This window comes from Anomaloglossus baeobatrachus, chromosome 11 (genome assembly GCF_048569485.1).
Source record: "Anomaloglossus baeobatrachus isolate aAnoBae1 chromosome 11, aAnoBae1.hap1, whole genome shotgun sequence".
Taxonomy (NCBI): Eukaryota; Metazoa; Chordata; class Amphibia; order Anura; family Aromobatidae; genus Anomaloglossus; species Anomaloglossus baeobatrachus.
This window is the reverse complement of record NC_134363.1, coordinates 40,836,840-40,908,928: the sequence shown is the minus strand read 5'-3', so window position 1 is coordinate 40,908,928 and position 72,089 is coordinate 40,836,840. Positions and strand designations below refer to the sequence as shown.

The following is a 72,089-nucleotide window of genomic DNA, read 5'->3' as shown; positions in this document are numbered from 1 at the left end:
CCTTTGCCATATACATGATGCTTAAGGCAGAAGATAATCCTTTGCCATATACATGATGCTTAAGGCAGAAGATAATCCTTTGCCATATACATGATGCTTAAGGCAGAAGATAATCCTTTGCCATATACATGATGCTTAAGGCAGAAGATAATCCTTTGCCATACACATGATGCTTAAGGCAGAAGATAATCCTTTGCCATATACATGATGCTTAAGGCAGAAGATAATCCTTTGCCATATACATGATGCTTAAGGCAGAAGATAATCCTTTGACATATACATGATGCTTAAGGCAGAAGATAATCCTTTGCCATATACATGATGCTTAAGGCAGAAGATAATCCTTTGCCATATACATGATGCTTAAGGCAGAAGATAATCCTTTGACATATACATGATGCTTAAGGCAGAAGATAATCCTTTGCCATATACATGATGCTTAAGGCAGAAGATAATCCTTTGCCATATACATGCTGCTTAAGGCAGAAGATAATCCTTTGCCATATACATGATGCTTAAGGCAGAAGATAATCCTTTGCCATACACATGATACTTAAGGCAGAAGATAATCCTTTGCCATATACATGATGCTTAAGGCAGAAGATAATCCTTTGCCATATACATGATGCTTAAGGCAGAAGGTAATCCTTTGCCATATACATGATGCTTAAGACAAAAGATAATCCTTTGCCATATACATGATGCTTAAGGCAGAAGATAATCCTTTGCCATATACATGATGCTTAAGGCAGAAGAGAATCCTTTGCCATATACATGATGCTTAAGGCAGAAGAGAATCCTTTGCCATATACATGATGCTTAAGGCAGAAGAGAATCCTTTGCCATATACATGATGCTTAAGGCAGAAGATAATCCTTTGCCATACACATGATGCTTAAGACAAAAGATAATCCTTTGCCATATACATGATGCTTAAGGCAGAAGATAATCCTTTGACATATACATGATGCTTAAGGCAGAAGATAATCCTTTGACATATACATGATGCTTAAGGCAGAAGATAATCCTTTGCCATATACATGATGCTTAAGACAAAAGAGAATCCTTTGCCATATACATGATGCTTAAGGCAGAAGATAATCCTTTGCCATATACATGATGCTTAAGGCAGAAGAGAATCCTTTTCCATATACATGATGCTTAAGGCAGAAGATAATCCTTTGCCATATACATGATGCTTAAGGCAGAAGATAATCCTTTGCCATATACATGATGCTTAAGGCAGAAGATAATCCTTTGACATATACATGATGCTTAAGGCAGAAGATAATCCTTTGCCATATACATGATGCTTAAGGCAGAAGATAATCCTTTGCCATATACATGATGCTTAAGGCAGAAGATAATCCTTTGCCATATACATGAACAGGTAAGAAAAGACACTGCACACATATTAGATGCAAAAATGGTGAAAAACGATTTATTCCTTAGAAAAAAATGTTAAAGCGATACACGAGCCACAACTTAAATTTTGAAATTGCAACCAAATTCTAACGTTTCGGCCTGGATGGCCTTGTTCACAGAGTCACTGAAGAAGAAAAAGAGAATATACATAATTTATAAAATTTACATAGAGTAAGTAATAAAGATAATCACAATTTATAAAATATAGTCGAAAAGAGCTATATATATATACATAGATCCCTGCAACAGATGACCAGCAATATCCATTGTAGAAGCACAGGCGAGCTGATGTCCGTAGGATTGAGTTGTATTTGATGCTCACGGTGGTATGAAACTGCAATTGCCGCTCTTTTGATGCTTAAGGCAGAAGATAATCCTTTGCCATATACATGAACAGACCAGAATTTGATCACATCACTGGTCTGTCAGCTGCGGGCATCAAACACCGCTCATGCTTGCTCGACTAATTTGGATTGGTAGGGGGATGCGGGTCTTTGCTCCCGGATTGCAGAAGTGAGTGGTATGATTGCTCAGCCGAGCACTGCTCTTTTTTTTGATTGGAGGGGATCACTAAGGACAGACTTCATAAACTTCTGATATGCCGTTCAATTTCCAAGGAAAGCAGTGTTTGCCTGACAGATTGGTGACATGAAACTGCAATGGTTGCTCTGTTGATGCTTAAGGCAGATAATAATCCTTTGCCATATGCATGAAAAAAGCAGAATTTGCTTACTTCCATGGTCTATCAGTTCTCGGCATCAAACACAGCTCAACTGAGTTGGATTGGTCAAGGGATGGGGGTCTTTGCTTCCGGATTGCAGTAGTGAGTGCGCTTTTTTGATTGGAGGGGATCGCTAAGGACAGACTTCATAAATTCCTGATGAGCCGTTCAATCTCCAAGGGGAGCAGCGTTCGCCTGAGCTCATCTGCATCTTTGTTTGGGTACTCAATGGGCGCTCACCAAACAAATCTGTGTGTCTTCAAGGATCCCTGTCGTCTTTGCTTCCTATACCCATTGATGTTTTTCGTTAGAGACCCTCAGTAATCTCATTCTTCTTCTCCCTGTAGTTTGTGAAGATTGCCGCTTGTACTTCAGAGACTCCTGCCCACAACACGGAGCACCAACCTTTATCTTGGACACGCCGGTTCCAGAAAATGTACCGTCTCGTGCTTTACTTTCTCTACCAGAAGGACTGGTGGTCAAGGAAAGATCTCAAGGAGGCTTCGGTGTCTGGTGCACAATTCCCATCATTCCCCGTGGTTGCATTTTTGGTCCATACGAAGGCGACATTATAGTGGATAGGAGCGATTGTACGGTCTACTCATGGGCGGTATGGGCTCTTTTATTGTTTATTTCCAGAAAATCCTGTAAAGTAGGGGTTAATTATTGGGGGAAGGGATTGAACCCTACATTATCCACACTAGCCGGCATTGAGGTCCTGCGCAGGCGCACTTTGATGTATTTTTAATTTGTAGAATTATATTTTTACATTGTATGTATGTATGTATGTGTACAGTATATCTACTGTGTATATATACATACACGTTGCCCGGGATAAAAACTGTCTCTCTCCCAGTTTCTGTCTATGTCTCTTTCTGTCTGTCTCTGTGTGTCTGACTATTTCTGTCTGTCTCTTTCTGTCTGTCTGTGTTTCTGTCTCTGTGTGTCTGTCTCTCTGTCTCTTTCCCTGTCTGTCTGTGTGTTTGTCTCTATCCATGTCTGTCTGTTTGTGTCTATCTCTCTGTCTGTCTCTGGATCAGTCTCTGTCTCTCTCTATCTCCGTGTCTGTCTGTCTGTTTCCCCATATGTCTCTTTCCCTGTCTCTGTCTCTTTCCTTGTCTGTCTGTATATTTCCCTGTCTCTTGCTCTGTTTTTGTCTCTTTCCCTGTCTCTTTCTCTGTTTTTGTCTCTTTCCCTGTCTCTTTCCCCTTCTCTGTCTGTGCCTGTCTCTTTCTCTGTCTCTTTCCCCTTCTCTGTCCCTTTCCCTGTCTGTATCTGTCTGCCTCTGTCTCTTTGACTGTCTGTCTCTCTCTCTCTCTCTCTGTCTCTTTCCCTGTCTGTCTCTTTCCCTGTATGTGCCTGTCTGTCTGCCTCTGTCTGTCTCTTTGACCTTCTGTCTAATCTCTCTTTCCCTGTCTGTTTCTTTCCCTATGTCTGTGTCTGTCTCTGTCTCTTTCCCTGTCTTTCTGTGTGTCTGTCTCTTTCTGTCTGTCTCTATCCGTCTCACCATCAACATCTTATTAGCTCACACAAAAGCTTCTTATACTGTGAATGTCCTTTGTTCCTATAGCAACCAATCACAGCTGCTATTAATAACCTTTAGCTTGCAGCTCCATTGACTTTAATGGAGGAAGGTTTTTTGGAGAGTAACTGTAAAGCGGGGGGGTTAAATTTTCCTGGCAAAACAGTCTATGATGTTCCCTGAGTCACATAGGGCGTCTGTGCAAAATTTCGTGATTGTAAATGCCTTGATGCGGATACCTTTAGCGGACACACACACACACACACACACACACACACACACACACACACACACACACACACACACACACACACACACACACACACACACACACACACTTAGTTTTATATATTAGATATAAGTAAAAATATAATTCTACAAATAAAAAATATATATGTAAATATGTAATTATGGCAATAAAATATATATACATAAGAGGGAAAAAATATTATACAAATAGAAATGTAAATTATAAAAAAATCTAATTTTTATTTACATTTTTTTATTTGTATAATTATATTTTTCACTTTTTTATGTATGTGTATATAATATATTAGTAGAATTTATTTTTTTTATGTTTTTTTTATTTGTAATTTATATTTTTACATATATACGGTATATATATTTTATCTGTACAATTTTTATTTTTTTATATTTTTTTCATTTGTAGAATATGTATTTCACATTTGCATTTTTATTTGTATATTCACATATTTGCTTCTTCTCTTTCTGGATCGTGCAGATTAGAGAAAACGGATCCTATTTTTATATTGATGCCAGCGATGACTCCAAAAGCAGCTGGATGAGGTACGTCTGGACCAGAAGACCCTAATATCGGGGAGGTTTAATGGTGACATAGTGTTTGGTGGCCAAACGTTGCTATTCTGAAAAGTGGAAGAAAGTGTACTACACAAGTTTCGCCACTTGTGTCTTGTTTGTCCCTCACACCCAAAGCTCTTTTGTCATTTTATATATATATATATATATATATATATATATATATATATATATATATATATATATATATATATACATGTATGTATGTATGTATGTATGTATGTGTATATATATATATATATATATATACATATATATATATTTATATATTTTTTATTTTCTTTGTCGCTCCTAATTGGGAGACCCAGACAATTGGGTGTATAGCTATGCCTCCGGAGGCCACACAAAGTATTACACTAAAAGTGTAAAGCCCCTCCCCTTCAGCCTATACACCCCCCCGTACTGCTACGGGCTCATCAGTTTTTATGCTTTGTGCGAAGGAGGTCAGACATCCACGCATAGCTCCACAGCTTAGTCAGCAGCAGCTGCTGACTATGTCGGATGGAAGAAAAGAGGGCCCATAACAGGGCCCCCAGCATGCTCCCTTCTCACCCCACTTTTGTCGGCGGTGTTGTTAAGGTTGAGGTACCCATTGCGGGTACGGAGGCTGGAGCCCACATGCTGTTTTCCTTCCCCATCCCTCAATTAGGGCTCTGGGTGAAGTGGGATCCCATCGGTCTCCAGGCACATGAGACCGTGCTCCATCCACAGCTCCTGAGGACCATGCTGGATAGGAGCCGAGTATCGTTCAGGGACATGGCCCTGCTACTTGGAGGTACTCTGTGTCCCCGTGGGGACCGCGCACAGCAACACTCCAGCATTGCTGGGTGTGCTAGTGCACCGGGGACAGCAGCGCTGGCTGCATGTGTGCCACTGCCACTATACACTTCAGCGTCGCTATGTGTATTTGTGTAGGGGGACTGCCGCGCTGACCGCCGCTGCCATGGTTATCCCTGCGGCGCGGCTGGGACTGTTAGTGCGCCGGGGACTTTCGCGCCGACCGCGCTTATACGGCGGCCGCGCTTATAACTATAGTCCCCGGCTTCTGCGGCCTAGTCTCATTCTTTTCCCGCCCCCAGCCCTGCCAGTCAGGGGAAGGGCGGGACGCTGTACAGGTCGGCAGCACTGAGGGCTGGAGCATGCTTTGCATACTCCACCCCCCTCACTCTGCACAGTGGGGCACCAGTTCCCGCACTTTTCTGGGTCACGCCCACGGCTCCCTCCTCTCCCCAGGACGCCGGCAGCCATTCCTCTCAGCTCTGCTAACGCTGGAGAGGAGAGACAAGCTCAGGGAGACCCAGGCAGGATTTCTGGTGCCCACACAAACGCTTTGCGCAGGCGGTAAGCAGCACCTGTGGTGCTGGCCCCACTAGTGCAGAAGTGTATTTATAGTTTATATGATTATAGTCTATACTTTACACTGTAGGGTGCACTGTTGATTTGTGGCTATTTACCCTCCTGTATTGCTCAGAGGAGACAACAGCATGTCGTCCACAAATAGCAAGGGTGCCAAAGCACAGACTTACTATGCTGCCTGTGCAGCATGTACGGCTATACTGCCGGCAGGTTCCACTGACCCTCATTGTGTGCAATGCTCGGCCCCTGTGGCACTTTCTCAGCCGGGGCCTCTGCTAGGGGTGGCCCAGGGAGAACCACCTGTAAAACACTGTCCAGGTGACAGGGACGGAGTTTGCAGTTTTTACTGAAAGACTTTCTGAGACTATGGCTAAGATATTAGAAGCCTTGCAGTCCAGGCCGGCATCTCAAGCCAGGGGCACTGTGTTATCATTGTCCCCTGGTTCCCCTCAGTTGGAACAGCAATGTCCTCCCGGGGTGTCTCATGGATCCCAGGGTGAGGTCTCTGACACGGACCGCAGCCCCAGACCGATTAAGCGAGCTCGCTATGATATCCCCTCGACATCATCACAATGTTCAGGGTCTCAGCGAGAGGACTCTCTGTATGATGAAGCGGAGGTAGCTGATCAGGATTCTGATCCTGAAGCCGCTCTCAACCTTGATACTCCTGATGGGGACGCCATAGTGAATGATCTTATTGCGTCCATCAATGAAATGTTGAATATTTCTCCCTCAGCTCCTCCAGTGGAGGAGTCAGCTTCTCAGCAGGAGAAATTCCGTTTCAGGTTTCCCAAGCGTACAACGAGTATGTTTCTGGACCACTCTGACTTCAGAGAGGCAGTCCAGAAACACCGAGCTTGTCCAGATAAGCGTTTTTCCAAGCGCCTTAAGGATACACGTTACCCTTTCCCCCCTGACGTGGTCAAGGGCTGGACTCAGTGTCCCAAGGTGGATCCTCCAATCTCCAGACTGGCGGCTAGATCCATAGTTGCAGTGGAAGATGGAGCTTCACTCAAGGATGCCACTGACAGACAGATGGAGCTCTGGTTGAAATCCATCTATGAAGCTATCGGCGCGTCTTTTGCTCCAGCATTCGCAGCCGTATGGGCACTCCAAGCTATCTCAGCTGGTCAGGCGCAAATAGACGCACTCACGTACGTCTGCGCCGCAGGTGGCGTCCATAACCTCTCAAACGTCGGCATTTGCGTCCTCCGCTATTAATGCTGTCCTGGACTCTGCGACCCATACGGCGGTTGCAGCCGCCAATTCGGTGGTAATACGCAGGGCCTTGTGGCTGCGGGAATGGAAGGCAGATTCGGCTTCCAACAAGTGCTTAACTGGATTGCCATTTTCGGGCGACCGTTTGTTTGGTGAGAGATTGGATGAAATCATCAAACAATCCAAGGGAAAGGAAACATCCTTACCCCAAGCCAAACCAAAAACACGCCAACAGAGGAGGGGACAGTCGAGGTTTCGGTCCTTTCGGGGTGCGGGCAGGTCACAATTCTCCTCGTCCAAAAGGCCTCAGAAGGATCAGAGGAACGCCGACGCATGGCGGTCTAAATCACGCCCTAAAAAGACCGCCGGAGGTGCCGCTACCAAGGCGGCTTCCTCATGACTTACGGCCTCCTCACACCGCATCCTCGGTCGGTGGCAGGCTCTCCCGCTTTTGCGACACCTGGCTGCCACAAGTAAAAGACCGTTGGGTGAGAGACATTTTGTCTCACGGTTACAGGATAGAGTTCAGCTCTCGTCCTCCGACTCGATTCTTCAGAACATCTCCGCCTCCCGAGCGAGCCGAGGCTCTTCTGCAGGCGGTGGGCATTCTGAAGGCAGAAGGAGTGGTGGTCCCGGTTCCTCTTCAGCAACAGGGTCACGGTTTCTACTCCAACCTGTTTGTGGTTCCAAAGAAGGACGGGTCCTTCCGTCCTGTTTTGGACCTAAAACTGCTCAACAAACACGTAAGGACCAGGCGGTTCCGGATGGAATCCCTCCGCTCCGTCATCGCCTCAATGTTCCAAGGAGATTTCCTAGCATCGATCGATATTCACCTGCGTCCTCTTCAATGGGACATCCTACGCAAGTGGGACAGGAGGCCGACGTCCCTAGACAGGAACGTCTCCGTCTCTCAAGCAACCAAAGCTTCCCTTCGGTGATGGCTTCTTCCCACCTCATTATCGAAAGGGAAATCCTTCCTGCCCCCATCCTGGGCGGTGGTCACGACGGACGCGAGCCTGTCAGGGTGGGGAGCAGTTTTTCTCCACCACAGGGCTCAGGGTACGTGGACTCAGCAAGAGTCCTCACTTCAGATCAATGTTCTGGAGATCAGGGCAGTGTATCTTGCCCTAAAAGCGTTCCAGCAGTGGCTGGAAGGCAAGCAGATCCGAATTCAGTCGGACAACTCCACAGCGGTGGCTTACATCAACCACCAAGGTGGGACACGCAGTCGGCAAGCCTTCCAGGAAGTCCGGAGGATTCTGCTGTGGGTGGAAGCCACAGCATCCACCATATCCGCAGTTCACATCCCGGGCGTAGAAAACTGGGAAGCAGACTTTCTCAGTCGCCAGGGCATGGACGCAGGGGAATGGTCCCTTCACCCGGACGTGTTTCAGGAGATCTGTTGCCGCTGGGGGATGCCGGACGTCGACCTAATGGCGTCACGGCACAACAACAAGGTCCCAACATTCATGGCTCGATCTCAAGATCACAGAGCTCTGGCGGCAGACGCCTTAGTTCAGGATTGGTCGCAGTTTCAGCTTCCTTATGTGTTTCTTCCTCTGGCTCTGTTGCCCAGAGTGTTACGCAAGATAAGGGCCGACTGCCGCCGCGCCATCCTCGTCGCTCCAGACTGGCCGAGGAGGTCGTGGTACCCGGATCTGTGGCATCTCACGGTCAGCCAACCGTGGGCACTGCCAGACCGACCAGATTTGCTGTCTCAAGGGCCGTTTTTCCATCTGAATTCTGCGGCCCTCAACCTGACTGTGTGGCCATTGAGTCCTGGATCCTAGCGTCTTCAGGATTATCTCAAGAGGTCATTGCCACTATGAGACAGGCTAGGAAACCAACGTCCGCCAAGATCTACCACAGGACGTGGAAAATATTCCTGTCGTGGTGCTCTGCTCAGGCGTTTTCTCCCTGGCCATTTGCCTTGCCCACTTTTCATCTCAATCAGGACATCTCCTTACCCTCGTTTTGTCCTCATCCAGTTCACCAATGTGAAAAGGATTTGCACTTGTTAGATCTGGTGAGAGCACTCAGACTCTACATTTCTCGTACGGCGCCCCTGCGCCGCTCCGATGCTCTCTTTGTCCTTGTCGCTGGCCAGCGTAAAGGGACACAAGCTTCCAAATCAACCCTGGCTCGGTGGATCAAGGAACCAATTCTCGAAGCTTACCGTTCCTCGGGGCTTCCGGTTCCCTCAGGACTGAAGGCCCATTCTACCAGGGCCGTGGGAGCGTCCTGGGCCTTGCGACACCAGGCTACGGCTCAGCAGGTGTGTCAGGCAGCTACCTGGTCGAGCCTGCACACCTTCACGAAACACTATCCGATGCATACCTATGCTTCGGCAGATGCCAGCCTAGGTAGGCGAGTCCTTCAGGCGGCAGTTGCCCACCTGTAGGACGGAGCCGTTACGGCTCTATTATGAGGTATTATTTACCCACCCAGGGACTGCTTTTGGACGTCCCAATTGTCTGGGTCTCCCAATTAGGAGCGACAAAGAAGAAGGGAATTTTGTTTACTTACCGTAAATTCCTTTTCTTCTAGCTCCAATTGGGAGACCCAGCACCCGCCCCTGTTTTTTGTATACACATGTTGTTCATGTTAAATGGTTTCAGTTCTCCGATATTCCTTCGGATTGAATTTACTTTAAACCAGTTTATAATTTTTTGCTCCTTCTGGCTTTTGCACCAAAACTGATGAGCCCGTAGCAGTACGGGGGGTGTATAGGCTGAAGGGGAGGGGCTTTACACTTTTAGTGTAATACTTTGTGTGGCCTCCGGAGGCATAGCTATACACCCAATTGTCTGGGTCTCCCAATTGGAGCTAGAAGAAAAGGAATTTACGGTAAGTAAACAAAATTCCCTTCTTTTTTTTATACGCTATATAACTTTAACTTTTTCTTTATGTCCTCCTCTTAGGTACGTGGCATGTGCGTCCACGGAAGAGGAGCACAACCTGACCGTGTTTCAGTACCAGGGGAAGATCTACTACCGGGCGTGCCAGCCTATTCCTTCAGGCACAGAACTGATGGTGTGGATCGCGGAGGAGTACGCCAGGACCCTGGGTCTCAAATTAGGTAAACGGGCCCTTCATGATGGTGGAGGAGAGAAGTCAAATGATTATTTTGATCGATCCGTGACCTTTTGCCTTTTGTTCTCAGGTGAGCATTTTAAATACGAGTTTGGCGAAAAGGAACTCCTGATGAAGCTTTTTCAAGACTTGCAATTAAAGACCCTCGAATCTTTACCAAATCGCATATCCACCCGAAGTCAGTACGCATGCAACGACATGGTCACCCCTTTAATACAGTCCCACAAACAGAATTACCCAATAAACAATATCGGCCATTCTTCATCTGGCTTCCAGCTTCTTGAGGGAACTCAGAACTTGGTAAGTCTTGGTCGAGCCCAGAGCCGATATTGGACATTTTTCGGCTTTCAAGGCGATGCCTACGGACGAATTATGGATAAGACGAAGATTATATGCAAATTGTGTGGCGTCAGACTTTCGTACAGCGGGAACACCACTAATTTGAGGCAGCATCTTATATATAAGCATAGGCGGGAGTACAATGAATTAGTGGGGACCCAGGGAGCAGTGGTGGAGCCACAGAAGAATATTGACTCTGTTTCTCCTCGTGAGCTGCCATCTAGAGCTGTCGTGACCCCCACGATCGGTAGAACGACCAAAGCTGTGGCGGATTTTATTGTCCGTGACCTTATGCCGGTTGAAATAATCGAAGGAGAAGGCTTTGTGCAAATGCTGTCCATTTTGGATCCCAATTACAAGTTACCAGCAGCGTCGTTCTTGGCTCATACGATCCTGCAGGAGATGCACCTTCAAGCCAAGATGAAGGTGGTGGAACTGGTGAAAAATCTCCAAGATTGCTCCGTCAGTCTTGACCTGTGGAAACATAGCGGCTCACTCTCCTACCTCACGCTCACCATCCATTACGTCAACGAAGCTTTTGAATCCAAGAATGTGGTGCTAACAAGTCGGGTTGTTTCCGAAGACCTCTCCGAAGAAAGCCTGAAATCGGTTCTTCAAGATGTCGCGGAGGAATGGGGAATACGGGAGAACACATTCTTTGCAGTGGGACTTAGCAGTCCTTCCGTTAAAATAGCAGCTTCCAAGGTGGGCTGGAAGTCCTTGCCGTGCGTTGGGCAGGTGTTGAAGAACTGCATCGAAGCTATTCTCCAGCACCACACCATCCAGACCACGTTGGATCGGTTCCGACGACTGATAGCCACTATTTTCTCATCGGCAGCTCAAAATGAAGAGTTGACCACCCACGGGCCGGTTTTGAAGGTCCATTTAAAAATGTTCCTGCGGGATGGTACAAAGTGGTATAGCATCTACACCTTGTTGCAGAGCATAGTGGACCATACCAAGTTTTTTAAAAGCCTAATCGAGACCTTGAACGAAGATGGGATTTCTCTGCAGCCAGAAGACTGGTCAATACTCCAAGATGTCGTAGACATCCTTAAACCCTTATCCATCGCTACCTCAACCTTTACCAAAGATCAATTTGCCGGTTTGTCACTGGTGAAGCCGGTGATCACCAGCTTGTTGTATAAACACTTGGCACCTAACGAGTGGGACTCTGAATTTTCCAAGAACATCAAAAAGGCCATACACGAAGAGCTGAGTTTTAAATATTCAAATCCCGAAGTCAATCAGGTTCTCAACTTGACTTGTGCCTTGGACCCTCGTTTCCGCGGCCTTGATTTCCTCAGTCAACCAGACCGGGTGGAGACCCTTCATTTGTTGAAGCTCGAGGCTTCCAGCCTGGCAAAAATAATCACAACCGAACCAATCTGTGTTACACCAGAACCTCAAAACTCAAGGCCACCATCCAAAAAAGCCAAGCAGGACTCTGGCATCGAATTTCTGTTGGGAGACTTGTGTAACGTAAGAAATTTTTCAGTTAGCACGGTCAACCAGCAGGCCGAGCAGGAGATAAGTAGCTTCCAGACGAGTGAGGCGTCTTCTTTATGCCAGGACCCGTTACAGTGGTGGAAGATGCATCACACCCAATACCCACTCTTGGCACGGGCAGCCCGTAAACTTCTGGCTATCCCCGCCACTTCTGTGCCCACAAACTGGTTGTTCACAGATGCCGGTCTGGCGGTGTACCGGAAACGTTCTGCCCTTACCGCCGAACACGTCGACATGCTGGTCTTTCTCAACGGCAATAGGTTATATCTTTGATCTTCTCCTGGTTGGTGCTTCACTTTGTGCCTCTCCCAACTCCCATTGTAGCCACTGTTAGCAAGTGGTCCATCATGTCTCCTCCAGGTCGGATCTAGTGCTTCCACTACTTTCCTCAAACGGGACCTTTGTCCTCACCAGTGCAATGACTATTTCACCAATGGTGGTCATCCATTTTTTTATGGTTTAGTGTCTATCACCCCCAGACCAGCTCTTCGGCTTTCATCAGTTTCTTAAAGTACCCCCCTAGAGCTCTGAATAGATATCGATAGGATGTGATTTGCATGTATCAAGGCTCGTTGACTTTATAGGGTGGCAACCGCCAAAGAGCATACTTCCTCGAAGAGCACTAATAACTGTCTAAAGGTAATTATGTATGGCATACATTTCTGTTGCTTTCCTAGACCATATTGTAAGCACAGCTGAAACTGCCTCCCAACTCCCCCGTCTTAAAGGGCATGTTCATTTCATTTGCCAGAGAGGAGAGCCTCTGCATATTCAGCTGAACAATCCCTTTAAGCTTTATTTTTGCAAAAAACAGAATGGCTTTTAGAGCATAGTTTTGATAATATACTAGTATGCCAAATCGGGTATAGATCCATGGGAATCAGGTGCCTAATGGTACAAGAACTTACAGTGCACCATCACCTGCAGCTGTAATTCCTCAGATGGCCACAAGAGGCAGCTGGTAATATGAGGCTACAACCATACTACTCAGATGTTTTTATGCTCTATATACATTTCCAGCACTGGCATGCCAAATTGGGGATAGATCCATAGTAATCAGGTGTCTAATGGTACAAGAACTTACAGTGCACCCATCTCCTGCACCTGTAATTCCCCAGATGGCCACAAGAGGCAGCCGGTATTGTGAGCCTATGGCACTACTACTGCCCAGGTGTTTTTATGCCTTTCCTCTATATACCTTTCCAGCACTAGCATGCCAAATCAGGGCAAGATCCACGGGAATCAGGTGCCTAATGGTACAAGAACTTACAGTGCACCCGTCTCCTACAGCTGTGATTCCCCAGATGGCCACAAGAGGCAGCTGGTATTATGAGGCTTCGACACTATTACTGCCCAGGTATTTTTATGCCTTGGGTCTATATACATTTTCAGCACTAGCATGCCAAGTCGGTGATAGATCCACGGGAATCGGGTGCCTACAATGCACCCATCTCCTGCAGCTGTAATTCCCCAGATGGCCACAAGAGGCAGCTGGTAATCTGAGCCTACGGCACTGCTACTGCCCAGGTGTTTTTATGCCTTTGTTTTATATACATCTCCAGCACTGGCATGCCAAATTGGGGATAGATCCATAGGAATCAGGTGCCTAATGGTACAAGAACTTACAGTGCACCCATCTCCTGCACCTGTAATTCCCCATATGGCCACAAGAGGCAGCCGGTATTATGAGGCTACAACCATACTACTGCCCTGTTGTTTTTTATACCTGTTCTCTAGCTGTCATATAGACAGCTTCTGCTAACATTTAAAGGGGTTGGAGACTTTTTATTTTACTCGAATGCATGCATTTGAGGCTTAAAGTAATTTGCCTAATTGGGTTTCATCAGAAATTTTGCCCCATTTTGGGTTTTACAACCTGTCAGTTTGCTTGTGGTTAAAAATTCTCATCAATCATCATCATACATCATCATTGTTGAGAGGCACCCCCCAAAAAATATTGATTAGAGTTACAAACTTCCCATCAAACCATCATAACTGGCTCACTGATGGATCCTCAGTTAACTCATTCTGCAGCCAGCAATAGACAGCGCAACCCAAGACTAAAGGAGGAAAAGAGTGCAAAATCTTTAATGAAACCCAGTTGCAAAAATTATTACAGGTACAGTTAGGTCCAGAAATCTTTGGACTTTGACACAATTTTGGCGAGTTGGGCTCTGCATGCCACCACATTTGGATTTGAAATGAAACCTCTACAACAGAATTCAAGTGCAGATTGTAACGTTTAATTTGAAGGTTTGAACAAAAATATCTGATAGAAATTGTAGGAATTGTACACATTTCTTTACAAACACTCCACATTTTAGGAGGTCAAAAGTAATTGGACAAATAAACCAAACCCAAACAAAATATTTTTATTTTCAATATTTTGTTGCGAATCCTTTGGAGGCAATCACTGCTTTAAGTCTGGAACCCATGGACATCACCAAACGCTGGGTTTCCTCCTTCTTAATGCTTTGCCAGGCCTTTACAGCCGCAGCCTTCAGGTCTTGCTTGTTTGTGGGTCTTTCCGTCTTAAGTCTGGATTTGAGCAAGTGAAATGCATGCTCAATTGGGTTAAGATCTGGTGATTGACTTGGCCATTGCAGAATGTTCCACTTTTTTACACTCATGAACTCCTGGGTAGCTTTGGCTGTATGCTTGGGGTCATTGTCCATCTGTACTATGAAGCGCCGTCCGATCAACTTTGCGGCATTTGGCTGAATCTGGGCTGAAAGTATATCCCGGTACACTTCAGAATTCATCCGGCTACTCTTGTCTGCTGTTATGTCATCAATAAACACAAGTGACCCAGTGCCATTGAAAGCCATGCATGCCCATGCCATCACGTTGCCTCCACCATGTTTTACAGAGGATGTGGTGTGCCTTGGATCATGTGCCGTTCCCTTTCTTCTCCAAACTTTTTTCTTCCCATCATTCTGGTACAGGTTGATCTTGGTCTCATCTGTCCATAGAATACTTTTCCAGAACTGAGCTGGCTTCATGAGGTGTTTTTCAGCAAATTTAACTCTGGCCTGTCTATTTTTGGAATTGATGAATGGTTTGCATCTAGATGTGAACCCTTTGTATTTACTTTCATGGAGTCTTCTCTTTACTGTTGACTTAGAGACAGATACACCTACTTCACTGAGAGTGTTCTGGACTTCAGTTGATGTTGTGAACGGGTTCTTCTTCACCAAAGAAAGTATGCGGCGATCATCCACCACTGTTGTCATCCGTGGACGCCCAGGCCTTTTTGAGTTCCCAAGCTCACCAGTCAATTCCTTTTTTCTCAGAATGTACCCGACTGTTGATTTTGCTACTCCAAGCATGTCTGCTATCTCTCTGATGGATTTTTTCTTTTTTTCAGCCTCAGGATGTTCTGCTTCACCTCAATTGAGAGTTCCTTAGACCGCATGTTGTCTGGTCACAGCAACAGCTTCCAAATGCAAAACCACACACCTGTAATCAACCCCAGACCTTTTAACTACTTCATTGATTACAGGTTAACGAGGGAGACGCCTTCAGAGTTAATTGCAGCCCTTAGAGTCCCTTGTCCAATTACTTTTGGTCCCTTGAAAAAGAGGAGGCTATGCATTACAGAGCTATGATTCCTAAACCCTTTCTCCGATTTGGATGTGAAAACTCTCATATTGCAGCTGGGAGTGTGCACTTTCAGCCCATATTATATATATAATTGTATTTCTGAACATGTTTTTCTAAACAGCTAAAATAACAAAACTTGTGTCACTGACCAAATATTTCTGGCCCTGACTGTATTTAGGTGAAAAAAAGTCCTTTTAAGGTCCAGATTTCTTCTTAACGACAGTTTACTGAGCATGTGCAGCACACAAGCAGGGGAACGATGAGTTAATTATCCCTTCCTTTTCGTCTGTAGAGGTTGCATTAGCACTTTTTTTTTTCCCTTAGCTTATGACATTTTTGCCGTTCACCAGGGCCAAATATAATGATAATTATTATTTCATTATTATTTATTATAAATTTATTTATTAAAAATCCTACTTTTATTTATCACATGAGTTGCATAATGAATAGAGAATATCGTCCAGACAGTGACGAGATCAGAAATAATGATTTTTACTTGAAATAATAATTTCCTCTTCACACTTTGCTTTCGACACAGAATGCTCCTTTGCACAATTCCAGCTTTGCAGACCTTTGGCATTCTAGCTGTTAATTTGCGGGGGTAATCTGGAGATATTTCGCCCCATGCTTCCCCCCTCCCACAAGTTGGATTGGCTTGATGGGCACTTTTTGCACCATACGGTCAAGCTGCTCCCACAACAGCTCTATAGGGTTGAGGTCTGGTGACTGGGCGGGCCACTCCATTACAGATAGATACCAGCTGCCGGCTTCCTCCCTAAATAGTTCATGCATAATTTGGAGGTGCTTTGGGTCATTGTCCTGTTGTAGGATGAAATTGTCTCCAATCAAGCGCTGTCCACAGGGTATGGCATGGCGTTGCAAAATGGAGTGATAGTCTTCCTTACTCAAAATACCTTTTACATTGTACAAATTCCCCACTTTATCAGCACCAAAACAGCCCCAGACCATCACATTACCTCCACCATGCTTGACAGAAGGTGTCAGACACTCTTCCAGCATCTTTTCAGTAGTTCTGCGTCTCACAAACCTTCTTCTGTGTGATCCAAACACCTCAAACTTCAATTCTTCTGTCCATAACACTTTTTTTCAATCTTCCTCTGTCCAATGCCTGTGTTCTTTTGCCCATATTAATCTTTTCCTCTTATTAGCCAGTCTCAGATATGGCTTTTTCTTTTCCACTCTGCCCTGAAGGCCGGCATCCCGGAGTCACCTCTTCACTGTAGACATTGACACTGGTGTTTTGCGGGTACTATTTAATGAAGCTGCCAGTTGAGGACCTGTGAGGCGTGGATTTCTCACACTAGAGACTGTAATGCACTTGTCTTGTTGCTCAGTTGTGCAGCGCGGCCTCCCACTTCTCTGTATACTCTGGTTACAGCCTGTTTGTGTTCTCCTCTAAAGGGAGTAGTACACACCGTTGTAGGAAATCTTCAGTTTCTTGGCAATTTCTCACATGGAATATCCTTCATTTCTAAGAACAAGAATAGACTGTCGAGTTTCACAAGAAAGTTCTCTTTTTCTGGCCATTTTGATAGTTTAATGGAACCAACAAATGTAATGCTCCAGATTCTCAACTAGCTCAAAGGAAGGTCAGTTTTATAGCTTCTCCAATCAGCAAAACTGTTTTCAGCTGTGCTAACTTACTGGGACAAGGGTTTTCAAGGGATTTCTAGACATCCATTAGCCTTCTAACACAGTTAGCAAACACAATGTACCATTAGAACACTGGAGTGGTGGTTGTTGGAAGTGGTCCTCTATACACCTATGTAGATATTGCATGAAAAAACAGACGTTTGCAACTAGAATAGTCATTTACCGCATTACAATGTATAGAGGGGATTTCTGTTTAATTTAATGTTAGCTTCATTGAAAAAAATGTGCTTTTCTTTCAAAAATAAGGAAATATCTAACTGACCCTAAACTTTTGAACTGTAGTGTAGGTTGGAGATGATGGGTAGAGTGGTAGACTGATAAGAAGGAGATGTAGGGCGGTGCAACACAGAGGAGACAATGGTTGGGGTGGTAGACTGATAAGAAGGAGATGTAGGGCAGTGCAACACTGAGGAGACAATGGTTGGGGTGGTAGACTGATAAGGAGGAGATGTTGGGCGGTGCAGCACTGAGGAGACAATGGTTGGGGTGGTAGACTGATAAGGAGGAGATGTAGGGCAGTGCAACACTGAGGAGAGGATGTTTAGGATGATAGACAGAAATGACGGAGAAGATATAGGGCGGTGCACCACTATGGAGAGCTTTATTATTGCGTGTTATAATTTTGTAGTGTATTCTGTAGAGGAGGAACAACCAGTGCAACTACTGGCACAGAGTGGAGGCATCGGTGTAGCAGCTGGATAGAAATATGCTACTAAATGCTGCATTCAGAGTGGATTGAAGAGGGGAGAGTTTATATTAGTAGAGGGTTTGAGTAATCAATACGTGGATGTACACCACCAGAACCACCGCAGAGCAGCACTGTGCTGCAAAAAGTCTACCATAGTCAATGGCCAGTTGCAGCTTGTATTTTTAATGATTGAGGTTCTCTTTATCCCTCGGCTTTAGTGACTCAATGAGAACCTCTGCCCACACAGCGCAGGAGTAATGCCATAAGTGCACTGCTTGTGTGAACGCTGACTAATCCATACCGTGTGGTTGCCCTGGATGTAATTAATTGCCATGACCACTGTACATCTTAAAGTTGTTCTGTGTCCGCCCCCCCTCCATTGTATTAACTAAGCCTCACGACAAGGTGACGCGGAGCCTAAACGTTTTTTCTTAGTCCCCCGCCACAAGTGCTTGTAAAGGATATTAATAATTTCTGATAAGAGAAGTCTTATTTTATAGGTGCAGAATATCAGACTAAAAGTGTGGCTGTAACTTGCTATTAAAATGCAACAGAAAGAAGAATAGTAGTCACACAAACTGCCATCATGGCAGTTGGGGACTTAATAATGACCATCCTGTCTGTCACTGGTATCTATCTACTAGGCCATGCCAGAGGCATGACCTAATGGGTCACCAGTCGGTATAAGAGTGACAGGTTCGGAGCATCATGTATCCCAAAGCAATAGACAAGAGATCAAAGTATCGCTGCTTCAAGTCTACTAGTAAGGAAAATAAAAAACGGTTGGTTTAGTGCGACCGCCGATCAAAAAATACATTCAATAGTAAAAAAAAAAAAAAAAAAAAAATGTTTGGAATCCCTGCAAAAAGAGTGTTTTTGCATAAGCTTGGATCGATGAAAATGAAATAAATTGGTACTACCTGGATCCGGCACAGACCATGGGGTGTCCTGCGCCGGATCCAAGTAGGTGGCAATTGAGGCACTGGCAATCGAGACGATGTCACAAGCCACAAGATTGGCAGATGAGAAGCGTCTCATCTGAAAAATATCCAATGACATTCTATATACAACCGCTGCAGCCAATCACAGACTGCAGTGGTTTCATGACTGTTTTTTTTGCAAACCGCGTGGACCACAAAAAAATCCAGACGTTTTCCATCCGAATCACCGATCAAAATAATCTGTACAAGTCTACGGGTTCATGACAATGGCGAACTCCAGGCAGATGCAATCCGCGTATTGTGTGTTTTTAACATTGCAAGGTTTGCAATTTGTTTTTTAAGCATATGAGAAAATCATGGATGAAAAACTGATGGTTAAATCTGACGAAAATCAGATCCAATTTTCATCAAGATTTTGGATCCGATTTTCGTCCACATTTTAGATTCAATTTTCAGTGTTTTGGATTCAATTTTCATCCAATTTTTGGTTCTGATTTTCATCAGATTTTTGGTCCTGATTTTCATCATATTTTTGGTTCTGATTTTCCTCAGCGTTTTGGATCTGATTTTCATTTGCATTTGGATCCGATTATTATCAATGTTTTGGATGTGATTTTTCATCAGCGTTTTTGACCTGATTTTCATCAATGTTTTGGATCCGATTTTTGCCAGCATTTTACATCCAGTTTTCATCAGTGTTTTGGATCTGATTTTTACCAATTTTTTTAAATCCTATTTTCACAAATGTTTTGGATCCAAAACCTTGATAAAAATGTAATCCAAAACACTGATGAAAATCTATTTTGGATATGCTTTTCACCAATGTTTTAGATCCAATTTTCATCAGCGTTTAGCATCTGATTTTCATCAGTGTTTTGGATCTGATTTTCATCAGTGCTTTGGTTCTGATTTTCATCAGTGTTTTGGTTCTGATTTTTATCAATGTTTTGGTTCTGATTTTCATCAGTGTTTTGGTTCTTATTTTCTTCACCGGGTTTTTTTGTTCTGATTTTCATCAGTGCTTTGGTTCTGATTTTCATCAGTGTTTTGGTTCTGACTTTCATGAGTGCTTTGGTTCTGATTTTCATCAGTGTTTTGGTTCTGATTTTCATCAGTGCTTTGGTTCTGATTTTCGTCAGTGCTTTGGTTCTGATTTTGATCAGTGTTTTGGTTCTGATTTTCATGAGTGCTTTGGTTCTGATTTTCATGAGTGCTTTGGTTCTGATTTTCATCAGTGTTTTGGTTCTGATTTTCATCAATGTTTTGGATCCGATTTTCGTCAGCCTTTTGGATCAGATTTTCATTAGCATTTTACAGTCTTTCATCAGCGTTTTGGATCCGATTTTCATTATTGTTTTGGATCTGAAACCTTGAGGAAAATATGATCCAATTTTCATTAGCTTTTTACATCTGATTTTCATCAGTATTTAGCATCTGATTTTTATCAATGTTTCGGATCTGATTTTCATTGGATCTGATTTTCATCATTGTTTTGGATCTGATTTCCATCGGTATTTTGGATCTGATTTTCATCAGTGTTTTGGATCTGATTTACATTGGATCTGATTTTCATTGGATCTGATTTTCATTGGATCTGATTTTCATCAGTGTTTTGGATCTGATTTTCATCAGTATTTTGGATCTGATTTTCATCAGTATTTTGGATCTGATTTTCATCAGTATTTTAGATCTGATTTTCATCAGTATTTTGGATCTGATTTTCATCAGTATTTTGGATCTGATTTTCATCAGTATTTTGGATCTGATTTTCATCAGTGTTTTGGATCTGATTTTCATCAGTGTTTTGGATCTTATTTTCATCAGTATTTTGGATCGGATTTTCATCAGTATTTTGGATCTGATTTTCATCAGTGTTTTGGATCTGATTTTCATTGGATCTGATTTTCATTGGATCTGATTTTCATCAGTGTTTTGGATCTGATTTTCATCAGTATTTTGGATCTGATTTTCATCAGTGTTTTGGATCTGATTTTCATTGGATCTGATTTTCATTGGATCTGATTTTCATCAGTGTTTTGGATCTGATTTTCATCAGTATTTTGGATCGGATTTTCATCAGTATTTTGGATCTGATTTTCATCAGCGTTTTGGATCGGATTTTTATTTGCATTTGGATCCGATTTTTTTTTTTATCAATGTTTTGGATCTGAATTTCATCATCGTCTTTGATCCAATTTTTCATCATTGTTTTAGATCTGATTTTCACCATTGTTAAGGATCCGATTTTCATTCGCTTTTTGGATCTGATTTTCATTAGTGTTTTGGATCCTATTTTCATTGTTTTGGATCTGATTTTCATTATTTTTTTTGGATCCAAAACTCTGATGAAAATGAGTCCGTATTTTGGGTGCAAGAAAAATTTGCTAATGCCTGAATAAAGCCTTGAACTGGGATGAATTAGAATTATTTGAAGGGGTCTCTAGCACTGTAGAAAAATTGTACTAGTGGTCACTCAAGGGGTATTCCCATTCTAAGTATTTGGCATAATGCATTAAATAGGGGCACTAACCTTTGTTCACCAAGTCAAAGCAAATGCAAAATTCATACATGGTGGAAATGGTATCAGACGCTGAAATTCCAGCTGCTCTTTTTCCTTTCCCGGGTTTCGGCACCCTTAAATCTAATGTGCATGGGGAGTATTAGGATGCATTATAGGGCCCCTTGGCTTATGGTCAAGAAATTCTTCATAAACCACTTCGTACATTCAAGCAATGACTGGATGTTACATGACATTGTATTAGTGCGGACCTAGACTGAAGGACATTAAAAGACCGAGGCGACTGTCGAATAGATGGCGGTACCATGATGGAGATATGGATGATGTGATAAGTAGAATCAGCTTTCATTGCTTCCATCTTCCATGACCCCGAGCGCCGTGGTCCGTTCTTTGTCGTCTACTGTTATCTCGATGATCTATATCCAGCGGATAAAGTGTGTGAAATAAATATTTTACATGCTCCTGCCGCTAAATCAGTATTCATAGTTTTTTTATATTCCAGCTCCCTGTGACCCACTTACTGCGTTTCGGAAGCTTTTCTGCCTAGTTTAACACAAACTACCAAGAGCCAACATTATATAATCTGGATACAATAAACCAATCCTAGGGTCGTTTAAGGTATAGATCCCATTTTCCAAATCCTCGATTAGGGATTTCATAGATTTAAAGGGGTTCTCCAGTGAAAACAAGTTATCTCCTATCTAAAAGAAATACTTGATCGTGGGGGGGGGGTCAAATACTTAGACACACATCAATTGGCAGAACGGCAAATGTTTTGCCCAGTTGGTGTACTTTTGTCATTGTTAATACATGGAGGGACATTAATCCTGCGCGCAGCAACAGCACAGGGAATGAATGGAGCGAAGGTTGAGCATGCGCAGTGCCGCTTCATTCTAACAGGGATAAAAGTGAATAGTTCTGATTGGTGCCAGACCTCCACTGAGCAAACGATGTACCCCTCCTTTGCTTCAGAGAGGTGCGCAGCTACTGCGTGAGCGAGGTATGGATTCAATAGAAAGCATAGGCATCGTAGCGTATGTCTCCTGAGGGGCATACCTCTCCAGAAATGGGGGATTTGAGCACTCATCTGTCATATCTGGTGCCCACCACCAATCTGCTTTGAGTTATAAAGGCAAGGGCAGAGCAAAGTACTGTAGTGCGCATGCGCCGGCTTTACTTCCGAGTCATCGTGCTCTTTGGCCTTTCCCGGCGCATGCGCACTACAGTGCTGTGCTCTTCGTTTGGCAGGGCAGAGAGAAGTACACTTGCGCAGGATCGTGATTGGAGAAACTGTGTGGAAAGTCTCTTAATTCCCTCTGCAGATCCCCCCCTCCAAAAGTTTTTATTATACCCACAAAGGGCATGATCCGGTCCGATGAGCATCTCTGGTCTTGATCCGGAACCTACTCTTTTCTTTTGTTCACCGTCCTCCTTCTTGCTTCATGTGGATGACGCGTCCTACGTCAACCACACAGTGTCCCCAATTGCGATCCTGCGCAAGTGCAGTTCTCACTGTCCGGCCGAGGGCAGAGCAAAGCACTGTAGTGCGCATGCACTTGAAAAAGGCCAAAGAGCACCGACGACTCAGAAGTAAAGAAGGAAAATGGTGATTGTAAGAAGATAGGAAGCGCCAAATCAAGACCAGAATGCCCGTTAGACCAGGCCGCGACGCCTATGGGTATAATAGCAACTCTTTTTAGGGGGTCTTCAGAGGGGATTCGGGACTTTTTTTTGTTTTTGCTTCATTCCAGTATGTTGTAAAAGAAGCCTTCATGGTAGTGAAGCTTATGCTGTGTGCTCCACTTTCCCCCTGTCACTTGCCAGGATGGATGGGGTGAGTACCGGTGCTAGGCAGCGGTGATTGCACCGTAACTGATCCTGGTGCGCTGCTCCCTACTCTGCCATTCACCCCCCTCCCCGCGTATGCTCACCATGGGCCTCCGCTTACTCCCCCCCCTTCCCCCGCCACTCCCCCCCCCGCATGTGCTCACCTTGGGCCTCCACTCAGCCCCCCCCTTCCCCAGATGCTCAACCCCCCCTCCCCACATGTGCTCAACTTGGGCCTCCGCTCATCCCCCCCTCACCGTGTGTGCTCACCTTGGGCCTCCGCTCACCCCCCCTCCCCGTGTGTGCTCACCTTGGGCCTCTGCTGCTCGCTGCTATGTACAGTGATCGCTGACAGAACAGGCTACTGGTGGCGCAGGTCTGAGGTGAGTGCATGCGGCTAGGAGCGGTACTGCACTACAGATCACCCCTCCTCAGACCTCCGACCCCGGCCAGCAGTACAGTATATGGGAGCGCGGGATACAGTCAATGGGGCATTGGAATACAGTCAGTGGGGCATTGGGATACAGTCAGTGGGGCAACAGTTAGTGGGGCAATGGGATACAGTCAGTGGGGCATTGGGATCCAGCCAGCGGGGCATTGGGATCCAGCCAGCGGGGCATTGGGATCCAGCCAGCGGGGCATTGGGATCCAGCCAGCGGGGCATTGGGATCCAGCCAGCGGGGCATTGGGATCCAGCCAGCGGGGCATTGGGATCCAGCCAGCGGGACATTGGGATCCAGCCAGCAGGGCATTGGGATCCAGCCAGCGGGGCATTGGGATACAGTGTAACACTATGCAGCTGGCCTTAGTGACACTTTAGACATATCAGGATCACTTTGCGGCCACCATCAAAATGGCTCTGCACTGTGATCCTAAACTTCATTCTCTCTTATCCTTTTGGAAACCCCCAGATTGGGAGGGGGAGGTGACATCACACACAGGAGAGCAGATTCTGCCTACTTTACTGCAGCTGTAATGTGAGCTAGTTCTACAGTAGCTGTACAGCAGGATTTCAGCAGCTGCTCCCCCTAGTGTTTAAGAGTGGAAAATATCAAACTTTTATTTATTTTTTTTATATTTTTCTCATTTAAAAACAAATAATAATATTTAAACATAACATTAATACTTTATATTTTTCAGTTATTGATTTTTTTTTTTATTTTTTTTTTTATGACACCTTCCCTTTAGGCATAGAGGACAAGTGTTGACCCTAATGCCTGACATAGCTTGTCCTCTATGCTATGGTCTTGTATGATTTTATCAACTTTAGGGTGGAAACACATCTATGCGAGTAAAATCGGTCCGACTGGGCTGAAAAAAACTCGGCTGATTTTAGTTCACGTTAGGTGCGAGTGCAACGCAAGTGCGATGCTATTTCTGAATAAATTAATGATTTTACTAGCGTGTGTAATGCGTGTGTAATACGTATTTTTTACTATGTCATCTGCCATTCAGCGCTGCTACATGGCCGCTGACAGCAGACACAGACAGCCATGTAGCAGAGCTGAATGGCAGATGACAGCAGACACAGACAGAGCCGCACAATCAGAATGAACTTGGGTGAACTTCACCCGACTTCATTGTCATGCTGCGGCTCTGTCTGTGCCGCATCCTGATTAGCGGTCACCTGTGAAGGGCTCACCGGTGACCACTAATCCCCCGAGTGACTGAAGTGTCCCCCCCTCTCTCATACTCACCGATCCCCGATCACCGGCGCTGCACGGCGTTCACACTGTTCCGGCGGCTTTTACTATTTTGAAAAAGCCGGCCGCTCATTAAACAATCTCGTATTCCCTGCTTTCCCCGCCCACAGGCGCCTATGATTGGTTGCAGTGAGACACGCCCCCACGCTGAGTGACAGGTGTCTCACTGCAACCAATCACATCAGCCGGTGGGCGGGTCTATACTGTGCAGTGAAATAAAAAAATAAATAATTAAAAAAAATGGCGTGCGGTCCCCCCCAATTTTAATACCAGCCAGATAAAGCCATACGGTTGAAGGCTGGTATTCTCAGGATGGGGAGCTCCACGTTATGGGGAGCCCCCAGCCTAACAATATCAGCCAGCAGCCGCCCAGAATTGTCACATACATTATATGCGACAGTTCTGGGACTGTACCCGGCTCTTCCCGATTTGCCCTGGTGCATTGGCAAATCGGGGTAATAAGGAGTTATTGGCAGCCCATAGCTGCCACTAAATCCTAGATTAATCATGTCAGGCGTCTATGAGACACCCTCCATGATTAATCTGTAAGTTACAGTAAATAAACACACACACCCGAAAAAATCCTTTATTAGAAATAAAAAACACAAACAAATTCCCTCATTACCAATTTAATAAGCCCCAAAAAGCCCTCCATGTCCGGCGTACTCCACGGACCTCCAGCGTCGCTTCCAGCATGAAGGTGACCGGAGCTGCAGAAGACACCGCCGCTCCGGTCACCTCCAAGCAGCAACTGAGGTGAGTAGCGCGATCTGCTGAGCTGTCACTGAGGTTAATCGCGGCCACCGCTGGATCCAGTGACAGCGGGTAACCTCAGTGACAGCTCAGCTGATCGCGCTACTCACCTCAGTTGCTGCTTGGAGGTGACCGGAGCGGCGGTGTCTTCTGCAGCTCCTGTCACCTTCATGCTGGAAGCGACGCTGGAGGTCCGTGGAGTACGCCGGACATGGAGGGCTTTTTGGGGCTTATTAAATTGGTAATGAGGGAATTTGTTTGTGTTTTTTATTTCTAATGATTTTTTCGTGTGTGTGTGTTTATTTACTGTAACTTACAGATTAATCCATGGAGGGTGTCTCATAGACGCCTGACATGATTAATCTAGGACTTATTGGCAGCTATGGGCTGCCAATAACTCCTTATTACCCCGATTTGCCAACGCACCAGGGTAAATCGGGAAGAGCCGGGTACAGTCCCAGAACTGTCGCATATAATGTATGTGGCAATTCTGGGCGGCTGCTGGCTGATATTGTTAGGCTGGGGGGCTCCCCATAACGTGGAGCTCCCCATCCTGAGAATACCAGCCTTCAGCCGTATGGCTTTATCTGGCTGGTATTAAAATTGGGGGGGTCCGCACGCCATTTTTTAATTTATTTATTTTACTGCACAGTATAGACCCGCCCACCGGCTGCTGTGATTGGGTGCAGTGAGACACCTGTCACTCAGCGTGGGGGCGTGTCTCACTGCAACCAATCATAGGCGCCTGTGGGCGGGGAAAGCAGGGAATACGAGATTGTTTAATGAGCGGCCGGCTTTTTCAAAATAGTAAAAGCCGCCGCAGCAGTGTGAACGCCGTGCAGCGCCGGGGATCGGTGAGTATGAGAGAGGAGGGGTAAATGACCGACAGACTGTGAGAGAGGGACAGAGATAGTGACGGACCGACAGAGACAGAATAGAGACCGAGAGGGAGAGACCGACTGACAGAGAATAGTGATTGACAGACATTGGGAGACATCGCTCGTTTCCAGTGTTTTAGGAAACCTGCGAGAAATGTATTTAGAAAATCGGATGTCACTAGGATGGTGTGAGTGCCGTCCCGTGACATCCGATTATTTACACGCTCCCATAGACTTGCATTGGAGAGACTCGCAGTAGAAACTCGCAAAAAAGCAGCATGCGAGCTGAATCATTCACTAACATGTGTCCGATTCCAATGTGAGATTTTCTCCATTGCTCTACTGCGAGAAACTCGCAAGTGAGAAGCAGCCCTTACTCTGTCAATCATGAGTTAAAAACACTTTAGTAAACCCATATGCGTACGCGGCTCTTGCAGATTAACATTAATTGGGCACGACTAAATATAATGTCACATCGTTTAGATAGTAAAATTCTCCCTTCTGAAACAAACCGAGATTGGGGGCTCGTCCCGGATAGAGTCAAGAGCTACTTTGACGTCTCCGAGTCATATCACCATTACAAGAATATATGGGATATAGACACACATGATACTTGGGATACTAAATTGCAATAGTCTGTGAGATTTATTTGCATAGTATGCTTATTATGCAGGTTGATGTACGTGGTTAGATTTCTTACCTTATCGGAATAGTCTTGTCCCATTAGCTATAATTTTTTTCCCTTCTTAAACAAACCGAGATTGTGGGCTCGTCCCGGATAGAGATGGGCTCGTCCCAGATAGAGACAAAAGCTACTTTGACGTCTTTCTCCCTTCTGAAACAAATAGAGATTGGGGGCTCGTCCCGGATAGTGTCATTGTCATGATCCAGGACTGGTATTCCCCACTCCAGAGTTTCCCAGATCCGGCCTGGTCATGTCAGGGGTTACCTCCCATCGGCCTCGTTCCGGTTTCAGGAGACCCTATATCGGGGTGCTGCACCAGCATTTCAGTGCTGGTTATAGTTTTGCTCGGCAGCCTGTGACTGGCTCTGGTGAGATTTCCTGTTTGATCTGATTCCTTGCTACCGTGCCCTGACCTATACCCTTTCCCTTTCGTCCGTTTGTTCCAGTCCCTGACTTTCCGCTCCTGTCAATTGTTTACCCATCCTAGGTGATCGTCTTCCGGTGTTTGTGTCTCCTCACCCTCCGGTCTTGTACTATGTTCCCTGTGCCTTTTGTGTTTCCCTCTGCATACCTGATTTCCCAGCATCTGACCTCTGTTCTGTTTTCTGACCTGATCTTGATCCTCCCTCTGCACTGACTTGACTTTCCTGGCTAGACCCTGACTGCTTGACTACTCTATTGCCCCCTGGTGGTTGATCTGTGAACTGCCTGCTAAAGTTACTTTGCTGTACTTCAGCCTCCCTTCTGTTAGTGTTACTTTGACTCTCTTTCACTACACTGCTGCCACCTAGTGGGGAATACGCTGTACTACTTCTTATCTGCCCTTTGTACAGTGTGACAGTTAAAAGCTACTTTGACGTCTTTCTCTCATCTGAAACAAACCGAGATTGGGGGCTCGTCCCGGATAGAGAGGGGCTCGTCTGGGATCGAGACAAAAAAGCTACTTTGACGTCTTTCTCCCTTCTGAAGCAAACTGAGATTAGTGGCTCGCCCCGACTAGAGACAAAAGCTACTTTGACGTCTTTCTCTCTTCTGAAACAAGCTGAGATTGGGGACTTGTGCCGGATAGAGACAAAAGCTACTTTGACGTCTTTCTCCCTTCTGATCAAACCGAGATTAGGGGCTCGTCCCGGATAGAGACAAAAGCTACTTTGACTTTCTTTTTTCCTTCTGAAACAAACCGAGATTGGGGGCTCATCTCGGATAGAGAGAAGCTCATCCCGGATAGAGACTAAAGCTACTTTAATGTCTTTCTCTCTTCTGAAACAAACTGAGATTGGGGGCTCGTCCCAGATAGAGACGAAAGCTACTTTGACGTCTTTCTCCCTTCTGAAACCGAGATTGAGGGTTTGTCCCGGATAGAGAGAGGCTTGTCCTGGATAGAGACAAAATCTACTTTGACGTCTTTCACCCTTCTGAAACAAACCGAGATTAGGGGCTCGTCCCGGATAGAGACAAAAGCTACTTTGACGTCTTTCTCCCTTCTGAAACAAACCGAGATTAGGGGCTCATCTCGGATAGAGAGGGGCTCGTCTTCGATAGAGACAAAAGCTACTTTGATGTCTTTCTCCCTTCTGAAACCGAGATTGAGGGTTTGTCCCGGATAGAGAGAGGCTTGTCCTGGATAGAGACAAAATCTACTTTGACGTCTTTCACCCTTCTGAAACAAACCGAGATCAGGGGCTCGTCCCGGATAGAGACAAAAGCTACTTTGACGTCTTTCTCCCTTCTGAAACAAACCGAGATTAGGGGCTCATCTCGGATAGAGAGGGGCTCGTCTTCGATAGAGACAAAAGCTACTTTGATGTCTTTCTCCCTTCTGAAACAAACCGAGATTGGGGGCTCGTCCCAGATAGAGACAAAAGCTACCTTAACACCTCTGAGTCATATCACCATTACAAGGATATATGGGATATAGACGCACATGATAGTTGGGATACTAAATAGCAATAGTGTGTGGGATTTATCCGCATAGTATTTATTATGCAGGTTGATGTACGCGGTTAGATTTCGAAATTGCCTATTACAGTCCATGTTTTATTTTTTCCAGTCCACATAAAAGCCGAGCGATCATTACTATGTGCATCTGATTCCCTGATCTAAGGCCTAGTTATGGTATCACATAGTGTTAATGTCTATTGTGGTATTGATGGAGAAATATCAATTTATATCCATTTATGTGCGGCAGGAAGATGGTTAATTTGTGTAGCCATTGGCTTTACGAGGCACATAAACTGCACGCAACATTACCTGGAAGGATGGAGACCGCCCGTGATACTATTACAATTGTCTTTCTGTATTTTACCAACCAATCCCAAGTTTTATATTCCATCTTGTTTTAATTAGCGGAAACCACTATATACAGGTGCGGAAAAAATATGCATTTTGGTCTTTATATCATAAATGGGACTTGCCCATCTATGCCCTGCATAAAAAAGTGACAACCAACAGAAAATATTGCATTGTTACTGGAAGTGGTCAAGCTCTTTAGAATAGTTTTTTTTATTTAAATGCATAAAATGTTGGTTAAAATTATTTTTTGTAATTGAGCGTCAGTAAAAATTTAGCAAAATGAGTTAACTGAGGATCTGTCAGTGAGCTCTTTTAACCTCTTCAGAATAGTTTTTCTTTTTACATGCATGTAATTTTGGTTAAAATTATTTTTTGTAATTGAGCGTCAGTAAACATTTTGCAGAATGAGTTAACTGAAAACCTGTCAGTGAGCTCTTTAACTTCTTCAGAATATTTATAGGTTTTTTTTTTTATTATTTAAATGCGTGTATTTTTGGTTAAAAATATTTTTTGTAATTGAGCGTCAGTAAAGATTTTGCACCATTGATGCCCAATGAGTCAACTGAGAGACTGCCAGTGAGCTCTTTAACCTCTTCAGAATAGTTTTTCTTTTTAAATGCATAAAATGTTGGTTAAAATTTTTTTTGTATTTGAGCGTCAGTAAAAATTTAGCAAAATGAGTTAACTGAGAATCTGTCAGTGAGCTCTTTAACCACTTCCGAATATATATATTTTTTTTATTGTTATTTAAATGCGTGTATTTTTGGTTAAAAATATTTTTTGTAATTGTCAGTAAAAATTTTGCACCATTGATACACAATGAGTCAACTGAGAGACTGCCAGTGAGCTCTTTAACCTCTCCAGAATAGTTTTTGTTTTAAATGCATATAATTTTGGTTAAAATTATTTTTTGCGAGTCAGTAAAAATTTTGCATAATGAGGTAACTGAAAATCTGTCAGTGAGCTCTTTAACCTCTTCAGAATATATATATATATATATATATATATATATTATATATATTATATTATTATATATATATATATTATATATATATATATATATATATATATTATTCTGAAGAGGTTAAATATATATTATATAATTTTTATTTATTTTTTTTAATTTAAATGCGTGTATTTTTGGTTAAAAATATTTTTTGCAGTTGACTGACAGTACAAATTTTGCACCATTGATGCAGAATGAGTTAACTGAAAATCCTCCAGTGAGCTCTTTAACTTCTTCAAAGACGCGCTGCGGAATATGCTAACGCTATATAAAAATAAAGATTTATTTATTTTATTTATTTTTTCAGAATTGTTTATTTTATTTAAATGCGTGTATTTTTGGTTAAAAATATTTTTTGCAATTGATTTTGCATCAATGGTGCAATTTTTTTTAATGACCATCAATTGCAAAAAATATTTGTAACCAAAAATATACGCATTAAAAAAAAAAAATATTCTTAAGAGGTTAAAGAGCTCACTGACAGATTTTTAGTTAACTCATTATGCATCAATGGTTCAAAATTTGTACTGACACTCAATTGCAAAAAATATTTCTAACCAAAAATACATGCATTAAAAAAAAAAAAATAAAATTATTCTGAAGAGGTTAAAGCGCTCACTGACAGATTCTCAGTTAACTCATTCTGCAAAATGTTTACTGACTCAATTACAAAAAATATTTTTAACCAAAAATACACACATTTAAAAAGAAAAACTATTCTGAAGAGCTTAAACATCTCACTGGCAGATTCTCTGTTAACTCATTCTGCATCAATGGTGCAAAATTGTTTACTGACAATGAGTTCACTGAGAGTCTGCTAGTGAGTTCTTTAACTTCTTAAGAATAGTTTTTGTTTTTTTTTTATTTAAATGCATTAATTTTTGGTTATACCTCTTCAGAATATTTTTTTTTCCATTTATTTAAATGCATATATTTTTGGTTAAAAATATTTTTGTAATTGTCAGTAAAAATGTTGCACCATTGATGCAGAATGAGTAAACAGAGAATCTGTCAGTGAGCTCTTTCTGTTTTTTTTTTTTTTTTTTCTTAATAGCTCCTATCTTCTTTCCGAGGTTGAGTTTATTTAAATGTTTACAAACTTGTAAATGCAGAAGTTAACTGAGAATATGTCAGTGTATGTATATGTGTATATATATATATATATATATATATATATATATATATATATATATATATATATATATATATAAAATGTGTGTGTATATATATATATATATATATATATATATATATATATATGTATAATATATATGTATATATATATGTACAATATATATGTATAATATATACGTATATATATATATATATATATATATATATATATATATATATATATATATATATATATATATACAGTTAGGTCCAGAAATCTTTGGACAGTGACACAATTTTCGCGAGTTGGGCTCTGCATGCCACCACATTGGATTTGAAATGAAACCTCTACAACAGAATTCAAGTGCAGATTGTAACGTTTAATTTGAAGGTTTGAACAAAAATATCTGATAGAAATTGTAGGAATTGTCACATTTCTTTACAAACGCTCCACATTTTAGGAGGTCAAAAGTAATTGGACAAATAAACCAAACCCAAACAAAATATTTTTATTTTCAATATTTTGTTGCGAATCCTTTGGAGGCAATCACTGCCTTAAGTCTGGAACCCATGAACATCACCAAACGCTGGGTTTCCTCCTTCTTAATGCTTTGCCAGGCCTTTACAGCCGCAGCCTTCAGGTCTTGCTTGTTTGTGGGTCTTTCCGTCTTAAGTCTGGATTTGAGCAAGTGAAATGCATGCTCAATTGGGTTAAGATCTGGTGATTGACTTGGCCATTGCAGAATGTTCCACTTTTTTGCACTCATGAACTCCTGGGTAGCTTTGGCTGTGTGCTTGGGGTCATTGTCCATCTGTACTATGAAGCGCCGTCCGATCAACTTTGCGGCATTTGGCTGAATCTGGGCTGAAAGTATATCCCGGTACACTTCAGAATTCATCCGGCTACTCTTGTCTGCTGTTATTTCATCAATAAACACAAGTGACCCAATGCCATTGAAAGCCATGCATGCCCATGCCATCACGTTGCCTCCACCATGTTTTACAGAGGATGTGGTGTGCCTTGGATCATGTGCCGTTCCCTTTCTTCTCCAAACTTTTTTCTTCCCATCATTCTGGTACAGGTTGATCTTTGTCTCATCTGTCCATAGAATACTTTTCCAGAACTGAGCTGGCTTCATGAGGTGTTTTTCAGCAAATGTAACTCTGGCCTGTCTATTTTTGGAATTGATGAATGGTTTGCATCTAGATGTGAACCCTTTGTATTTACTTTCATGGAGTCTTCTCTTTACTGGTGACTTAGAGACAGATACACCTACTTCACTGAGAGTGTTCTGGACTTCAGTTGATGTTGTGAACGGGTTCTTCTTCACCAAAGAAAGTATGCGGCGATCATCCACCACTGTTGTCATCCGTGGACGCCCAGGCCTTTTTGAGTTCCCAAGCTCACCAGTCAATCCCTTTTTTCTCAGAATGTACCCGACTGTTGATTTTGCTACTCCAAGCATGTCTGCTATCTCTCTCTGATGGATTTTTTCTTTTCTTTCAGCCTCAGGATGTTCTGCTTCACCTCAATTGAGAGTTCCTTAGACCGCATGTTGTCTGGTCACAGCAACAGCTTCCAAATGCAAAACCACACACCTGTAATCAACCCCAGACCTTTTAACTACTTCATTGATTACAGGTTAACGAGGGAGACGCCTTCAGAGTTAATTGCAGCCCTTAGAGTCCCTTGTCCAATTACTTTTGGTCCCTTGAAAAAGAGGAGGCTATGCATTACAGAGCTATGATTCCTAAACCCTTTCTCCGATTTGGATGTGAAAACTCTCATATTGCAGCTGGGAGTGTGCACTTTCAGCCCATATTATATATATAATTGTATTTCTGAACATGTTTTTGTAAACAGCTAAAATAACAAAACTTGTGTCACTGTCCAAATATTTCTGGACCTAACTGTATATATATATATATTATACACATATATGTGTGTATAATATATATGTATAATATATACATATATATATTATACATATATATATATATATATTATACATATATTATATATGTATGTGTGTGTATAATATATATATATATATATATATATATATATATATATATATGCATGTATAATTATATATATATGTATATATATATATATATATATGTATGTATAATATATATATAAATGTATAATATATATATCTCTTAATGGTGAGCGTTTTTTTTCTTAACAGTCCAATAGACTCGCATTTCCGACTTCGATCCAACTCTCAAATCAATATCGGACATCTCTCCACGATTTTGGTCCGTAAAAAGGATATGTAAATGGACACTTAGCCTATACTGTGTATGAAAAACATGGATAGAACGCATATGTGAAAAATGGACACCTGAATGAGCCCTTCAGAGTTATAAATGCTTCAGTCAGAATGAGCTCGCTGACAGATTCTCAGTTAACTCGTTCAATTTATTTTTTTATTTTTTTTATATATATATATATTTTTTTTTTTTTAACTGCAACCTAATTGCAAAAATGACTCTTCATACATGGCTATCCTGTAATAATGATGTTAGTATTTGTTATAAAATGTATCCAAAATATCATAAAAGATCTCTAGGGATTTCCAAATGAGGATGTGATCCAGATAAATTAGGCTGGTGTCAAATAATGTGCATGAAATTTGAAGTTTGCTAGAATTGGAGCCTCAGTAATGTATCGGTCCTTCTTCAGGACTTTATTATCCTATTTACTGTTAATTTGTTCTTTGCACTATAGAATAGGGTCAGTTTTTGTCTGTAGTACCTTTCACTGTAATTTATTTTGCTGAGAGCTGGTCTCCAGTGGTAAGCGATCGTCATTGGATGATTTTGTTGGGGTTTTTTGGGGGGTTTTTTTGTATTGTTGTTACTGTAAGTTTTATTTATGTCTGTTTTGAGCATTTAGGTTTTTGTGTGTTTCATGAACAGTAATTTATAAACCAAAGAAATGTGTGAGCACTGTAACAAAACACCTCCTGCTTCCCCTTTTTTTACATGATCTTGTTTATTGCATGTTAGTTGGAATGTTTAAATAGTAATTCTTAGAGAATTCTAGATGAAAATGTAAATGCTTTAGAATTGTTAAATCGGAGGGGATGCCCAACAGTCATTTAAAAATACACCTGAAATCGATGGCCTAAGTCAAAATGTACCTCCAATTCCCTTAAAAGATGTCCAGCCACTTAATTTTTGCTATAGAGCCCGTGACAAAGCTCACTTGGCTAAACATTTCAATATTTGGCTGCTCAATCGCGGACGTGTGACAAAACTCACTTTGCTAAACACCTAAACATTGCAATATTTGACTGCTATATTGAGAGCCTTTGACAGCTCACGTGGCTAAACATTTCAATATTTGGCTGCTATATCATGGTCCCATGACAAAGCTCACTTGGCTAAACATTGCAATATTTGGCTGCTTTATCATGGGTCTATAACTAAGCTCAATGGGCGAAACATTGCAATATTTGATTGCTATATCGGTGGCCTGTGACAATATTTGACTGCTATATCGTGGGCCCTTGACAAAGCTCACGTGGCTATACATTGCAATATTGGGCTGCTATATCATGGGCCCGTGACAGTGCTCACTTGGCTAAACATTGCAATATTTGATTACTATATAGTGGACCTGTGACAATATTTGACTACTATATCGCGGGCCCTTGAGAAAGCTCACTTGGCTAAACATTGCAATATTGGGCTGCTATATCATGGGCCCGTGACAGTGCTCACTTGGCTAAACATTGCAATATTTGATTGCTATATCGTGGGCCTGTGACAATATTTGACTGCTATATCGCAGATCCGTGACAAAGCTTGACAAAGCTCACTTTGATTAAACATTGCAATATTTGATTGCTATATGGCAGGGCCGTGACAGTGCTCACTTGGCTAAACATTGCAAAATGTGACTGCTATATCGCAGGCCTGTGACTAAGCTCACTCAGCCAAACATAGCATTATTTAACTGCTATATCGCTGGCCAGGGACACAGCTCACTTGGCCTAAACATTGCAATATTTGGCTGCTATATCGCAGGCTCGTGACAAGGCTCACATGGCTAAACATTGCAGTATTTGCCTGTTATATTGCAGGCCCATGACAAAGCTCATTTGGCTAAACATTGCAATATTTGACTGCTATATCACGGCATGGTGCAATTGAATGGGAGCGCATAATTGATCTTCTGCCAATCCTGTTCTGATCTTTCCTGGATCCCTGGCTAATCTCTGTATTTGTAGCCCCATTGGACAGGTATGTTGACCACTGCAGCTAATCACTATCCGCAGTTGTGCTCCTGACAGATCCACTTTAAATTAGTAGTACACATGCAGTGTATAATGTATAAAATTCACAAACGTGTAGCACGTTTCTACTAACTGGTGTTAAGAGAGTTGTAGATGAACCGAAAAAGGAGGAGGAGGGGGATGGAGCTGCAGAATTCTTCCATCAGTGCCTCTGAGAGTTCCTGCTGTGAGAGGGGAGGGAAGAGCAGAAGTCAAAGACAATTGATTGGCTCAAAATACACAGCATTGCTCTCATGAACATTTATAGAGGGAGAGAAAAAAAAAAAAAACACCCCAAATTTTTTGGCTGGACAACATCTTAAAGGGCCCATGCACGTTAAATAAATGGTCAAAAAAAATGACTATAGAAAAAAAGGAGTATGAGTTGTATTCTGTAAAAGTCTCCAAACATGATGAAACTGAAAAAATTAAAAAAAACACAAATAAAAAAAATTATATATTTTACAAAACGCCTTGTTTCCTTGTGGTTCCTAATCGTGCGGCTCGTTTATTACACACCCACATGGCGGAATCCATTACAAGCACTTAGGCAATGATATTTCTCGGGCGCGCGGCACAACAGCTGGAAGTCGGAGAGGAGTCGCCAGAGGATCAAGCAAACCGTCACGTAACAAAATTTCCTCTCCAAAGCTTGTCCTTGTCGTAGAGTTTATTATTCCTTTGTCCCGGCGCGAAGCTGCTTCAATTTTGGAACAGTGGGGGTCTAAACGACATTTTTGTCTTAAACAGAAAGAATCCCATGCTGCTTAAATCTGTGCCCCCCCGCTGAGTGTTCTTGAAGGTTGGTTGACTTTTTTTACATCTCTACCACCATGGAAAATGACTAGATGTCAGGCGTAAAATAATACCTGCAAATCTTAGTAAAAAGTCTTTGTAAAAACACCCGCTAACTGGTGTACTCAGATGGTGGAGAATAAAGACGTGCTCATCTCAATTTTAGAGTCAAACCGAGTTTTGCTCAAAACTTGCCGAGTGTCATGGCGACATCAGACGCTGTTCACACTACAGATTCTGACACTCCACACTATGGTGTTTCTGAGTTGCACAGACAGGCTCGGGCATCGACCACGTGTGTGCTCATTAATGATCAGGCTAGCAAGTAGCCTACTGGTTACCTCTAGGATCACATGTTGGAAGCCTATCGCATTTACTCCCCGCCTTTTTAAGATGGTGGAATCTGTCTTCCCATGCCGACTATAGTTGATTGCTGTGTTGGTCTGTGCGCTGTTGTGTCCCAGGACTGCTGGTGATCAGAGTTGTGGAATTTTCTCGTCATCTTGTTTCCTCCCTGCTCTTTTTTCCTCCTTACCTCTTATTGTCTTTTACCTTTGTGTGAGCGTATTGTGAGATAGAGCTTTGGTTTTCCCTGGTTGTCTATCTCTATTGGTTTAATCACACTCCTGTCCCGGCCCTCACTTGGGGTAAGGGGGTATAAAATCAGGGCTGGTCAGGAACAGCCCATGCCGACTATAGTTTATTGCTGTGTTGGTCTATGTCCTGTTGTGTCTCAGTCCTGCTTGTGATCAGAGTTGTGGAATTTTCTCGTCATCTTGTTTCCTCCCTGCTCTTTTTTTCCCCCCTTTACCTTTTATTGTCTTTTACCTTTGTGTGAGCGTGCTGTGAGAGAGAGCTTTGGTTTCCCCTGTTTGTCTATCTCTGTTGGTTTAATCACACTTCTGTCCCGGCCCTCGCCTGGGGTAAGGGCGTATAAAATCAGAGCGGTCAGGAACAGGGTCATTAAGGCGGCTCAGGTATCCTCCCCTTCAGAGGTAACTCTTAGATAAGGGATAGCAAAGGTCCCACTAGTCTGCGGGCCAGTCCAAGAGCAAGTTAATGAAGGTGATTCAGACATCGTCACCTTCAGAGGTAACTCTGAGATAAGGGATATCTAGGATTCCCCTAGTCTGAGAGCCAGTCCAGGAGCAGGGTCAAGAAGGCGGCTCAGACATCATCACCTTCAGAGGTAACTCTGAGATAATGGATAGCTAGTGTTCCCCCTAGTCTGAGAGTCACTCCAAGAGCAGGGTCAGGAAGGTGGCTCAGACATCCTCACCTTTAGTGGTAACTCTGAGATAAAGGATAGCTAGGGTCCTCCTAGTCTATGAGCCCATCCAAAAGCAGGGTCTTGAAGGTGGCTCAGACATCCTCACCTTCAGAGGTAACTCTGAGATAAGGGATAGCTAGAATTCCCCTAGTCTGAGGGTCAGTCCAGGAACAGGGTCATGAAGGCGGCTCAGACATCCACACCTTCAGAGGTACCTTCAAATAAAGCTGGAGACCAATGTATCAAATGTTGCAGGTTGATGTAGAATTTTTTGCTGAAATTGCAACTTTTTAGGCAAGGTGGTTTCAACATGGTTGTATTTATTCCATGAATGTCCCCCCGACTAAATAAAATGCTGACCCTGGCTCTTCCAGAAGGGATCTACTTGGCTTATGTTGTTCCATAGGCTCCGTACGCAAAGTAGCTCTTCTCCAGAGGGAGTAAAAGACTCTTTAGCGCTAGCTTGAAAGTTTTGTTTTATGCACAATTGTTTTTTCCCATGGAACATTGTGTACGTTGCACCTTGAGAGCGTTTTCCTTCATATGTAAAAGAAGACAGACAAATACTATTATAAAGTTGTATTATCTGTTGTAGAACAAAGTGTTTGTGGGAAAAAATACAAACGATATATATGTTCTAGATTTAATGAGCTGGAGACCTTGTGAAATATTGGCGCACGCTCTTATCTCATTCATAGAGCTACTATCTATGGACAAAAGGTAATTTTATGCATTGATGCCCCAATTCATTATGTGTGGTGTTTAGCACATAGGTCTTAAAAAAGCTGAGCACTACTTTAACATTGATGGTACCCTTAGGATAGGTCATCAATGGCTGATTGGCCAGGGTCCGCCACCCGCCACCTCTGCCACTCAACTGCTCTCTGTGCCGGCGGCAGCCGTTGACAATGCTCAGTTCCGGAGCTGTCTCATCAACTGTTAGCAACCGCGGCCGGGTACTGCAGATCCGCCTCTGATTCAAATCAATAGGAGGCGGATGTGTGGTACCCGGCTGCAGCCACTATCAGCTGACAGGGCAGATCCGGAACTGAGCATTTTCAGCTGCTGCCGCCGGCACCGAAAACAGCTGATCTGCGGGGGTAAAGGGAGTCGGATCCCGGCCTCGTGTCCTCCGGCTGCAGGCTTTCATCACATCGACTTATAGTGGCCCTATAGTTAAAGGGGTTTTCTGATAAGATTTTTTTAAGTATCGACCTCGGTGTCATAGGACAGCTGAAGATTGGCTGCAGCAACACGACATCGGATGTTTCATAGAGGACATCCTGTTCCAGTTATGTTCAACACTCCGGCAAAATCTGTGGCACATTCATCACTTCCGGAGCAGATGATGACTCACACAGTGGCCTGCGTTGGATCAACGGGTGTTGCACAATATATATAATATTATTCAAATAACGGAACGGGATATAATTTAACAAATGTAAATTAAATTAAGTGTTTAAATTCCTAACCCAGTGCCGTACATCCAAGTGTCATCAAGATAAATTCCTGACGCAGTCATCTGTCATGCTTCTGATCCATGGTGCTCTGCGCTCCAGCAGAGTCGGTGATCTGTTTTGTACTTTATGCCAGTGGATCGGTGGTTTTCCGTCCTCAATTCCTGCACTGGTGTTGAGAGGGGCCTCTCTCCAGGCGCCTTATTTCGGGTGATTGATCTGCTTCATTACAGAGCAACCTCACCCAGAATGCCGCCAGTCGTAGTTCCTGCCTACAGTAAGTGCTGTGGCTCCCGTTTGTGCTTTAATCTTGTCGTCCTACCCTTGACCTGTTGTTACCCTTCTCCCATGGTCCTGATTCTGACTTTGTTCCCTGGCTCCTGACCTCTGGCTTGTACTCTGACCTTGGCTCTGCTTTTCCCCAGTGTACCTTACTTTACTTCCTGGCTTCTGACCTCTGGCTTGTACCCTGACCACAGCTCCGCTTTTCCCCAGTGTATCTTATTTGACTTCTTGGCTTCTGACCTCTGGCTTGTACTCTAACCTCGGCTCCGCTTTTCCCCAGTGTATCTTATTTGACTTCTTGGCTTCTGACCTCTGGCTTGTACTCTAACCTCGGCTCTGCTTACCCCCAGTGTACCTTACGTGACTTCCTGGCTTCTTACCTCCAGCTTGTGGTCTGACCTCGGCTTTGCTTCATCTCTGTGTTCCATATGTGACCTCCTGGCTCCTGACCTCTGGATTGGTTGACTTTCCCATCACTACTGTAGTTGCATTTGGTGACACCTAGTAGTAGTTCGTCCCATCATCAACCTAAATTCCCAATCCAGTGCCGTTCATCCATGTGTTCTCAACAATGATGACGGAGACCAATAATTGGCTGTAGAATTGACCTATTTGTGGTCCCCCATGCCTCAAACTAATAGATGGGTGAATAATCCAAGATTGGCGGAACCGGCTTTTTGGCCACTAGCCTACAAACACTGTAGCTTTGAATGGAACATGATCTAGGGATGTTTGTTCATGCCAAACTATATAGGTGGCTCCATGGTTCTCCTCCCTCTTTTTTGGCTTGCATCACTACCGGGTAACCAGAGAAAAACTGTGATGGCAGAAGGTGATCCAACAGATAAATATGCAACTTCCTTTTATCTTTTTTTTTTTCCATTAGCAAAATACAGTTTATATTATAGAAAACCCCTTGAATTTCCAGCAGGAAGGAGGAGAAAAGCTAATTCACTATTGGTTCCAATTTACCATGCCCTGGTCCACAGGATACTAAAAGCTCACTACATTTTTCAAATGAATGGAATTACGTGTTTATGTAGTTCACTACTTTGTGATGGGCGATCATCTCATTATTTAAAGAGTTTTTTCCCATTTTTCTAAATGGATATTATCAGATAGTGCTTGCAAATCCAAGCAATTTTGCAATTTACTGCTTCTTAAAATTTCGAACTGTTCTTGAGATATCAACACTTTTCTTCCTCGTTGCCTAGGAGACCGACCTCCGCTGCTGTAAGCATTATTGTGAAGCTGGTCTGGATTCCGAGGTAAAAAAGCTCCAATGATCCTGGACGGCTCCAACATAATGTTTATAGGCTCAAAAATAAGAGCTTGTAAGCACTGTGCATGTTCTGCTTTCTAACAGCAGTGGTCAGTCTCCGAGGCAACAATTTGTAAACAAAAGAAAAGTGTTAATATCTCAAGAATGGCTGAAAATTTTAATAAGCAGTAAATTGTAAAATCGCTTGGATTTCCAAGCACTATCTGACAATGTCCATTTTTGAAGATGGTAAAAACACTTGAAAATGGCCTTTAAGCATCAGCCATTGGCTGAAGGATCACTTTCGAGTGGAGAAAAACGCTTCCACTGGTGGTAAAAGTAAGGATTGATGAAATGTTTCATCCTTATTAAGGTATCAAAATTAATCTTGAGAAAAACAAACCTAATAAATCAACTTTTTGAATCTTCTATCAATGTGCCTGCACTCATGTGAAGGAGCTGTCGTATATAGAAAGCATATGGATACCTGAGATATCAACTACCAGAAACGTGACGTAGATGCTACAACCATTGGTTTACCCCAACGCTCAATACTCGCAGATGTAGTACATCCTCCGCGAGCAGTCATTGTCCCACCACTTTCCGTCATCCGATGAGATGGACACGCAGTTCTCGAGAGCGCCACCATTTGGCTGCGTCACCAAATGATCTTTGTACCAATTGAAATAGGAGACTCGATGGCTGTTCTCAAACGTGTACATCCCTTCCGAGCGTCGATCGTGAATCCCAATCCAGATGGGCCAATTAAATGGGAAGAAAGCATCGTGAACATACTTTGCCAGAACGGCAAATTCATTCTCGTCTATTGGCATCGCCAGGTTCCCTCCTCGGCTGTGGCAAAGCTGTTGTGCAGTCGCGTAGTTTTCGAAATGCTGAAAAATGAGATAACACTTTCGGTAGTATCGCTTACCCTTCAAGCAACCTGGAAAAAATAGAGAAAATCAAAGTAGTTTCTAGAAAATATCGGAGTAGGGTTATGGCCTACAGTATCTCCATCTGAGAGCCTTTAAGGAGAATTCGACTTTACTTGCCAAATCTCTAGAACAAGGCCAGTCGCACACTGTTGGCAGTGGGTAGGTGGCTGCTCTTGAGTGGCTCTCTATTTATTTGTATTAAAGTTCCAAAAATTCCTCGGCAATTTTGGAGCTCTTATGTAACCACCACTCAATTCCCAGTGGTTCTCATTCTTGAGTCCCAGCAGTAGGACCAACATCTATTGGACGTTTATGACATATCCTGTGTCCAAGATGGGCACAAACCTGTACTTTAAAAGTTTCAGAACTTTCTAAAACTTTATATTTCACGATACAGTTGACCGGAACTTTAACATTGATGACCTATCCTTGGGATAGGTCATCGATGTCTGATCGGTGAAAGTACGACACTATGTACCCCTACCGATCAGCTGTTCCCGGTGCAGGCGTTTGCCAGAAATATTGTAGAATGGCCTTGGCCAGGTACTGGATATGCACATTATTCTGTCGATGGAGATGTGCTAGGTAGTTCCGGCCAGGGGCGGCACCACGTACAGTTGATCAGTGGAGGTGCCGGCTACTCCCACTGATCAGACATTAATGACCTATCCTGACGATAGGTTATCAATGCTTAACCCATTTTTATTGGTGTCTCAATGAGAACGTTCTTGTTTCGTAGAGTTTTTTGGTACGTATCTTTTGGCTAAGCTCAGACAACCATACCCGACCTAACGTTGGGTCTCCTGACCTGAACTATTGTGCCATGGCTAATATGCAGAGGCTTTGGTTGTGTTCAGTTTAGGTTACAAGTAGGCTCAAGTAGATTATTACCCTTGATTTCTATTTTATGGGGTCATAGAAAACTTTATATTTCAAGATAGAGTTCTCCGGAACTTTAACATTGATGACCTATCCTTGGGTAGGTCATCAATGTCTGATTGGTGGAAGTACGACACCAGGTGCCCCTGCCGTTCAGCTGCTCCCGGTGCGGCTGCTGGCCAGAATTACTCTGCACAGCTTTGTCTACTGTAAAGTGTCCCTGGCTGGGTACTACATATCCCCAATCATATTGCTTCGAATAGAGGGTGGCCCTTATTCCGTTTACGGAGATGTCCTAGGTAGTTCCAGCCGGTGGCGACATCACGTTCAGTTGATCGGTGGAAATGCCGGGTGTTTCCACCAATCAGACATTAATGACCTATCCTGAGGATAGGTTATCAATGCTTAACCCATTTTTCTTGGTGTCTGAATGAGAACTTTCTTATTTAGCTAAGGTTTCCGGTATGTATCTTTGGCTAAGCTCAGACAACTATACCTGAACCAATGTTGGGTCTCCTGACCTGAACTTTCTTGTTTCTTACCCCGCCGATCAGCTGTTCCCGGTGCAGCCATTGGTCAGCAATACTGTAGCGTGGCCTTGGCCGGGTACTGCATATCCACAATAATATTGCATCGAATATAAGGTGGCCCTTATTCTGTTGACGGAGATGTACTCGGTAGCTTCTGGCCAGTGGTGGCACCACGTACAGTTGATCAGTGGAGGTTCCGGGTATTCCCACCAGTCAGACATTAATGACCCATCCTGAGGATAGGTCAATCCTTAACCCATTTTTCTTGGTGTCTGAATGAGAACTTTCTTCTTTAGCTGATATTTCCGGTATTTATCTTTGGCTAAGCTCAGACAACCATACCTGAACCAACATTGGGTCTTCTGACCTGAACTTTCTTGTTTAGCTGAGTTTTCCGGTGCATAGTTTTTTCTAAGCTCAGACAACCATACCTGACTCAACGTTGGGTCTCTTGACTTGAACTGTTAAGGGTGCTTTACATGCTGCGACATCGCTAGCGATCTCGTTAGCGATGTAACACGCCAGATCGCACATACGATTTTGCAGAGATCGCACATGTGACCGGCGCTATAAAAAATGACCTATGTGCGATCTCGGCAAAACTTATCTGCTATCTGGCGTGTCACATTGCTAATGAGATCGCTAGCGATGTTGCAGCATGTAAAACACCCTTTAGGCTCTACATATTAGCCATGGCAAAGGGTTGTGTTCAGTTTGGGTTACAAGTGGGCTCAAGTAGATTATTACCCTTGATTTCTATTTTATGGGGTCGTAGAAAACTTTATATTTCAAGATAGAGTTCTCCGGAGCGTTAACATTCATGACCTATCCTTGGGGTAGGTCATCAGTGTCTGATCAGTGGAAGTACGACACCAGGTACCCCCGCCGATCAGCTATTCCCGGTGCAGCCGTTGGCCAGAAATACTGTAGAGTAGCCTTGGCTGCGTACTGCATATCCACAATCATATTGCATCGAATATAGGGTAGCCCTTATCCCATCGACGGAGATGTACTTGGTAGCTTTGGCCAGTGGTGGCACCACGTACAGTTGATCGGTGGAGGTTCTGGGTACTCCCACCAGTCACACATTAATGACCCATCCTGAGGATAGGGTCAATGCATAACCCATTTTTCTTGGTGTCTGAATGAGACCTTCCTTGTTTAGCTGAGTCTTCCGGTACGTATCTTTTGGCTAAGCTCAGACAACCATACCTGACCCAACATTTGGTCTCCTGACCTGAACTGTTAGGCTCTACATATTAGCCATGGCACAGGGTTGTCTTCAGTTTGGGTTACAACTGAGCTCATGTAGATATTACCCTTGATTTGTACTTTTATGGGGTCGTAGAAAGTTTTGGCATTAATCAAATATAAAGAGACCTGTGTGTAATGGGATTAGGACCCCCTCGGCTACTTGTGTCCTGCATTTTTATAGTAACAGCCTAAAGAATTGTACAATAGTCAATCGCCCCGCAGGATCACGTCTGAGAAGCAAATTCTGGCACGGTTAACTTCTGCAGAAGATGGCTTCCAGCTGAGCGAGAGGTTGGAACAGCGTCTTCTCAGCAGGAATGCCAGGTGAAATAGAGTGTCTCTTTCGTTCTTAAAGGGGAATATCATCAGATGGTAACCATGCATGTAATAGGACAGGATGAGTTTGTGCTGATCTTGCTTACGGGTCTGTCATCTTGTTTACAAAACCGTGGGATACATTTCGTAAAGTAGATTCCAAAAACCAGCGCAGAAGTTTCTGTAAGAAACAACTTTTTAGAAAGAGTCATAATAAACATGAAGACCCTCCCGGTCAGGACCCCTGAGCTGCTGGATTACAATGCATACTATGCATAAATCAATAGCACAAGCGACTATAAGAAATGTTGTAATTTCTCTTATCAGAGAAATATGCTTCTTTCTCCACTTAGCCATTTCTAATCTGCTTTTTTCTCAACTTATTAGCCATTTCTAATCAACTTCTTTCTCCATTTATGAGCCGTATCTAATCTTCTTTCTCCACTTATGAGCCACTTTTAATCTACTTCTTTCTCCACTTATGAGCCGTATCTAAGCTGCTTCTTTCTCCACGTATGAGCTATTTATAATCTGCTTCTTTCTCCACATGTGAGCCATTTATAATCTGCTTGTTTCTCCACTTATGAGCCACTTCTAATCTGTTTCTTTCTCCACTTATCAGTCATTTCTAAATGGCTTTTTTCTCCACTTATGAGCACTTCTAATCTGATTCTTTCTCCACTAATGATCTACTTCTAATCTGTTTTTTTCTCCACTTTCTCTTCCCTTTTTCCTGCTGAACTTAATCATTCACTCTAAAATCCATCTTGATTAAAATAAAAAAGATTGCCAGCTCACTAATGAATCAGATTAGAGCTGCCTTTTGAAATCTATAGGAGGGGAGCAGTGAAATAAATTGGTGAAGGGGGGGCTCAGAAAGTGTTGCTTTCCAGTAAGTGTTTTATCTCATCCCTAAGCTGGATTTGCAGCTACACTGCTCGGTACTGTTGTATATTGTACTCCATGTGCTACACACACACAGGAGAGCAAAAATACAAAAATACTTCATTTCTTTGTGGGCTGTGAACTAGTCTCCTCCCAGTAGCTCAGAGACAACTGAAAAGCTATCAAACAGTTGGGCAACATCTGACCTCTGTGATCAGCATACGACATGGGGCTTACGTAAAGGAAAGGTACGTCATATGCCATTGATTGATGCTTCATTACCGTCTTATTTGATCTCTCCTCTCCCTTATTTGATAATATTGTAGGAAAGTGATCCACAACTCTACAACCTGTACCTCTCCAGCTTTAGCAAAACTGTCCATCCATGCTAAAAGTTATACTTTAACAAGGGGCGATAAAGGTTAACAAAAACATAAGGCAAGTTGGACATCATTTCACACAAAACCCCTAAAATGGGCAGTATTGGGGATAAACAATTTTGCTTCAAGCATGTGATGCTCATTCAAACTCACCTGGGGCAAGTAACAGGTGTGGGCAATATGAAAATCACACCTGAAACCAGATAAAAAGGGGAGAAGTTGACTCAGTCTTTGTATTGTGTGTCTTTGTGTTCCACTCTAAGCATGGAGAACAGAAAGAGGAGAAGAAAACTGTCAGAGGACTTGAGAGCCCGAATTGTTGAAAAATATCAACAATCTCAAGGTTAGAAGTCCATCTCCAGAGATCTTGATGTTCCTTTGTCCATGGTGCACAACATTGTCAAGAGGTTTACAAACCATAGCACTTTACCTAATCTTCCTGGATGTGAACGGCAGAGAAAAATTGATGAAAGCCTGCAGCGCAAGATAGTCAGGATGGTGGATAACCTACCCCAATCAAGTTCCAAAGAAATTCAAGCTGTGCTGCAGACTCAGGGGCATCCGTGTCAGCACAAACTATCCTTCCACATTTGAATGAAATGAAACACTATGGAGGAGACCCAGGAGGACCCCACTGCGACAGAGACATATAAAAAGCTAGACTGCAGTTTGCCAAAATGTATGTGAGTAACCAAAATCCTTCTGTGGACAGATGAGACCAAGAGAGAGATTTTTGGTAAAGCACATCATTCTATTGTTTACCAAAAACGGGATGAGGCTTACAAAGAGAAGAACATAATACCTACAGTCAAGTATGGTGGAGGGCAGAGATGTTTTTAGGGTGTTTTGCTGCCTCTGGCACTGGGGGCCTTGTCTGTGTGCAAGGCATCATGAAATGTGAAGATCACCAAAAGATTTTGGGTGGCAATGTAGTGCTCAATGTCAGAAAGCTGGGTGTGCATCCGAGGTCATGGGACAATGACTCCAAACACTTCAAGAAGCCCCTAGAAATGGATGCAACCAAAGCGCTGCTGAGTTCTGAAGAGGCAGCAATGAGTCCAGATCTAAATCCCATTGACACCTGTGGAGAGATCTTAAAATTGCTGTTGGGAGAAGAGAAGATGCCCTCAAATATTAGAGACCTGGAGATGTTTATAAAGAAGAGTCTGAAATTCCTGGTAAGAGGAGGAAGAAGCTTGTAGATGTTTACAGGAAGCGACTGATTGCAGTTACTTAATCTCAAGGATGTGCAACCAAATATTAAGTTAAGGGTGCCAACAATTTTGTTCGAACCATTTTTGGGGTTTAGTGTGAAATTAAGTCCAATTTTCCTTTGGATTGGGAAAATTAGAGTCCATCGCAACATTTGCCGAAAGGTACAAGTGGACACTTTACCAGCTAAGGTCCCTTTTAGTGTGAAGTTTTTGGACTGACCGGTTTTGTTTCCTTATTTCCTTTCCGTTTGTTGCTTGTCTTTTTTTTTTTTGGGGGCTTGTGCATAATGAAAGCCATACCTCTACAAGAAACAGATGATCCCTCGGAAAAGTACAGAATATTGTAATTAAAACAAGACATTAACTTGAAAAAAAAACAACAGCCTGACACATGTTCCTTCTTGGCAATCCTACCTTCAATCTGTCCAATCTGTCTTTGATTTCTTGCATTCATCTCAGACACTGTGGCGATGGTGTCTTCTGCTTCACCGAGCTTAGTCCTCATGGTGGACACGCTCTGAGACATCTGGGACACTTTGACGTCGAGGCCGTGGAACTGGACGTTAAGGCGATGGATTGCCGCATCGATACCACTCAGACGAGACACTGTGGGCAAAGAGACGATGGTATGTACCAACGGGAAGTGTTACGGTAGAATCCAAACTCTTATTTCTGGGTCAAGGTTGGGTAACAAATTTGGAGAGAGTCTCAAATAATCTCCTTCGATCCATCAGGTTCCACCAATCACCTATACAGTTGTGCTCAAAAGTTTACATACCCCGGCAGATTTGCTTTCTTGGCCTTTTCAGAGAATATCAATGATGATAACACAAAGACTTTTTTCCACTCATGGTTAGTGGTGGGGTGAAGCCATTTATTGTCAGACTACTGTGTTTTCTCTTTTTAAATTATAATGACAACCAAAAACATCCAAATGACCCTGATCAAAAGTTCACACGCCCTGGTGATTTTGGCCTGATAACAGGCACACAAATGGGTTTGAATGGGTAATAAAGGTAACATCCTCACCTGTGATCTGTTTGCTTATAATCAGTGTGTGCATAAAAGCGGAGTGAGTTTTTGGGATCCAGACAGACTCTTGCATCTTTCACCAGCCACTGATGTTTCTGGATTGTGAGTCATGAAGAAGCAAAAGAATTGTCAACAAATCTACGGAAAAAGATAGTTGAACTGTATAAAACAGGAAAGGGATACAAAAAGATATCCAAGGAATTGATAATGTTCAAACTGTGATTAAGAATTGGAAAATCAGGGGCTCTGTAAAAACCAAACCACAATCAGGTAGACCAACAAAAATTTTGGCCAAACCTGCCTGGAAAATTGTTGGGGATGCAAAGGAAAAACCCATAAATAATATCAGCTGAAATACAGGAGTCACTGAAAACAAGTGGTGTGGCTGTTTCATGATGCGCAATAAGGAGTCACTTGAAGAAAAATGGGCTTCATGGTCGAGTTGCCAGAAGAAAGCCATTACTGCGCAAATGCCACAAAGTATCTCACCTACAATACGCCAAACAGCACAGAGACAAGCCTCCAAACTTCTGGAACAAGGTAATTTGGAGTCATGAGACCAAAATCGAACTTTTTGGTTACAACCATAAATGTTATACAGTTAGGTCCAGAAATATTTGGACAGTGACACAATTTTGGCGAGTTGGGCTCTGCATGCCACCACATTGGATTTGAAATGAAATCTCTACAACAGAATTCAAGTGCAGATTGTAACGTTTAATTTGAAGGTTTGAACAAAAATATCTGATAGAAATTGTAGGAATTGTACACATTTCTTTACAAACACTCCACATTTTAGGAGGTCAAAAGTAATTGGACAAATAAACCAAACCCAAACAAAATATTTTTATTTTCAATATTTTGTTGCGAATCCTTTGGAGGCAATCACTGCCTTAAGTCTGGAACCCATGGACATCACCAAACGCTGGGTTTCCTCCTTCTTAATGCTTTGCCAGGCCTTTACAGCCACAGCCTTCAGGTCTTGCTTGTTTGTGGGTCTTTCCGTCTTAAGTCTGGATTTGAGCAAGTGAAATGCATGCTCAATTGGGTTAAGATCTGGTGATTGACTTGGCCATTGCAGAAGGTTCCACTTTTTTGCACTCATGAACTCCTGGGTAGCTTTGGCTGTATGCTTGGGGTCATTGTCCATCTGTACTATGAAGCGCCGTCCGATCAACTTTGCGGCATTTGGCTGAATCTGGGCTGAAAGTATATCCCGGTACACTTCAGAATTCATCCGGCTACTCTTGTCTGCTGTTATGTCATCAATAAACACAAGTGACCCAGTGCCATTGAAAGCCATGCATGCCCATGCCATCACGTTGCCTCCACCATGTTTTACAGAGGATGTGGTGTGCCTTGGATCATGTGCCGTTCCCTTTCTTCTCCAAACTTTTTTCTTCCCATCATTCTGGTACAGGTTGATCTTTGTCTCATCTGTCCATAGAATACTTTTCCAGAACTGAGCTGGCTTCATGAGGTGTTTTTCAGCAAATGTAACTCTGGCCTGTCTATTTTTGGAATTGATGAATGGTTTGCATCTAGATGTGAACCCTTTGTATTTACTTTCATGGAGTCTTCTCTTTACTGTTGACTTAGAGACAGATACACCTACTTCACTGAGAGTGTTCTGGACTTCAGTTGATGTTGTGAACGGGTTCTTCTTCACCAAAGAAAGTATGCGGCGATCATCCACCACTGTTGTCATCCGTGGACGCCCAGGCCTTTTTGAGTTCCCAAGCTCACCAGTCAATTCCTTTTTTCTCAGAATGTACCCGACTGTTGATTTTGCTACTCCAAGCATGTCTGCTATCTCTCTGATGGATTATTTCTTTTTTTTCAGCCTCAGGATGTTCTGCTTCACCTCAACTGAGAGTTCCTTAGACCGCATGTTGTCTGGTCACAGCAACAGCTTCCAAATGCAAAACCACACACCTGTAATCAACCCCAGACCTTTTAACTACTTCATTGATTACAGGTTAACGAGGGAGACGCCTTCAGAGTTAATTGCAGCCCTTAGAGTCCCTTGTCCAATTACTTTTGGTCCCTTGAAAAAGAGGAGGCTATGCATTACAGAGCTCTGATTCCTAAACCCTTTCTCCGATTTGGATGTGAAAACTCTCATATTGCAGCTGGGAGTGTGCACTTTCAGCCCATATTATATATATAATTGTATTTCTGAACATGTTTTTGTAAACAGCTAAAATAACAAAACTTGTGTCACTGTCCAAATATTTCTGGCCCTGACTGTATTTGGAGAGGTGTCAACAAGGCCTATGACGAAAGGAACACCATTCCTACTGTAAAGCATGGAGGTGGATTGCTGATGATGTGGGGATGTGTGAGCTACAAAGGCACAGGAAACTTGGTCAATGTTGAAGGAAAGAAGAATGCAGAATGTTATCAGCAAATACTGGAGGCAAATGTGCACTCATCAGCCTGGAAGCTGTGCATGGGATGTACTTGGACGTTACAACATGACAATGATCCAAAACACAAGGCCAAGTCAACCTGTCATTGGCTACAGCAGAACAAAGTGAAGGTTCTGGAGTGGCCATCTCAGTCTCCTGACCTCAATATCATTGGGCCAATCTGGGGAGAACTCAAGCGCGCAATTCATGCAAGAAAGCCCAGAAATTTACAGGAACTGGAGGGGCCAAGAAGAATGGGCAGCTTTACCATCTGACCAAGAAGAATGGGCAGCTTTACCATCTGACCAAGATGAATTGGCAGCTTTACCATCTGAGAAAATAAAGAGCCTCATCCACAACTACCACAAATGACTTCAAGCTGTTATTGATTTTAGAGGGGGCAATACACGGTATTAAGAACTGGGGGATGGGAACTTTTTTGATCAGGGTCATTTGGATGTTTTTGGTTGTCATTATGATTTAAAAAGAGAAATACAGTAGTCTGACAATAAATGTCTTCACCCGACCACTAACCATGAGCGGAAAAAAAGATTAATATTCTCTGAATAAAGGCCAAGAAAGCAAAAAATCTGCCGGGGTATGTACACTTTTGAGCACAACTGTATCATTGGTGCAACCAGGGCTTCAAGAAATAAAAGGTCCCATTTCGATCGCCAAAGTCACAAGCAGCACCTGTCATGGACAGAACTATTGGACTACAAAGAACCCATACACTGTTCTTGCACAGGGGCCCTTTTCTGTCGGTGTCTGTGTTTTGCTCTAGACTCACCGAGTGTCATGGCGGCATCAGATGCTGTTCAGACTACAGACTCTGACACTCTTCACTATAGTTTCACTGGTGCTTTTGAGTTGCACAGGTAGGCTCAGGCATCGACCAGGTGGGTGCTCATTAGTGATTGGGCTTGCAGGAGTTAATCTGTGCTAGCCTGCTGGTTACCTCTTGGATCACATGTTATGGTAGACCTATCACAGGTACTCCACCATCTTAAGATGGTGGAGCCTGTTTTCCAATGCCGACTATAGCTTTTGCTAAACTGGTCTGTGTGCTGTTGTGTTCAAATTCCTGGTGAGTGTCACGCTGTACAAAGGGCCAGTAAGGCGTAGTACAGCGTATTCCCACTAGGTGGCATCAGAGTAGTGAAGGAGAGACAAAGTCACACTGTAACAGAAAGACAGATGAAGTAGAGCATAGTAACTTCATCAGGCAGTTAACAGGCGAACCACCAGGGGGCAATAGAGTAGTCAAAGAGTCAGGGTGTAGCCAGAAAAGTCAAGTCACTGCAAAGGGAGGATCATAACCAAGTTAGAAAACAGAACTGAGTCGGAAGCCAGGAGATCAGGTATGCAGAGGGGAACACAAAGGCGCACAAGGAACAGAAGACAAGACCGGAGGGAAACGCAAACAACAGATACGAGCGGGAAGTCAGGGACCGGGACAAGCAGACGAACGAGGGAGGGTACAAGTCAGTACACAGTAGCAGGGAGGCAGGACAGATCGGGAACACTCATCAGAGCCAGTATACAAGCTGCAAGGCAGAAATATCACTGGCACTGAGCCATAGGTAGAGAGGCAAGATATAGCGTATAGGTAGAGAGGCAAGATATAGCGTCCTGGGATCCAGAACCAGGCAAGGGAAGTTAACCCCTGACATGACCAGGCCAGAGCTGGGTATAACCGTAGCAGGGAAAAGCCGGCCTGGATCATGACAGTGAGTTTATGTGTGCTGCGGAGAACCTATCGTCAACTGGTTATTTCCTCCCTGCTCTTTATTTCCTCTTGATCACATATTGTCTTATATCTCCGTGTCTGCTAGCTGTGTGATAGAGTTTTGGTTTCCCCCTTTAGCTATATCTGTGGCTTCAACCACTCCTATCCTGGTCCTCCCTGGGGTGAGGGAGTGGGTGCATAAGATCAGGACAAGGAAGGCGGCCCAGACATCTTCACCACCAGAGGTATCTCTGGGATAAGGGACAGCTAGACTGAGGGCCTGTTTAGGAGCCCCAATCCCCAGTGACAATAGGTTAGCAAGACATTGGGAACAAATGACTGCAGGATCAGTTTGTTTTTAGTCTGTAACCATGGAAAAAGACCACAAACAACTGCATTGGAGCTGTAGACACCAATGTTTAGATTTTTTTTTATTTATAAAGGCTATAGGCAATATTGTTTTAGATTTTATATCCCATGTATTGGGATATATATATATATATATATATATATATATATATATATATATATATATATATATATATATATATATATATATATATATATGGGATATATGATATATGACCACATACTGTAGGTGTACGTCTTTTCAGTGTATGACGGAGTGAGTCTTGTCCCCCTTTGGATCCGTGCTTTGGTTTCATGCACTGAATTCCTAACGCAGACTTGTGGTGAGTGGATAACCTGCGTGGACGTCTCCCAGAATCCCCGAAATCTGTCCCGTCTTTGGCTTGTTTGTATTCACGTCAAGAAGATCAAATTGCAAGAAAAATGTTGAGAAATTAAATTGCTGATGCTTAGAAGTGAAGACTTAGAGGAGTGTGTAAAAGAAATAAAGCCGAGTCTTATGTTTTCCTGGCAAGATTCTGGCAGAATGCGGCTGTGGACTTTGTGGTTTGTGGTCAGTGACTCACAATGTCCCAGTTTTTTAAGAATATTGTAAAGAATTGGTAACTGCAATACCAGATGCGGCCACGGACAAGAGTGGCGCTGTTTCTGGGTGAAGAAAAAAATAGTTTTTTATTCTTATTTCAATTAATTCTCATAGGGAACAATCACAATTCTCAGACTGGCAGTCGTCTCTCCTGACCTGAGCGGTGACAGTGTGTATTTCTAAGCTCGGGTTAGGAGAGCTGGTGGCCAGTCCAAGCATTGTGAGGCGATCCTCGGACGAGTTATACTAGACCCTTAAAGGGTTAATCCTATCTTAATAAGTGATGGCTTTTCATTAGGATAGATCCCTAGGACCCTCACGCCCTAGCTATCCCTGATCCCAGAGATACATCTGATGGTGATGATGTCTGGGCCACCTTCCTGCCCCTGCTCCTGACCAGCCCTGATCTAGTACCCCCTCCCACCCTACCCAGGAGTGGGGTGGGACAGGAGCGTGTAAACACAGATTGTGATAGACAGGGAAAACCAAAACTGTACCACACTGCCAGCTCACACAGAGTTATCAGACAACAAGTGACAAGGAGGAAAACTAAGAGCAGGGAGGAAATAACCAGATGACTGGAGGAATTCAATAGCACACCCAGCAACACGAGACTGGAAAACAACAGCACACGAACCGGTGTAGCAGAATGCTATAGTCGGCAAAGGAAGAAAAATTCCTCCATCTTAAAAAGGTGGGGAGTACATGAGTTAGGTCTTCCGCAACATGTGATCCAAAAGGTTACCCGCAGGCTAGCAGAAAGTAGCTCCTGCTAGTCCGATCACTAATGAGCACACAGCTGGTCGATGCCCGAACCTACCTGTGCAGCTCAGAAGCACCAAAGAAAGTATAGTGAGGAATGTCAGAGTCTGGTGTCCGAACAGCGTCTGATGCTGCCATAACACTTGGCGAGTTTAGAGCAACACAATGTGTGACCATATAGCAGGAGCAGCCTGAAAACATGGATAGTCTCTAATATATTTTAAATGTCTACTCTTGATTTGAAACATCTTACCTTTGGAGCCCTAGCACTTTAAAGAGGACTTGCCAATTACTCAAAAAATAGAGCTAAATATCTTGTAAAAATCCCCAAGGTCCCCTGATTCTGCTGCTCTTTTCCATTTTTTTCTGTGTCGCTCCATTACAGAGATATTCACATTTGTTGCTTTGGAGCGCAGTATGTGAAATCTCTGCTTGTAGTGCAACTGGGTGTTTTCTGAGTCTTTTCAGGGGTTGTGTGCTTTTACCCGTTTCTCCTAGACACTGCAAATTACAGCCTGGCAAAATTTGAGATTGATAGATCAGCTCCCAAGCTATGATTGGCAACATCTTGGAGGAAGGATTGAAAGAAAACACCCCCAGAGAAGACTGTGAAGAAACGCCCAGTTGCACTACAAGAAGAGATTTCACATATTGCTCTCCAAAGCAACGAATGTGAATATCTCAGTGATAGAGCAACGTAGAGCAAAACGGAAAAGAGCGTCAGAATCAGGGGAGTTCAGAGATTTTATTACAAGTATTTAATTACAGTTTTTGAGCAATTCACAAGTTCTCCTTAAAGTGTTTTTTTCTATTCCATCATACAATCCTCCTGCGTCCTATTTATTGAAGAAAATCTTGTAATTAATATAAAATTGGTGATTTTATCTTCAATATCTACAGATCTTATGGAAATATCCCCAGATATCTTGTAAATACTCACTGATGTAGTTTAAGTTATCATCCGCCGGTAGAGTAGTTGCTGGCTGTACAGTCGTAGGTTGGACCATTTCATCTTCCTTTGATGTTTCCTCATCCGCCTCCTCAACCTCCTCTTCTTCTTGATCTTCGTCTTTCTCATCCGGCTTCGGAAGGATCACCCCATTCTCTTTTTGAGAGACAGAAATTAACGTGACGTTGAAGGAAAACTTAGATTCTGTTTTAGGGGGCATCAGTGGATGTTTTGCTGGTGGTACGGTAATATCTATATGACCTAAGAGAAACTGAAAGCAGATGTTTATGTTTTAAAGGGGGTTCTCGGTTATGAAAAAAAAAAAAAAAAAACCTATCCTAACAGAAAGTAGTGAGATAAAAATTGAAAAATACCCTATATTTATCAGTTAAATCGCTTGTCCATACAGCATTGCTGCCCTGATGGTCTCTGCTGGTCTTTGTTTACTCGTCCCAGGGTGATGACATCACATATATCCACTTGACCCAAACAGCCAATCACTGCTCTTGTGTCTTACATGCAAACATTGTGGCTACAGTGGTACATCTATAATGTGTGATCCAGTCTTAAAGAGAAAGTTTCTCCCTCCTGATCCTGAGTGTCGATCGACTGGATCCACTTCCAGAGCAAAAATCCATCTCTGCACAATACTGAAGTTAACCTGATCTCCAAACTGGATTCTGTTGTGATAGGAACTTTTAGGATCCGGTGGGCGGTGATACACAATTTTAAAGAGTCCCAAAAATCAACTTTTTTACAAGTGTGAATAATGGGGTACCGATCTACGGAGTCTCCACTGTTCTTGGGAATGGTTTGGTGGAATAGTTGACCATGTTTAATGTGTGGTCAGAGTCCATTAAAAATAAATGTCACGAGGAGATTTTTACAAACTTCGACAACTGTCATGGTGGCATCGGGATCTGTTCAGACTACAGATTCTGACACTCCGCCTGATAACCTCTCTGGTTTCGGGCATCGACCTGCAGAGTGGTAGTTCATAGGCAACTAGCTAGAGTTAATCCCTGCTAGTCTGGTTGTTAGTCTCTTTTGATCACATGTTGTCAGTGTCAGGTTCTGTTCAGATTACAGATTCTCACACCCCGCCTGAGAAATTCTCTGGTGTCTGGTATCAATACAGGCATACACCTCCTGTGTGCTGATTCATAGGCAGACTAGCAAGAATGAATGAATCTCTGGTAGTCTGCTTGTTAGTCTCCTTTGATCACATGTTATGGAGAAGCCAATCACATCTGCTCGCCTCCTATATATGCTGGCTGAATCCTTCCTTCTATGCCAGCTATAGCTTCTTTATACTGGTCTGGTGTTGTGAACCAAATTATCTGGTGATTGTTGTACTTGTTGCTTAGTCTCCTTTTGATCACATGTTGTGGGGAAGCCAATCTCATCTGCTCCCCTCCTATATATGCTGGCTGAATAATCACACCTATATAGTTTATCTTAGTTGGTCAGTGTGGTGTGGTGTTTAAGACTATCTGGTGGAAGTAGTGCTTATTGCTTTGTGCAATTGTGGCGTTAACCCTTGTTACCTTTTCTTGCTACCTTCCTGCTCTTGCTTTTCTCCCGAGTCTCATTGCCTATTCCTGTGTGTGTGTGCAGAGTGTCAGAGTTTTGGTTTACCCTTGTCTGTATCTTTATCTGTGTTTCTCACCGCAGCTGTCTTCCCTGGGAAGAGGGGGGGTATTAGAGTAGTATTTTTCGAAAGTATAGAAATGCATGGGACTCTGGTGTCTCCACCATTAAGAGTAATCTGGAGGTGAGCGATAGCCTAAGGGCATGAAATTAGCACCTATCCCTCAGTATCCCAAAGTAAAATTGTGACAATCAGCAAGACTTTGTAACTCCTACTCAGTTGGTGATTACACTTGGTCACTTATCTGGTTTTAAAAAAACCCCCAGAAAGTACAGAGACCAGACATAGTTGGAGTGATTAGACCTGGTCAGGAGCATAGCCAGGCACGGGACTCAGACATCTCCACTATCAGGAGTAACCCTGAAGTTAGGGATAGCCTAGCATCTCCTGGTGTGAGGGACAGTATAAGAGCCTCTGTTCCTCACTGTCCCAGAGTAACATTGTGACAATCAGCGAGACTTTGTAACTCCTACTCAGTTGGTGAAAACACTCAGTCACTTATCTGGTTTTAACCCCCCCTCCCCCAAAAAAAGTAGAGATAGCAGACCATAGGCAGAGCCACATAGTTGGGGCGATTAGATCTGGTCAGGAGCATAGCCAGGCACGGGACTCAGGCATCTCCACCATCAAGAGTAATCCTGAGGTTAGGGATAGCCTAGTATAGTGTGAGGGACAGTATAGGATCTCCTGTTCCTCACTATCCCAAAGTAATATTGTGACAATCAATAAGATTTTGTAACTCCTACTTAGTTGGTGATAATACTTGGTCACTTATCTGGTTTTAAGAAAAAAACAGTACAGAGACCAGACCATAGGCAGAGCCACATAGTTGGGGCGATTAGATCTGGTCAGGAGCATATCCAGGCATGGGACTCAGGCATCTCCACCATCAGGAGTAATCCTGAGGTTATGGATAGCCTAGCGTCTCCTAGCGTGAGGGACAGTATAGCATCTCCTGTTCCTCACTATCCCAAAGTAGTATTGTGACAATCAGCGAGACTTTGTAACTCCTACTCAGTTGGTGATAATACTCGGTCACTTATCTAGTTTTAAGAAACCAGACCATAGGCGCAGCCACATAGTTGGGGCGATTAGATCTGGTCAGGAGCATATCCAGGAATTTGACTCGGGCATCTCCACCATCAGGAGTAACGTGAGGGACAGCATAGGATCTTCTGATCCTCATTATCCTACAGTTGCATCGTGACAATATCACTACAAAAACTATTGTGCGTGGACTGACAAGTCACAAAAGTCATTTTTGGCATAAAAGTCACATCACTAAAACTTTAAATAAAAAAATTCCCCTACCTTTTCCAATTTTTTGCTTTGTTCTTCAGCTGAGAGCTGGTTCTCCATCTCAGCCGTCCCATCCTCTTCACTTTCCTGTACCCCACCCTGGCTGCAGGGGACATGGCTGCAGAACAGTATGAGGAAAATACTTGTCCAGATCATTTTTTGTAAGAAAAATGGAGCAAGATCTTCCCCCGAAAACCCAATGTGAAGCCTGTGAGTATAGAGGGAGATGTCCGGCCGCCCCTTCTCTCCTGTTCTGAAGTTTCTTTGTCTCCGCTGCAGAATTCCTCGTATGAGGTCGCCCCTAAAGACAGGAAATATCAAAGTATTTTTTTCCAGACGTCTGCTGTGCAATAGCCAAGTAAAGGACGCCGGAGCCAATAACCACAAAGAAAAAAGGGGTGAAGCCGTGTTACATTTCTTATACTTTTTCTTAATGTCACTTCTTAAAGAGCAATTTCAGCCATCATGTATATACACATCAATGAGCCAGCAAACAACATTTTGCTATTTTTTTGCACTCTCATCCCCTTTCCTCAAAGTGCATACATTTCCCATTCTTTACACTGTGCTCATCGTCGCCCCCTTGTGGCAGCAAACCAAAGAAAAAGCGTATATGAAGTGTTCCCAACTCCCATTATAGCCTTTTCTATGCATGTTCCCAACTCCCATTATAGCCTTTTCTATGCGTGTTCCCAATTCCCATTATAGCCTTTTCTATGCGTGTTCCCAATTCCCATTATAGCCTTTTTCTATGCGTTTTCCCAATGCCCATTATAGCCTTTTTCTATGCGTGTTCCCAATGCCCATTATAGCCTTTGCTATGCATGTTTCCAATTCCGATTATAGCCTTTTATATGCGTGCTCCCAATGCCCATTATAACCTTTTCTATGCCTGTTTCCATTTCCCATTATAGCCTTTTCTATGCATGTTCCCAATGCCCATTATAGCCTTTTTTATGCGCGTTCCCAATGCCCATTATAACCTTTTCTATGCGCGTTCCCAATGCCCATTATAACCTTTTCTATGCGTGTTTCCATTTCCCATTATAACCTTTTCTATGCGTATTCCCAATTCCCATTATACCCTTTTCTATGCTTGTTTCCAATGCCCATTATAGCCTTTTTTATGCCTGTTTCCAATTCCCATTATACCCGTTTCTATGCATGTTCCCAATTCCCATTATAGCCTTTTCTATGCGTGTTCTCAATGCCCATTATAGCCTTTTTTTATGCGCGTTCCCAATGCCCATTATAGCCTTTTCTATGCGTGTTCCCAATGCCCATTATAACCTTTTCTATGCGTGTTCCCAATTCCCATTATAGCCTTTTCTATGCGTGTTCCCAATGCCCATTATAGCCTTTTCTATGCGTATTCCCAATGCCCATTATAGCCTTTTCTATGCGTGTTTCCAATTCCGATTATAGCGTTTTCTATGCGTGCTCCCAATGCCCATTATAACCTTTTCTATGCTTGTTTCCAATGCCCATTATAGCCTTTTCTATGCCTGTTTCCAATTCCCATTATAGCCGTTTCTATGCATGTTCCCAATTCCCATTATAGCCTTTTCTATGCGTGTTCCCAATGCCTATTATAACCTTTTCTATGCGTGTTCCCAATGCCCATTATAACCTTTTCTATGCGTGTTCCCAATGCCTATTATAACCTTTTCTATGCGTGTTCCCAATTCCCATTATAGCCTTTTCTATGCGTGTTCCCAATTCCCATTATAGCCTTTTCTATGCGTGTTCGCAATGCCCATTATAGCCTTTTTTATGCGCGTTCGCAATGCCCATTATAGCCTTTTCTATGCGTGTTCCCAATGCCTATTATGGCCTTTTCTATGCATGTTTCCAATGCCCATTATAGCCTTTGCTATGCGTGTTTCCAATTCCAATTATAGCCTTTTCTATGCATGTTCCCAATTCCCATTATACCCTTTTCTATGCCTGTTTCCAATGCCCATTATAGCCGTTTCTATGCATGTTTCCAATTCCCATTTATAGCTTTTCTATGCGTGTTCCCAATGCCATTATAGCTTTTCTATTCAGATTCCCAATGCCTATTATGGCCTTTTCTATGCATGTTTCCAATGCCATTATAGCCTTTTCTATGCATGTTCCCAATGCCCATTATAGCCTTTTCTATGCGTGTTCCCAATTCCCATTATAGCCTTTTCTATGCATGTTCCCAATTCCCATTATAGCCTTTTCTATGCGTGTTCCCAATGCCATTATAGCCTTTTCTATGCATGTTCCCAATGCCCATTATAGCCTTTTCTATGCGTGTTCCCAATTCCCATTATAGCCTTTTCTATGCATGTTCCCAATTCCCATTATAGCCTTTTCTATGCATGTTCCCAATGCCATTATAGCTTTTCTATGCAGATTCCCAATGCCTATTATGGCCTTTTCTATGCATGTTTCCAATGCCCATTATAGCCTTTTCTATGCCAGACTATGAACAATCTATAGTTGGATTTACAAAGTAAATATAAATACTATCTTCACTTCCATATGTTTTCATTGGAATGTTCCAGGAATTGCAAAGTAAATATAAAAATGGTTTTCAGTTCCGCATGTTTTTATTGAAATGTTCCAGGAATTGCTATTCGAGCAATTGCCTAATTTATTTTATTGCGTCATTGCTGGGTTTCTCATTTTTATGTTTCCTATTTCCATTTTTTCGTGTGAGTTTACACTCTTATTTTTGGGCGATTTCCATTCCGTGTACATGAACGGAATACTTTCCTAAGAATCTGGCTTTATATCTTCGGGGCGTAATAAAAGCGGCAGTCCGTGGAAGGAACAGAATTAAAAGGAAGGGATGTTGTTTTGATGAGATGTATCTTGCCAAGGTAATGCAAGCTCAATTGCTCTAGATCAGTGATTTCCAACCTGTGCATCTTCAGCTGTTGAAAAACTACAACTCCCATCATGCCATGATAGTTTTTCACTGTCCGAAAATGCTGGTAGTTGTAGTTCCTTAAATAACGGAAAAGCCACAGGTTAGATGTCACTGATCTATATTATCATATATGGCAGATGCAAAATATGCTGCAATTCCACCCGAAGGGTCATTTGGTCACTTAACGGGGGCGTCCAGTCGATGGCCACATGGGTGAACAACATGTCCCTGCTATAATCAAAGAGACTTTGTCACATGGTGATTTTCACAAACTTCGCCAATTGTCATGGCGGCATTGGGTACTGTTCAGACTATAGATTCTGACACTCTGTGATCTACGCAGGCAGACTCGGGCATCGACCTGCTGAATGCTAATTCAGAGGCAGGCTAGCAGGAGTTAATCTCTGCTAGTCTGCTTGTTAGTCTCCTTTGATCACCTGCTGTGGGGGAGCCAATCACATCTGCTCTCCTCCTATGTATGCTGGCTGTATCCTTCCACCTATGCCAGCTATATTTTATCTTAGTTGGTCTGGGGAGGTGTGGTGATCCAGATTATCTAGTGTGATACCTGTTGTTGTGCACGATTGTGGAGTTTACCCTGTTGCCTTTTTGTTGCTACCCTCCTGCTCTTCTTTTCCTCCTGAGTCTCTCTTTGTCTAGTCCTGTGTGTGCAGTGTGTCAGTTTTGGTTTTCCCTTGTCTGTTCTTAGGGGTATTAGAGTAGTATTTTTCAGGAGTTTAATTTGGCACGGGACTCTTGCGTCTCCACCATTAGGAGTAATGCGGAGATGAGGGATAGCTTAGGGTCCCCTATCGTAAGGGATTGCATATGAGCCCCCTGTTCCTCGCCATCCTAAAGTAACATTGTGACGATCGCAGAGACTTTGTAACTCTTACTCAGCTGGTGACCACACCCAGTCACTTATCTGGTTAATAAAACAAGAGAGTACAGTGACCAGACCATAGGGGGAGCCACTTAGTTGGGGGCATTTATGTCCCCAGCTCTGCTAGGAACCCCATGAATACACCCATGAAGGACCACTTTTGGGTTAGATCTATGTAAACCATCCACTTTCGGCATGAGTCCATGGATCCCTGAAAATCCTGGACAATTGGTAACTATGGACTCAAGAATTATTAGGCGGAGTGGCAAAGGATCCGAAAAGGAATATTACTTCTTTTGTTATTTTTCACCATTTCTCATTTTTCTTTGTTTTTTTATTTCAGTGGCCTCACGACCCCTTTAATTTGACACTAAATGGTTTCGACAACACAATGAACCATTGTAGCGCCCCTGAACCACTCAGGGCACTACTAGGTACTGCATCCTCACCAGGATGCAGGGCCTACCCCCAGGGACCTGGAACACTAGTGCTAGTGTCATCCACACACACCAAAATCTCAGTTCCCACTCCACACCAGGTTTAATTGGCTAGTCAGACACCAAAGGGGAGGGCTACCTAAAGGGCAGAGCCAGACCAGGGGGACTAGACAGCCTGGGGGAAGGGGACAGTGAGCAGTCAGGAGTAGAGAGTCAAGGAGAGAGACGTGCCTAGAGCTGGGTCGTATAATGGTGACCCGGGGGCACAGGAGAGTGGTTGCCAGGGTCGGTACACCTGAGTACCACTGGGACCAGAGCACCGACGGGGCACAGGGCCCTAGGTCAGGCGTCAGCTTCACGCGGCCTGGCAATTACCTGCACAGTGAGGGGACCGTCACGGACCTCCCTGACCCACAGATCCGGGGGCATCAGCAGTAACAGTAGGATCAGGGTTTGGTACACGGACCGGCCCTACAGAGTCCATACTGCCCGCCGTACGGACGAGGAGGCTGCCAAAAAGGAGAGTCGGGCCCCAAACCAGCTCCAAGCTACGGGGACCCAACCACACTAGACCTGAACCAGCCGTCCCAAGGTCCAACTGTGAGTAAAGACTGTTAACTTATAACCCACGGTGTGGCCTCCCTTCTTCAGCGAAAGTCTCCACCATACACCCCCCTGGGCTCAGCCCTACCTGCGGAGGGTCTACCACCACAGCTGCCATTATCACCAGCCCTAGGCATAACCAACTCAGCAGCATCGGTTCCACCATCTTAACCGCAACCCACAGGTGACGTCACACCAATGACTTCAATCTCAACTGTAAATACTCCCCTTTAAAAAGCGTCCCCAGGGTCACGGAACCAGGCAACGGCCAGAATTCACCCGTGACACAGCATCCCCGTAAATATATGGCCCGGGACTGAGTACCCCATAGCCCTGGGCAACATACCATCATTTTTCCCAGGGTCATTGCATCTAAAATTATTTTAGAAGAACGTTTTGGGGTTTTTTCAGTGCCAAAAATCTACTTTGTTTAAGGCCCAATTCATACAACTGTCTGTTCACAGTCCAAGTATACTGTCCCTAGTCGAATGTGACAGCCTCATATATACCTACCAGGCTGTTGGATTCGGATCAGGAGACCCATGGCCAGTGTGTGCATTGCAGTCCGAAACGCGCATGTGGGAATCCAGCCCAATAATTCAAGTAAAGTGGATCTGATTTAATGAACACTCATGCCCATTGTGGTTTTTTTAAGATGCTGTTGAATTCTGTGTTTGTTGATGTGTTGTTCCCTATGAGATGGTGAGATATGGAGCCTGAAAGTCAAAAGTTCAAAACATTGTTACCCTTTTGCACCTCAGTGTGTATTACCAGACCTCCCTACTTTAAAAGCTAGGAAAAAGGAAGACAAAGCAAGCTATGACAAGGTAATGCTGTTTTCATGCCTCCCTCACAATGTTCACCATGCACAGTATGATGTCCCAAAAACCCTCCAGAGTATGATCACCGCACAGCCCCCACAAAGTATGATACCCTCACATTATAACCCATATAAAGTATGATGCCCCCACAGCTCTTCCGCACACAGAATGATGACCCCACAGACCCTCACATAGTATGATTCCTCCACAGTTCCTCACTAAGTATAATGCCCTGATAATATAGAGAATAGCGCCCCACAGCTCCCACACAGTATGGAGCCCCCAAAGTTCCCCACACATAGTATAATGCATCCAGAGGTCCACACATAGTATGGTGCCCACACAGCCCTGCACACAATATGATGGACCCCACAACCTCCCACTTGCAGGATGATATCGCTACAGCTCCTCATACAGAACGAGGACCACAGAGGCTCCAAGCACAGTATTATGCTGCCACAGTCTGCCCCCACGCAGTATGATGCCCCCACACTACACTTCAAAAAGAGTATGATGCCCCGACAGCTCTTCCACACACAGTATTATGACTCCAGAGGCCCTCACAAAGTATGACTCCTCCACAGCTCCCCACAAAGTATAATGTCCTCATAGTATATGCCATATAGAGAATAACGCCCCACAGCCCCAAAGAGTAAGTTGCCCCCAAAGCTCCCCACACACAGTATGACGCATCCTCAGTGCCACACACAGTATGGTGCCCCTCACAACCCTCTATACAGTATGCTGTCCTCACAGCCCTCCACATAGTATGGTACCCCCACAGCCTTCCACACAGTATGGTACCCCCACAGCCCTCCACACAGTATGGTACCCCCACATCCCTCCACACAGTATGGTACCCCCACATCCCTCCACACAGTATGGTACCCCCATAGACCTCCACACAGTATGGTACCACCACACAGTATGATGGATCCCACAACCCCCACACGGTAAGTTGCTCTCATAGCTCTCTACACATAGTATAGTGCCCCCACAGCCCTCCACACAGTATGATACCTCCACACAGTATGGTGGACCCACAACCTCCCACTCTCAGCATGATATCGCCACAGCACCTTATACAATACGATTACCTCATGGGCTCCAAACACAGTATTATGCTGACACAGTCTGCCCACACACAGTATGATGCCCCCATAGCTCTATCATACATGGTATGATGACCCCACAGGCCCTCACACAGTACGATTCCTCTCCAGTTACCCACAAAGTATATGGCCCTCATATCCCCCATAAAGAGAATAACACCCCACAGCTCCCACACAAGTACGTTTCCCCCAAAGCTCCCCACACACAGTATCATCACATAGTATGGGCCCCCAGAGCCCTACACACTGTATGGTGCCCTCACATCCCTCCACACAGTAAGAAAATTGAAGTGATTTTCCAGTCCTAACATTAGACATTATATGTAACTCAGGTTGTAATGGCCGGATACTACTCATGTGTAATATTCCCAGTACTTGCAGCTTTTTCTTCGTACCTTCATTTCAGCAGAGCTGTGATCTGTGACTCCAGCTCTGTGCCTACAGGAGTCTGAAATACTCTGCCCCCGAATTCTGAGCGGAGAACAGTAAAAGCAAAGGGCAACCCTAATTCTTAGCATGTGCGGCATGCTGGTAATGTGCTTCTAGGTGAACCCTATCCTGAAACTGTGGTATTACTAAAAGGAGACTTTATCATTTCAGGAGACTTTTCAGCGTAAGCTGTGTGTACATGAGGACTAACACTATTTTTGGCCATTATAGGACTTGTATCGTTCATAGTTCACCAATTTGATGCATGCTCGATCTCTAATTTTCAACTGTGGGGTAAAGTATTGTATATCTGCTATAATGTCTGTCTTCCATACACAGCAAACACAAGCATGAGGGATTCCTGCCCTCCTGTCTGTATGTAATGTGGCACCCCTGAGGCTTTAGTCACCACAAGGTACTGCACCTCAGCCAAGGTGTAGTATTCACCAGGGTAAGACAGGGGACATTCAACGGTGCACACCACAAATCCATGCAACACACAGTTAGCTGCCCTCCCACTGGGACTGGGCTAGGGTAGGGTGCTGGGGGTGGTCATCAGGAGGTATGGGACCTCCTGCCCACCAGTTTGGGAAGAAGGGGGGCACCTTCAGGGGAAGTGAGGAGCAACAACACATACTAGTCAGTAAGAGCTCTCGCCTGGACCTCGGACAGGCAAGATCAGACAAGGCAGAGAGGACGAGAAAGAACAAGGGACCCATGGCTTGGAGCTGGAGTGGCTCGGCCCAGGTTCTTAGGAAGAAGGGGGGATCCCAGGGCTCGCGGGGAGTGCGACAGGTACCCGTGACCCGTTCCACTGACCAGTTGCTGTGGTGAAGGGTTTACCAAAGGAAAGGACACTGGCCTTGACCTCCGAACTATCCGGGAGCTCCTCACTCCAAAGGCGGTTGCATCTCAGTAAAGAAATTTGACTGCAACCCCTGTGTCGTCCCATCACTGCCGGCATTGTCGCCCTCGCGCCCCGCCACCATCAGCGACTACCACGCTCATCATCCCTGGGGCCTGAGCTCCGCCTGTGGAGAGCTGTTCCATCTGAGCTGCGCTACCATCTTCCCCAGAGGATACCTCCCACAGCGGCGGCTCCTATATCAGCCGCAGACCACAGCTGGCGTCACGAATACAAACTCTTCTCTCCTGTAAATATTCCCTTCGTCCATCTTTATTGACACCGCCGGGGTCACGGATCCGGGCCTGGCCGCTGTGACATCCCATCCCCTATACCGGCCCAGTGACGAGTAACTCCCCACACCCCCGTAGGCCCGTCAGTAACACATGTTCAAAATCAGCATGGAGGACATTATATAGCAGTACTGTGCTGTGTAGCTGTGAACCCGGCTATGGGTGAGATAAAACACTCAATAGAAAGCAGTGACATCTTGGAGGACATTATATTGAGGAAAGCCATAAGTTGAAATACTTAACCTCTGGACATAGAGCACTGTGAGAATGTTCAATGAAATAAATTCTCTATACATAAGCCAGTCAGTCTTCAGAGGAACCCAAGATGGCCCCCAATGACATCATAGACCTGCTCATCAGCATCACTAAGATGGCCCCCGATGACATCATAGACCCGCCCATCAGCATCATCAAGATGGCCCCCGATGACATCATAGACCTGCCCATCAACATCACCAAGATGGCCCCCGATGACATCATAGACCCGCCCATCAGCATCACCAAGATGGCCCCCGATAACATCATAGACCCGCCCATCAGCATCACCAAGATGGCCCCCGATGACATCATAGACCCGCCTATCAGCATCACCAAGATGGCCACAGATGACATCATAGACCCGCCCATCAGCATCACCAAGATGGCCCCAGATGACATCATAGACCCGCCCATCAGTATCACCAAGATGGCCCCCAATGACATCATAGATCCGCCCATCAGCATCACCAAGATGGCCCCCGATGACATCATAGACCCGCCCATCAGCATCACCAAGATGGCCCCCGATGACATCATAGACCTGCCCATCAACATCACCAAGATGGCCCCCGATGACATCATAGACTCGCCCATCAGCATCACCAAGATGGCCCCCGATGACATCATAGACCCGCCCATCAGCATCACCAAGATGGCCCCCGATGACATCATAGACCCGCCCATCAGCATCACCAAGATGGCCCCCGATGACATCATAGACCAGCCCATCAGCATCACCAAGATGGCCCCAGATGACATAGACCCGCCTACGATGACACCCACCAATCAGCTCATGGACTAACACATTGTTCAACCCACTGACCAATGAACACATCCGGACATGCCCCTTTCCAAGGTTATATCAGGGTATGTTTCAGTTGAAATAAAGCAGTTCTGAGCCGAACTCGATCGAGGAAAGATGAATATCCGACTGTGTGTCCGATCTCACTTTTCAAGCATGCACTCAATCCACACCAATTAGGCCAGGCAGTAGGCAACACATGACCTCTGATTAAGAGTTCACCCTAATAATTATATAACAGTACTGTGCTGTGTAGCTGCGAGCCCAACTCTGGGTGAGATAAAACACTAAATAGAAAGCAATGTCACTTTGGAAGACATTATATAGCAGTACTGGGCTGTGTAGCTGTGATCCCAGCTCTGGGTGAGATAAAACACTCAATAGAAAGCTGTGTCACCTTGGAGGACATTATATAGTAGTACTGGGCTGTGTAGCTGTGTGCCCAGCTCTGGGTGAGATAAAACACTCAATAGAAAGCTGTGTCACCTTGGAGGACATTATATAGCAGTACTGGGCTGTGTAGCTGTGATCCCAGCTCTGGGTGAGATAAAACACTCAATAGAAAGCTGTGTCACCTTGGAGGACATTATATAGCAGTACTGGGCTGTGTAGCTGTGATCCCAGCTCTGGGTGAGATAAAACACTCAATAGAAAGCTGTGTCACCTTGGAGGACATTATATAGCAGTACTGGGCTGTGTAGCTGTGATCCCAGCTCTGGGTGAGATAAAACACTCAATAGAAAGCTGTGTCACCTTGGAGGACATTATATAGCAGTACTGGGCTGTGTAGCTGTGATCCCAGCTCTGGGTGAGATAAAACACTCAATAGAAAGCTGTGTCACCTTGGAGGACATTATATAGCAGTACTGGGCTGTGTAGCTGTGAGCCCAGCTCTGGGTGAGATAAAACACTCAATAGAAAGCTGTGTCACCTTGGAGGACATTATATAGCAGTACTGGGCTGTGTAGCTGTGATCCCAGCTCTGGGTGAGATAAAACACTCAATAGAAAGCTGTGTCACCTTGGAAGACATTATATAGCAGTACTGGGCTGTGTAGCTGTGATCCCAGCTCTGGGTGAGATAAAACACTCAATAGAAAGCTGTGTCACCTTGGAGGACATTATATAGCAGTACTGGGCTGTGTAGCTGTGATCCCAGCTCTGGGTGAGATAAAACACTCAATAGAAAGCTGTGTCACCTTGGAAGACATTATATAGCAGTACTGGGCTGTGTAGCTGTGATCCCAGCTCTGGGTGAGATAAAACACTCAATAGAAAGCTGTGTCACCTTGGAGGACATTATATAGCAGTACTGGGCTGTGTAGCTGTGAGCCCAGCTCTGGGTGAGATAAAACACTTAATAGAAAGCTGTGTCACCTTGGAGGACATTATATAGCAGTACTGGGCTGTGTAGCTGTGATCCCAGCTCTGGGTGAGATAAAACACTCAATAGAAAGCTGTGTCACCTTGGAGGACATTATATAGCAGTACTTGGCTGTGTAGCTGTGATCCCAGCTCTGGGTGAGATAAAACACTCAATAGAAAGCTGTGTCACCTTGGAGGACATTATATAGCAGTACTGGGCTGTGTAGCTGTGATCCCAGCTCTGGGTGAGATAAAACACTCAATAGAAAGCTGTGTCACCTTGGAGGACATTATATAGCAGTACTGGGCTGTGTAGCTGTGAGCCCAGCTCTGGGTGAGATAAAACACTTAATAGAAAGCTGTGTCACCTTGGAGGACATTATATAGCAGTACTGGGCTGTGTAGCTGTGATCCCAGCTCTGGGTGAGATAAAACACTCAATAGAAAGCTGTGTCACCTTGGAGGACATTATATAGCAGTACTGGGCTGTGTAGCTGTGATCCCAGCTCTGGGTGAGATAAAACACTCAATAGAAAGCTGTGTCACCTTGGAGGACATTATATAGCAGTACTGGGCTGTGTAGCTGTGATCCCAGCTCTGGGTGAGATAAAACACTCAATAGAAAGCTGTGTCACCTTGGAGGACATTATATAGCAGTACTGGGCTGTGTAGCTGTGATCCCAGCTCTGGGTGAGATAAAACACTCAATAGAAAGCTGTGTCACCTTGGAGGACATTATATAGCAGTACTGGGCTGTGTAGCTGTGAGCCCAGCTCTGGGTGAGATAAAACACTTAATAGAAAGCTGTGTCACCTTGGAGGACATTATATAGCAGTACTGGGCTGTGTAGCTGTGATCCCAGCTCTGGGTGAGATAAAACACTTAATAGAAAGCTGTGTCACCTTGGAGGACATTATATAGCAGTACTGGGCTGTGTAGCTGTGAGCCCAGCTCTGGGTGAGATAAAACACTCAATAGAAAGCTGTGTCACCTTGGAGGACATTATATAGCAGTACTGGGCTATGTAGTTGTGAATCCAGCACTGGCATGAGATAAACAGTTACTAGAAAGCAGCATCACAATGTTGGTGTATCTCTGCCTCACTTTGTTACTGCCCTCTCCATAGACTTCAATAAGCAGCTGATCACCCAGTGAACTAGCAGGTAATCTTGGCTTGAGTAAAATGTATTCTAGCTGTTTATTAGAGTACATGATGACTTTGGAAGGGAGAAGTAAAAAAAAAATGTCTCATAAGTGGAGAAAAAAAAAGGTCATTTTCTGATCATACCACATCTCCTGGGCTGGGGAGGACACAAAAGAGTATACAGACTTAACATCATGAGAGCATAGATTATTATTAATGTGAGGTAAAACATTTGAAAAAAACCCCAAAAAACAAAACAGTTAAGAAAATGTTTTATCTCACAGAAAGAATCATCTTTTATCCCGTGCTGTAATGTGTGTATACTTTCTTACTTTCCCCCTGCTCAGGAGATGTGGTATAATCAGACAATGTCCCTGTACAGTCAGACACGGCCATTACACAGTACACAGCAGAGACACATATATAAGACTAGAAGGTGGCCCGATTCTACGCATCGGGTATTCTAGAATTTACGTATTGTGTAGTTAATGTATGATTTTTGTTATATATATATATATATATATATATATATAGATGTTGTTGTGTGTAGTTACCAAGTGTTTGTGTAGGGCGCTGTACATGTTCTGGGTGTGGCGGGGGGTGAGAGCGGTGTTGTTTGTGTGTTGCGTGTGTTGCATTATCTGTGGAGCGCTGTGTGTCTGTAGCGTTGTGTGTGTGTGTTGCGCGGTTTGTGTGGGTGTGGGGTGTGTGTGTGTGTTTTGGTGGGAGGTATGTTTTGTGCAATGTGTGTGTTGTGCGGCATGTGCGTATATTTGTGTGTGCCGCGGTGTTTGTGTGTTGGGTGTTGTGTGTGTGCGGCGTTGTCTGTGTGTGTGGATGTCTGTGTAGGGCGGTGTTTGTGGTTCCCAGTGTGTGTGTGGTGTGTTGTGCAGTGCGTGTGTGGCGGTGTGTGTGTGTGTGTTTTGGGGGGAATTGTGCACCTCCCATCGTGCTCCATACCCCATGCTGCGCACCCCACATCGTGCTCCATCCCCCATGCTGCGCACCTCCCATCGTGCTGCATCCCCCATGCTGCGCACCCCACATCGTGCTCCATCCCCCATGCTGCGCACTCCCCATCGTGCTGCATCCCCCATGCTGCGCACTCCCCATCGTGCTCCATCCCCCATGCTGCGCACTCCCCATCGTGCTCCATCCCCCATGCTGCGCACTCCCAATCGTGCTCCATCCCCCGTGCTGCGCACTCCCCATCGTGCTCCATCCCCCATGCTGCGCACCCCCATTGTGCTCCATCCCGCATGCTGCGCACCCCAATCGTGCTCCATCCCCCATGCTGCGCACTCCCCATCGTGCTCCATCCCCCATGCTGCGCACCCCCCATCGTGCTCCATCCCCCATGCTGCGCACCCCCCATCGTGCTCCATCTTCCATGCTGTGCACCTCCCATCGTGCTCCATACCCCATGCTGCGCACCCCCATCGTGCTCCATACCCCATGCTGCGCATCCCCCATCGTGCTCCATCCCCCATGCTGCCCACCCCCCATCGTGCTCCATCCCCCATGCTGCGCACCCCCCATCGTGCTCCATCCCCCATGCTGCGCACCCCCCATCGTGCTCCATCCCCCATGCTGCGCACCTCCCATCGTGCTGCATCCCCCATGCTGCGCACCCCACATCGTGCTCCATCCCCCATGCTGCGCACTCACCATCGTGCTCCATCCCCCATGCTGCGCACTCCCCATTGTGCTCCATCCCCCATGCTGCGCACTCCCAATCGTGCTCCATCCCCCATGCTGCGCACTCCCCATCGTGCTCCATCCTCCATGCTGCGCACTCCCCATCGTGCTCCATCCCCCATGCTGCGCACTCCCCATCGTGCTACATCCCCCATGCTGCGCACTCCCCATCGTGCTCCATCCCCCATGCTGCGCACCCCC

At 44.1% G+C, this 72,089-nt stretch overlaps 2 protein-coding genes across 3 annotated transcripts in view; one reads left to right on the top strand and one right to left on the bottom strand.

Annotated features, from left to right (window-relative positions):
- LOC142255953 (E3 SUMO-protein ligase ZBED1-like) overlaps positions 1-13,743 on the top strand; it is a 24,507-nt gene extending 10,764 nt beyond the window's left edge. Inside the window, exons 3-6 of the mRNA XM_075327416.1 lie at positions 2,494-2,756; positions 4,411-4,475; positions 10,001-10,158; positions 10,243-13,743. Of these exons, the coding sequence (XP_075183531.1) occupies positions 2,494-2,756; positions 4,411-4,475; positions 10,001-10,158; positions 10,243-12,293 (2,537 nt within the window). The 3' untranslated portion in view covers positions 12,294-13,743. The remainder of the gene's footprint in view (positions 1-2,493; positions 2,757-4,410; positions 4,476-10,000; positions 10,159-10,242) is intronic.
- Positions 13,744-38,975: 25,232 nt separating this feature from the next.
- On the bottom strand, positions 38,976-58,494 carry CLEC11A (C-type lectin domain containing 11A). Of its 2 annotated transcripts, XM_075328913.1 has the most exons (4): positions 58,248-58,494; positions 55,277-55,556; positions 47,862-48,053; positions 38,976-41,998 (listed from the first exon to the last, which is right to left on the bottom strand). In XM_075328913.1, the coding sequence occupies exons 1-4, from the start codon at positions 58,389-58,391 to the stop codon at positions 41,604-41,606; spliced, it is 1,011 nt and encodes a 336-aa protein (XP_075185028.1). In that variant the 5' UTR covers positions 58,392-58,494; the 3' UTR covers positions 38,976-41,603. The 2 variants fall into 2 exon arrangements, with proteins under 2 accessions (XP_075185028.1, XP_075185030.1); XM_075328915.1 differs by lacking the exon at positions 47,862-48,053.
- Positions 58,495-72,089: the final 13,595 nt, after the last annotated feature.

Excerpts from the sequence above, each read along its gene's own strand:
- CLEC11A (XM_075328913.1), bottom strand. The coding sequence starts at position 58,391 with ATGATCTGGACAAGTATTTTCCTCATACTGTTCTGCAGCCATGTCCCC. Across the intron at positions 55,557-58,247 it reads AAAGCAAAAAATTGGAAAAG|TTTCTCTTAGGTCATATAGA; the intron begins GTAGGGGAATTT and ends ATCTGCTTTCAG. Across the intron at positions 48,054-55,276 it reads TGATAACTTAAACTACATCA|TGTCTCGTCTGAGTGGTATC; the intron begins GTGAGTATTTAC and ends CTTTGCCCACAG.